Below are 55958 nucleotides of genomic sequence, written 5' to 3' on the forward strand. Positions count from 1 at the left end.
TGAGGGGAGACATGATAGCACTCTTCAAATACTTGAAAGGTTGTTACAGAGAGGAGGGCCAGGATCTCTTCTCGATCATCCCAGAGTGCAGGACACGGAATAACGGGCTCAAGTTAAAGGAAGCCAGATTCCAGCTGGACATCAGGAAAAACTTCCTGACTGTTAGAGCAGTACGACAATGGAATCAGTTACCTAGGGAGGTTGTGGGCTCTCCCACACTAGAGGCATTCAAGAGGCAGCTGGACAACCATCTGTCAGGTATGCTTTAGGGTAGATTCCTGCAGTGAGCAGGGGGTTGGACTCAATGGCCTTATAGACCCCTTCCAACTCTACTATTCTATGATTCTAATCCTTCCCCCCCCCCCAGCAATGGCCCTCCCACAGTCAGACAAGCCGAACACGTAGTAGGGCGTCATTGCCTACCATGTTCAATAAATAAATGAATAAAAAATGTTCCTTATGATTGAGTATTTAATAAGTGTTCACCTTTTAAAAAAATCCCCTGGGTGTACACCCTAATGAAATGTGCTGTGCACACCTATGAACCCAGGTCTTTAAAAAGTTGGGGAGACAAGATGAAAAGCCTGGAATGCAGCAATTTGACCGCAATGTCATCTGGACTCTCCATAATAAATGAATAAATGAATGATGCTGGATCTAGAGAAAATGGCTATGTATGGAACAAGAATTGTCATTTGCTATGTGTAATTAGACCTTTTACAGCAGCTGCTGCTGCTTAAGTTAGGCATGCTTTTGTTAAAAGTAATGTTGACAGCACTGTTGTTTTTCTCATGGTGAGGATATATACGATTTTGTGCATATATTTTCTATCCATTTTTAATTGCTCCATTGCTGATAACTGTAGTGAAGGCCTACAGCAGTAGCAAGTAAACTTGAATGAAGCTGCAATCCTATGCCCATCTATCTGGAAATAAACTCCATTGAACTTTTCCCAAGGAAGTATGTATATGATTGCACTGAAAACTGATGTAGTAATATTAGACCCCGACATGAATGATGATTTCAGTCCCCTTATTCGCATGTACATAATTGCTTTTTTTCCACTGGTATAAAAGCTGAGCTCTTGCCAACTCTGATGATGGCTATGTCACTGCATGCGGAAATAAGAGTTTACTAACTTCTAAGCTTAACTTTATCTATTATACTCTTCAACCTTCCTAATAATGTTTATGTAGGGGAAAGAGGCTTGTCCATGCAGACAGTATACAGCATTTATTACAAGGCATTGAAAGGATGGGGGCCACTTTCCTTTCTTTAAAAATCATGGAAGTTCATGCCCATCTGCCAAAGAATGGCACTCAAGGCAGCTAAACAACTCTACATACACCATTTTGTGAACTTCTCCTCGTTCTTCAGTAATCGTGCAAGTGCCTTCTGTGCAACTGCTGCTTTAGAGCACTCAGTCATGCATTTAAAAAAAACCAAGGCTTTGCCTTGGACCAGGCTCAAATCCAAGTTGCCAGATTTAAGTCCAAATGTCTCTGAAACAGGTATATCTGCCTCAGATTCAAGCTTTGCCTAAGGTGGTTGTTTGTACAGCTTTGTACAGCCAACATAATTGCAATTAGCCCATGAATAAATCATTCTGCAATTAGAACTTTCCTGTTTACTGGCAGTACAGAAATGGGCCCTTAACTACTTTTTTCCTGAACTTGTTCCCTCTTCCTTGTTCATCAGTAATTGCACAGTTCCATTCTGTGCAGCTCTGTCTTTGGGGCACTCGATTAAGCAATTTTTTAAAAAAATCTGCAAAAAGCAATTCAACTTCCTACTTCCTCCCGTCACTGCAATATCATTTGGCCAGCTGAAGGCTACAATCCTATACATACTTATCTGGAAGTAAATATCACTGAACTCTTCAGAGAAAACATACATAGGATTTCTCTGCTAGTTGTTTTGTGTGTGTGTGTGCCTGTTTTTATGAAATGCTGTAGAGTGCTTATGTGTTCCACCACCACTACCCCACCACCTGTTCAAACCTGGAATACACATGGGTGAGGTTTGATGTTGGGCGACGAGGGGAGGGGAGGAGAAGCTGGGAACACGGAACAGCAGCAGAGTTAGCTAATCCCTCTATATTGACCCTATTCAGATGACACGCTAAGACACAGTGGTCAAGCATTTTGAGCTAAACATTATGGCTTAGTGTATCATGTAAACCATAACCTAGGCCTAATCTACACCAAGCATGATATTGCATTATGGAAATGGTATATAAAAGGCAGGAGCCACACTACTGGTTTATAGCAGTATTGCACTGACAACTGTTGGGGCCCATTGACACATACTACATACCGCTTTCACACAGCTTTCATAGTGCTATATCCTGCTTGGTGTGGCTCCTGCCTTTTGTATACCACTTTCATAGTGCAATATCCTGCTTGGTGTAGATTAGGTCTTTGTGTGCTGTGTGAACCATTTCTAAACATGGTGGCCACATAACCACAGTTTAAACACACTCACTAACCATTGACTGCAAAAAAAAAAGTTAGTGGCCTAACCATGGCTTAGTGTGTTATCTGAACAAGCCATTTGCGTAATGTCTATACTATATCATTGTCACTGTAATGCAGGGGTGAGCAATTTTGTGGCCCTCCAGATGTTTTGGACTACAACTCCCATTTTCCTCACCATTAGCTGTACTGACTAGGGCTGATTGGAGTTGTGGGCCAAAACATCTAGAGAGCCTCTGCTGTTACCCGAGATCACCCATGAAGGATAAAATACCACTGAGGCACATATGCAGAAAGCAACTGCAACGGTCAGCTCTGCTTCCTCTCTGCAGCTGCCTGTTAGGGCACAATTATGGCTATGGAGAAGGGAGTTTTGTTATCAAACATACAGAGCTTTAATAGACCCCTGAGCACCAATGCTTTAATACACTGTAATTGCCGGATCCTCCCTTTTTTCCATTATGGTCGGGTCAAAGCCAATCACATTACTAGAGTAAACCTAAACAAGCAGGCAGAGGGCAATCAGGTACGGTGTTTTTATAAGTTACTACAGCAACAGCTTGGCTTTGGGGACAACTGAACAGCTGTTTCCATCCCCCAAGGGAGAAGCTCTTTCAGCAGGGAGCCTCCAGATTGCTTTCATGATTCATCCTGACATTGCGAATTCAGGCTGAGAAGGTGATTTGTCGCCATAGAGAACCAGCGCTGGGATCTTTTGCCGGATGGTGTTGAATTTCCTGGGTGGGAGGGGAGAAGGAGGATTCCAGCTCAGGGAGTTCTGCCTAAAATCCATGCTACTTGGTTTCCCCCCCCCCCCGTCTTTCTCTCTCCCTCCCCCTCTCTCTTCCTCACACACATTCTCAGCACCACTCCATAAACCATGCATTCTGAGGAGAGGTAAGGATTTGCTTTGTTTGGTATATAAAACTGAAAGTTTGCTTTGTGAATACTAAAAGAGTTGGGGAGGGAGGTGGAGGAGGGACTTCAGCCTGTGCTTCCTTCAAGCCAGATCTTGCCTTCTCTCCCAGCCTCTCGCATATTTCCACTGCTCAGTTAAGCATTAGCAGCTGCCTGCTGCACATTGTTTAGTACAACCCTCCAGAGGAACATCCAAGCTCTAAAGTTAGGAAATAACCAGCGAACCGAATAGCCACCAAGCCAACCCGGCTCAATGCAGCACAATGTCTTAAAAACCAGATTTGCTGGGCATTTATTTATACCCAGAGTATCTGAAGCCATGGGGCACATTTTTGTTTATGGTAAGAAGGGAGTTTATATGCTGGTAAAAGAAGTAAAGGCACGGGGGCAGGTGTGGGGGGAGATACACTCCGGTTATAAAGGAGGTGGCCAAAATAAAATAAACAGTGATGTTGGCTTTGCTGCTTATGCAGTTTGAAACTGCAGGGTGATGACTTCCTTGCCAAATTCTGGCTCTAGGGGAAGTTCATTTTTTTCTCTAAGTTTGGCTCAGAAAAACAGCAGGGCCTGGATGGCTCTGTTATATGCTCCTCTTCAGAGGCACTGGTGCTTCCTAATGTTTGCAGATGAGCAGAGGTAGAGCAGCTGCCTGTCAATGGAGGGTTGTTTATAAGGCCGTTATCTGTTACGATGACTGAGAGTGATAAGGAATAAGTACCAGAGATGTTTTACAGTGGGAGTGCCTCATGGTTTGGGGAAGGGTTTTCTGGCCCTTTATGTTAAGAGCTACATGAACAGGAATTTCCCAAGTGATTGGCTCAGATGTAGTGGTGGTCAGTAGTTTGGATGGCTTGCAATAGAAGCCACAGAACTATATCCAGAACTGTTGTCTCTCATTTGCTTGACTTCGTAACTATTTGCTCTCCACCTGTGAAACTGGATGGCCTGCCCAAGGGATCCTGAAGCAGTAGGCCAGGTCATGTGTCTCTGGGTGTGGAATTCAGAGAGCCGCACTGTCCCCTCCCCAGTGGTGTAGTGGTAAATTTTGAAGTGCAGTTGCTCATCATAGCAGTCCCCCTGTAGCCACACACCCCAAGCAGAGTCCGAAAATGCAGGCAGCTCCATTGATCCGTGTGTGTGTACATGAATTACACAGGTCTTTTGTGGGTCCTTTGTAAAGCCAGTAGGTCTTAATTACACACTCAAGACCACCCCAGCCTAAAAGTCTTTGCATTGCAATAAGGATAGCTCACAACATTATATCATTGATAGGAAAATCCATTTCACACCCTCGCCCCCAGCTACTGTGTGCAGGATTACAGCTAAATTCAGGGAGAACTGAGAAACTGGGGAGGAGGATGGTGACGCCATCATTGTCCCTGCTAATCAAAAGGTCCACTCTTTCCCTCACTTTGCAATTCACCTTGCTTGTTATAATGGCAAACATTTTGCTACTTAAAATTAATTTAACGGGCACATTGGGTAAAGACACAGACTAAGTGCAAAAGTGTGCAAATAAAAGTTTGCACAATATTCAGAATAAATATTGTATAGAGATAAAGGAGATGCTACTGAGTTGGTTCCAGTCGCTCCCTACCCCTGATGGGCACGGACTGCCCCTGCTCAGCTCCATACCCATTTTAAGAGCCCCATTACTCGTGAGGAGGAAGGGATGACCCAAGAACAGTGGCCACACAGCCCACACTCCTCAGGGTGGTCCCAGGACCGTGGAAAAATCGGGTAATCCGCTGTTCCCATTATCCCAGGAAAAGTCCCGGGTTGCCCCAGGTTCCCCCCAGGATCCATTTGGATGCACAGGGATGATCAAGGGATGACCCCAGGATATAGGCATGGTGTAGACATGCCCCTGGGGCCCATGACACATTCCATATACTGTTTTCAAACCACTTTCATAGTGTTATATCCTGCTTGGTGTAGATCTGGACAAGATCATTTTTGCACTTTTACTTGATGATGATTTTTAAGTGCCATGCATTGTACTGCAGTAACAGTCCAAAGTTAGTGTTGAGACTGTATGACATATAATAAATACCTAATAAAGATGACCACTACTGTGAAGGCATAACAGTCAACACAAGCAAACAGATGGGGAAAAGCTTATATGATTTGATACCCAGCAGTTCAGATGCTAGAACTGTGATGTTCAAGCCTTTCTGGTTTGTTCTAGGAACTTCTTTTTTGCTGTCACTAAATGTTGTTTGCACACTTTGCACCATTTCATTTGTGACTCCAAACCTGAATGGTGCTTTAATTAGAATAATGTGGCTGAGCGTCCAGCTTTTCCGCAATGTACCCCAAAATATTATCACTCGGTTGCCTCTTTTGATCACTGTTTGCTCATACTGGAGCCTCAAACAAAGGCACGCAAAGTAGAGAATGAATATTTAACTACTTGGAGTATCCTGCTTAGCTATGGTATATTTGTGCTACTGCAGGCAGAACTTCGGAGTCCTGTTACAATCACACAAGACACACCTAGTAACACTCTGTTGCTCAACACAACTGACTGTTGTGAATAAGCACGGGGTTCAGATAGATCAGAACAGCCGTTCTACACTGAAAACATGGTATGTATCATTTTACAAACATCCCCCCCTAAAAAAAAACCCAAGTCTGCTATCCTATAAATATTAACCTGGAAGTAAGTGTCATTGAGCATAGTGGAAATTTCCTCTGGGTAAATATGTATAGAATTGCATTTTATGGCTGCAATCCAATACACACTTACAGGGAACAAAGTTCCATTGAACTCAGGGGAACTTGTTTCTGAGTAGACATGCATAGGATTGTGCTGTAAGTGACTTTGTTGTAACAGTGGTAATAAAATATTTAAAAGCATATATATATATATATATATATATATATAGCACAATATCAGATGTACATTTTTAACTGTACATGTTCTAATTTGTAAAGCCACCTTGAGTCCCAGTAATGGGAAAGTGCAGGAAAGAAGAAGAAGAAGAAGAAGAAGAAGAAGAAGAAGAAGAAGAAGAAGAAGATTTATTTTAAATTATCTTAGATGTTATGGATCTTTTTCCTATAACACCATATCAAACATTATTGAGCAGTAACACAAGTTTCATGAAACTATAGCTAAAGGGTTTTTATTCAGGTATTGTAGCATCTAGCTATATCCCTGGCTAATTATATCTGTGAAACAACAAACTGACTTTCTGAAATGACACTATAATATAGTAAAGTAATGAAAACGTCTCCATTTTTATTACACAACGTTGAGTGGAGAAAACACAACATTTGGAACTAATGCTGAAATCAAGGAGCCTTTATTGCATTCTTCGTACCCTAAAAATGTTACAAGTGTTAAATTGTGTTTCTCCCACATATTAACATAACACTGGCTATGTTCACACATTAAACATAAGCCAGGATTTCTTGCTTTCTGTGAAAGAGCAGAATGCTAATACATGCAGCTTATTTGCTCCCCACTTCACATGAGTGAATAAAACTAACCAGAAAGCAATACATTCTCATCGCATCGAAACCTGACATCCTTGTTTGTTGTTCCCAAAAGAGCCAGGGTTCATAAACCAACAATCACCATGTAGAATTTAACAGATTTGTCACCTCCTGATTTCCTTTGGGGGTGTTTTTTTAAAACAACAACAACAACAACGTTCTCTTCCAAGTATTCTTGGCACATTTCTCAGTCTTGATGTATATCTATGCCTAAATGGTCAATATAGCTGTGTTTCCGTGTGGCTAATATTTTCAAAATCAAGCCTGTAAATATATATGTAGCGGATTTATTTCTCTATACGAATGAATTTATTTTTCAGTGCTAAGAGCTCAGAGGCTGTCATGCTTTCCATCTGTCGGTAGGAATATACACATACAACACAAATAATTATATATATATATATATATATATATATATATGTGTGTGTGTGTGTGTGTGTGTGTGTGTGAGAGAGAGAGAGAGAGAGAGAGAGAGAGAGAGAGAGAGAGAGAGAGAGAGAGATTGAGATTTGTATATAACTTTGTGAATAGTACAAGCCTGTTTGTTTTTATGTGGTAGCTGGAAACATCCATCTGTACTATTAATACAGATTTTGAGACTAATGTTAAATCTGGATAGTCAACAAGTCAATCCTTTTAGCTATAAAAGTAGTCATTTCCATTTGTTTACATATTTAATCTTTCTATTCAGTTTGTTCCTTGAATTTTTAGTAGGGTTTTGAATCAGTGTTTGTTTAACTATCCGATAAACTGACATAAAAATAGTAATGTACTCAAGGATTGATATTGTAATGGAAAAACTATCAAAAGGAAAACAATTTTGCAGAATGCAGTGTAAACAATTTGCAGTGGAGGCTGATGGCTCCAGTATCAGTGAGGCAGTGAATCCACTCCAGGTTTCAGTCAGAACCAATCAGAACTCTAAACAAGCTATCCACACCTTGGATAGCTCCTCTAGGATTTTGACTGGTTCTGACTGAAACCCAGAATGGATTTACAGCCCCACTGAAATCAGAACCACCAATCTCCACTAATACAGCTAAACCTTCAAATAAGCAAATGCACTGTTGGAGGTATTCAGTTGTACAGCAAGGCCTTGGAGCCAAAACTCAAGGCCCTACAAACCAGGGCAGGGGTGGAGAATGACCACCCACAGTGTGACAGGTGACCAGAGAAGCAAAAGCAAACTATATTTTATTCCTGAAGTCATGACGGTACTATGATTTAAGTGAGTTCAAAATGCAAAACTGCACATGATCAGGGATGTTGTTGTTTTTAAAATCAGTGTTGGCAAATGTTGTTGTTCTACATAACAGGAATTTAGAACCAGTTGTGAAGCATGGAATGGTGGCTGGAGGGGGGGGGAGAAATGTGAGTTGGGTGCTTCACAACTGAAGCAAAACACATGGCCATCTAGGGACCCACCATAAGGCCATCAAGTTGAATGTCTAAAATTACTTAGCTGCACTATTGCAGGCGTTCAGCTACTGTATCACTTTCTTTCAGCTCTGATCCCTCTGTCCCCATTTTTGTTTATTAGCCATTCGTTTCTAATATCTACTACCCATTACCACAACCTGCATCCCGACATTGCTGGACAGGTCTACCAGGGTCCACATTTCCCGTGAACTTCCAAAGCAGTGGCAATCAGTTTGGCAACATGCTAGCCAGTCCTGGTGTGATTCCAGCCTTCAAATTCCAACCGCGGCGAGATACCATCGACTGGAGACGGTTCAGTGCCATCGACGTGGAGCGGGTGGCACGCGAGCTGGATCTCGCTACTCTCCAGGAAAGTATCAATGGTGTCACCTTTTGCAACCTGGATGCAGAGAAGTGCCCCTACTGTCAGCAGCCGGTGGACCCTGTTCTCTTAAAGGTCCTTAAGATGGCCCAGCTGATCATCGAATACCTGCTGCACTCCCAGGAGTGCTTGAGCATGAGCCTGGCGCTGCAGGAGGAGCAGCACCAAGGGGCCTTAGAAGACCTCAAGCAGCTCAAGCGTGACTTGGATAAGCAAGCGGAAGAGTTGAAGTGTGTTAAGGAAGAGTGCCGGAGGCGGAAAAAGATGATTGCCAGCCAGCAGTTGCTCTTGCAAGCTGGGGCCAATAACTACCACAAGGTGAGCAATGTGTCCAGGCTGTTGAACCTCTTTCAGCCTGAGGCTTGAATTCCACTTTGGAGAAACTCTTGGTGGATGGTGGCTGAAGGTAAAAGGGTTGGACCCAAATATCCCAAATCCCGCCCTATTTTAATTTAAAGCTCTTATTGTCATTCACTGAGCCTTAGAAGAGGCATTTCACCTTTTAGAATGTGGTGGTGGGGACTGCAAAATGGTTAGAGGTTGGGGGATAGAGGTGGGGTCACACATCAACATTTCCTGTTTACATAGGCAGTTATTAGCATGGAAATGGAGCTGGAGCACTCTTGTTTGTGCCTATACAAACTAAGACATTTTTAAAGGCATCTTCAAAATTGGGACAATGAGAAAACAAGGACTATACTTGACATAAATGGGGATGGTTAGAGCACATGCAGTTCACAGGAAATGGTGAATAATCTTTGCTTTTCTTCAGTCTCATCTATGTAGCAGAAGCAAAGATGAAACAAAGGCTACCACTGTAGGTTCAGGCGTTCCCAAGCAGCCTAGGATGCATGGTTATTATAACCATGTGGGCGGGGTGGGATGATTCTGTATTAGGACTGGCATTGGACTAGGTAGCCATTTTGATCCCCACCTATCCTATGATTTCATGAAAGATGGATGGGCTTGGGTGAGAAGCTATGACAGTGGAGGATGGGGTTCTCCCATCCTTGGTTACCAGGCTTTACCTTTCAGAGTGTGACTCTTCATCCTTCAATCTGCCTTTTTTCCTAGTGCCAGCTCTGTGACAAGACCTTCATGAACTACTCCTTCCTTCAAGCCCACATGCAGCGAAGACACCCTGAGGCCACTGCAGCTGGTGAGCACCAGGAGTTGTCTAATAGAAAGGGGTTCCAGGGTGAGGGGATCTGGAAAGGATCACCCATTAAGCCTTTAATTCCCAGGACACCTCAAACAGGGGTAGACAACATGGTGCCCTGCAGATATTTAGGAATGCAACTCCCATCACCCCAGCCAACAATGGTGATGTATTATGAGAATTATAGCTCAAAACATCTGGGCGGCACCAGATTGACTGCTTCTGAATTAGAGGTTTGTTTTCTCGTAAAACTGGAAAAAAGAGATGACACACATTGCATTGAGACAAACTGGTGGCCCAATTTTATTTGAACTTCAGCATAACAAAGGATCTGCAGCAAATTCTAAAACTGCAAGAAACTGACTTAATTCAGGTGATGCCATGCAATCTGCCTTAAATTAAAATGAGCTTGACCTGACCCTGAGTTGAGGCACTCATCTACCTCTTCCCCATCCATCCACATCTCTTCAGGTGTAGAGGGAGAACTTCCTGAGTCACTACCCCCTGAGCCCCAGAACTCTAGGTGTATGAGCCAGCACAGGTTAGCTGCAAAGGTGTTCCTGTTCCTGCCTCCTAGATCTTTCAGCCCTTACAAGTCTTTGTAAGCCTCCATCACCCTCATAGTGCCCCAGAGTGTTGTGACTGATTAACTCCCCATTTATATTGCTACCAAGCACTAAATCCATTTCTCCCCGTCCCTCCTCTACAAGAAGTGTAGAGTAGGTGGAAAAACCCAACCCTCTTGACCAATCTGATGGAAAGGCAAAACGTTCCTACTTGGTCCATTCATGATCACTTAATCCCACACGGTGACACAAAGGAGAGTGGGTAGGTGCTGACATCACTGTAAAGAGGGCCAGCCAGGGAAGGCATGGGCTTAAGTACCCACAGATAGCTTTGCCTTCCTCAGAGCATAGTGCGCATCCCACCCTCATCCAGGACTAAATGCAGAGTCATTCCCACCTGAACCTAGTCTGTATATGTGCAGGAAGAAAATTTTGGGTAGGAAGATTAACAGAGGCCTCTTAATATTGGAAACTGTGGCCTTAGCTAGACCTGCCGTTTAATCCAGGATGGAGGAGGGAAGATCTCGTGTTGTGTTTAACGTGACATCCCTCCTCCATTTACACGTGAGGCACGACGACCTCAAGAAAAGAGGTGCCTTGCATACCTTTTTTATTTTTAAAGAGGACGGAGCACACGAACGCTCATGCACCGAAGGTAAGGTTTTTTTGTTTGTTTGTTTTTTTAAAGTACTTTTCCGACTCCCCCCACCTCAAACCCAATGGGTGCAGCTCCCGGCTCCGCGCGAGCAATCACTCGGAGCCAGGTCAAACCGCAGCAACGGGCCACATGTTCCACGGTCTCGGGCTCAGCCCAGGACTATGGAAAAAGTGGGCCCAAAAGGGAGGGCTTTATCCCGGGGCAAGGGAGGGATCATTCCTCCCTGATCCCAGGATCCCCTGTGCTCATGTGGACACACAGGGACAATCCCGGGGTTCGCTCCGTGATAAATCCCGGTCTAGCTAAGGCCTGTATCTTATTCTTCAGTGTTTCTTTGCACCTAGGTCCACATTACTCTTGCAGACATTTTCTGACCCTTAATTCAAGGCTGGAGCATTCCATTTTTATAAGGAAATATCATTTAAATGAAATAAAAACATTTTGTTTGACCATTTTCTACAAATAAAGGGACTAGTATCAATAATTTTGATCTATATCAGTTTTCTGCATTTGCTCACGTTCAAATTGATTCCGAGGCATAATAAACATCTAATGCTCTTGCTGACTACATCAGAAATTTTGTAGAAGCAGCATCTGAGACACCTAGGCCACACACGCAATTTCACAAACGTGAATTATTCAATTGCTTAACAGAAAGTGCCCCAATTTCAGAAGGGTATTCCTAGGGAGCAATCCTATGGTCACTGGAAAAGTATCCCAGGGACCGTAGGATATTTTGAAGTTTCCTCTCTGAACTGGTAGACCTCGTATGACCTTGGAAGAGAAAATCCAAATGGAGATCTCCCCACTCATTGCAGCTGTCACAGAAAGCACCATGGAAGCTTCCTCACCTGAGGCCAGACCTCCAACTTCAGTGGAGGATGCAAATGAGGGGGAAGGGGGTGGGGCAGGCACTGAGGATCTGCAACACCCTGAAGCCTCCCAGGTCCCGTCCTCACTGCCACCCTGTGAGTCTATTAGATGTGGACAAAAGTAAATCCAGTGAGAAAAGTAACAGAAAGTAGGACCGAGAGGTGAAGGTCATCTCCATAGCTCCTTTTGCTCTGCCGGGCTTCCACCAGCACAGCACTGGATATAAGGAGTGCTCTGACATCAGGATGCTCCTTTGGTAAGCATAGGATTTCACTGCCCAGTCTTCAAATTAAGACGTTTTAAAATTCAAAAAGAAAAGTTTGGATTGTTTATGCTTGTCTCCATTTTCCTCTTCTTCTACTATGACAAAATTTAGATTGCACGCTCTTGTACCCATCCTCTTGTACTTGACCCATCCTCTTGCACTTTGTAAAGTGCCATGCAGATTGATGGCATAATCATCATCATTATCATCAACATAATCACATGCAATAACACAGCATAATTACATTGTTTTTCCAACCGTTTAATTTTAGAATTGAAGCTGTGGATAATTTTTTTGTTTGGGAAGAAAAGCCGAAGCTGTTTGAAAAATAACATTTCTGTTGGCACATTACTGTGTCGACTTCTTCACGCAGTTTAAATGTTTGCAGCGGGGGCCGTAACGCCTCTTTCTGAATCAACTTTGTAGAGAAGGAGAAGAAGAAACAGGTGGAGCAAATGGAAAGTGAGATTGAAGAACTGAAGGTCAAGCTGAAGGAGACCCATGCACAACTGGAGAACGACAGTCAGTACAGGGTTCAGGTATGGACTCAGAAGAACATAGAATCATAGAACAGTTGAGCTGGAAGGGGCCTATAAGGCCAAGGCCAACCCCCTACTCAATGCATGAATCCATCTTAAAACATCCCTGACAGATGGTTGTCCAGCTGCCTCTTGAATGCCTCTAATGTGGAAGAGCCCACGGCCTCCCTAGGTAATTGGTTCCATTGATGTACTGCTGTAACAGTTAGGAGAAACTCAAATGTCCAAACACTTCTAGCCTTGATGAATTTTAATGATCCATATGTAACCAAAGTGGTAACAACTCATGCATTATGCAAAAAAGTTAAAAATGGAACAGGGGCTTTTGCATCTCAGCATCTAGAGGACATCTGGTTGCCCACCTCTGCTATACATACTATCCTGGGATTAAGTGCCTTTCAACCCAACAGAACTTGTGTCTGAATAGACATCCATAGGATGGTGCTGCAAATATCTTTGCTAGGGCAAGCCGTCTTTGCAGATGGTTGCCACTCAGTTCTTCCCTTGCCTCAATCCATGGTTTGATGCCATGCTGAACCAACTAGACAAACTCCGTGCCAGAGTCTTCATCCCCGCTTTCCCTCCAAATATCTCCAGTTCAGCTGCAATGACTGTTGAGCTGAAAGTTCTAAAAACAGCTCCAAATTATCCTGGATAAATCACTGCTTTGGGGTCATGGTGGGGTATTTCTAACCCGTTTACATCATGCTTGGAATTGTTATTTTCCTGACAGGAAGCAAAGAATATTCGCCAAAGAGATGAGGAGGAAAGGAAAACATTTGAGAGATGGAAGGAAGAGGAGAGGACAAAGTTTCAAAAGGAAATGGAAGACCTCAGGCACCTGTTTCTCACTGAATTAAAGGATATTTCAAGCAAGAATTCTGTATTGGAAGGGGTAAAGGAAATGCATGGCTTATTCTTTTTCTGATCATTCAATGCGTTTTCTACCTTCAGTAAATTGGTATGCTACTTTTAATGTGTCGGATTACTATAAAAGCATAGATGTAAGCAACAGGCATTTTCCTTTAAGGAGTAATTAATTCCCTTATGGCAAAGAAGGATAACCTGAGTGAAAGTTGTTGAGATCTAAAAGTGATGGGGTGGAGAATTTATAAAACAAGGGCCTGCTTCCCATGAAGGTCTGTGCATTCTTGGTCATAAATGATTGCAAGGGTTTGTACAGACAGTAGCTGCCCACACTCTGCAGTTTCCATGATCATAGGCGCTATTGGTGTTTTCAGTTTAAACAACACAATCTGTGCACAAGAGGGAGGTATGAGCAGGCTGGGGCAGTGGGGGTCCAAAGGTTTGCAGAAGTCAGAAAAATCTTTAGGAGAAAAAAAAGCTTGCAAATCCCCCCCCCCCCGAAGGGCTAAACATGCTCAGTGGACACAGAATGCTGACTGACTGATGGAAGAAGTGAAAAATGGGTGGGTGGGGGTTGGAATGGAGTATCTGGAAAGAGAGCTGGCTGGTTGAAAACCTGAATTTCAAAAGTGGAAGTACAAAGTAATGTGCAATTTGGCACAAAGCTTATTCCCTAAAATTAGTCATTTGGACTGTGCCATGCTTGTTGACTCTGCTAATCTGAGAGCCAGTGTGGTGTACTGGACAGAGTGCTTGACTAGGGCTTGGGAAATCTGGGTTCAAAATCCCTGCTCAACCCATGAAGCTTATTAGGTTTACTTGGGCCAGGTGTGGCATCTTAGCCAAACCTATCTCACAGGTAATACAATTTATCCAAAATGTGCACTGCACTGAGCTCCTTGGAGGAAGAACAGGATAAAAATATACTAAATAAAAATATTGTAGTTGATCAAGAGGGCAGGGCTCCTGCAGCTTTAACTGCTGTGATGAAGAGGGGATTTCACCAGGTGCTGCATGCATACAAAGGATACCTACTGAAATTCCCTTTTCTCTACAACTGTTAAAGATACAGGAGCCCTGTCCTCCTTTCCATATAGTCACCCTAAGAGGACACCTGGCTTGCATGTAATAGTCATGCAAACCTAAAGTACCTTAGTGGTGCCTTCTTTTTTTCTGACTGCTGCAGAATGCTCTTTGACTGTGACACTTTTACATGAATGTCTTACTCTTTCTCCAGAAACTTCAGGAACTACAAGTCAAGAATGTTGTGGTCTCCAATCTGGGGACATTGCAGGATGATGATTCAGTCAACAAGCGGCAATGGAATAAGGCTCAGAGAGAGCTACAGGGGATGAAGGCAAAAATTGAACAACAGGTGGGATAGCCTAGATGGAATAGTATAAGCACTGTAAGCACTCTGAGTTCTGTAGAGTATCTTCTCTTCCTAGATAGAATGATAGGTAGGAAGAAAAAAACTTAACATTAGTATTATTTTTGTGGTCTATTATACTCTGTAGTCCACTGGCACCAAACCATGAAAACTAAGCTGTATAATTATTATGGGATATAGCAAAACTGTTAGCTGAACCAATGTCAAGTCCCTTTGGCTAATGTCCCCTGTCTTGGGGCAGTAATAGTTTCTGATCAACAAGTGATTAAGGGCTCAATCCATACCTATTTATCCAGGATTAAACCCCATTGATCTCAAGGAGACTTACTTCTGAGTACATATATATTGCAATGTAAAGATGCTTCTATTGGTGCTTCTGTTGACTAGCCCAGCAGAACTTCGCATTTGTATAATTTGTCAGCTAAGCAGCAGCTTTGTTCATTACCCTTCTGGAAGAGGGTATTCTGCACTAAGTGGGCTGCCAGCATTCCTCACTGGGTTCTCAGGAGATCAATGGCACAGAAAGGCATGCTAGCTTGAATGATATCCTTTGTTCTTCTTTTAAGATAGCTCAGCACATTAAATCGGGTTTAGCAGAGAATGTGAAGATAGGAAAAATACACAACTGGGGCAGAATCTAATGGTAGTCCTACTCGGACTAGGCCCGTTCACTTCAATGGATCTACTCTGTGTAGGAGTACCATTGGATACTGCCCCTAGAGTTCCGAGTAACTACTGAATACATTTATAGAACTAAAAAGTGCTGTTATTGACATTTAAAGCCCTAAACGGTTTAGGGCCAGGTTATTTGAAGGAACACCTCCTCCTATATGTACCTGCCTGGACCTTAAGATCATCTACAGGGGCCCTTCTCCGTGAGCCCCTGCCAAAGGAAGTGAGGCAGGTGGCTACTAGAAGGAGGGCTTTCTCCGCTGTGGCACCCCGGTGGAATGAGCTCCCCAGAGAGGTCCGCCTGGCGCCTACACTGTACTGTTTTCGTCGCCAACTGAAGACATTTTTATTCTCTCAGTATTTTAACACTTAATTTTAACTTAAATTTAAATTTTACTGTTCTAACTCTGTATTTTAATCTTATATCAATTTTGCTGTGTGGTTTTATCCTGGTTGTGCTTTTTATACTGTATTTTGTATTTGTGCTTTTAACCTGTTGGTTGTTTTATTATGGTTTTAATTTTTGTGAACCTCCCAGAGAGCTTTGGCTATTGGGCAGTATAAAAATTTAATAAATAAATAAATAAAAATAAATAATGCTAAAGACTGCCAAAGTAAGTGTGAATAAGGCAAAGGGTTGTTTTTTTTTATTTGGCAGAAAACAGAGTGGAAGTGGAAACTGAGTGAACTTCAGAAAGAGTACCAGATGGAGAAGGAAGGGGTACGTAAACTGAAGAATATTTTTTCACAGCTTTCTATCCCATTAGGATTACAAACTTGACAATGGTGTAGAGCTAATGGAAATACTGGAGGATGAGGACTGTGACTGCAGGCTTCACCCTCCCTCTACCTGTGTCGAGCATTATGTAGGAACAGATCCTTTGTGCTCTATATGCACAGGCTCTGTGTATACATTCATGCTGATTGCTCATCAGGGAGGTCCCCCACACACACACACGTATTGACCTTACATCAGTGGAGTGTGTATGCAGTCACATTGGTATATTACTAAGGGCTTTGCTAGACCTACCAGGTGTTCCGTGGTTGAGGAGCGATGAAACCTGATTTTCCCGTTCAGGTGTGACGCCTGATGGACCACTCATTCTGTGGATTATCACGGTATTGGAGAGGGCTGGTTGAGGGAGTTTGCTCCAGTTGTGCTGCTGGCGCCTCGAGCACGGGTTGCGCAGCCACACCGGCTGATTTCTGTGGGGGGGGGTTTCGCCCGCTGCATGATTTGCGCAAGTGCGAAAGACCGCAATCGGCGTAGATCGCCAGCGCAGCTGCCAGCACTGCTGGCAGCAGCGGCTAAAGTGGTGCTGCTGCTGCTGCATGCCACCCCCCTCAGGCTGGGCACAGGGGAGCCAGTTGGCATTGGAGAATGGCCCACAGGGGGCGCGGCCAGCGAGTGGCGTTGTTGAATGGCAACATTGATGCTGTCACTTCCTGATGGGGGTCATGGCAGGTGTACTGTGACCCATGGGATGCTGTGCTTCTGCCCCCACCTCCTGCCAGCAAGCCTGTGGGGTGCCTCTGCACTCCCATTGCCATAGTTGGTTGGGACGTGTAGGGGTGGGGTGGGGGAGGCAGACAAGCACACTCACCAGCTGATGTGTCTTCTTCCACATCCCTGGTGAGCGAGCTGGTTTCGTTTGCGTCCTCAAACATGTCCTGGGAGCCCACAGGAAGAGAGGGTGGTGGCTGAGTGGCTTGGGGAGTTACGTGTTTGGACTGTGTCCGAGTAATTGTCAGACTGCCTGCTACGCGTTTGGGGTGCACCGAGGTATCCCCACGGAGAATGGCACGTAATTTATCGTAGTAGGGGCACGTGGTGGCATTGCTGCCTGACCTCTCATTATGGTTCCTCACACACCGGTAGTCTGTCCGCATGCCCTTGGATTTAGTGCGACACTCTTTTGCGGTTCGGTCATGGCCTCTCTTGGCCATCTCCCGTGCCACTTCTTGGAAGACAAAGTTGCGGTGGCTAGCCCTCAGCTGCTCTTGAATCCTCTGTTCTCCCCAAATGTCCAGCAGATCTAGAATCTCCTGGTGCCGCCAAGTCGTTCTCCTCCCTTTCGGCCCCATGCCTGATACCTATACAGGGGCCAAGCAGAGAGAAGGGGGCTCGTCAGTTTCCGCACCACCGGAGGTGCGAAACCGGCGTCAGCAGCCTGCCCCCGTCACTCCCCCCCCCCAGCAAATGCAGTCGGAAGGACAGGGGAGTGTATTGAGGCAGTTTAAAGGGCCTCCAGGGCAGATGCCCCCCCTGGGCTGATGCTTCCTTGACCTGCCACCGCGTGGCCGCTGGAAGATAGCCGCCCACCCTTGCTTGTTGCCCGCTTCCAGCCAGCTGCCGCGTACCCACACCAATAGGCACACAGCCCTTCATGGCTCTACCATCCCCCTCAGTGCCCGCTGGCCTTTACATCTTCCGCGCAGCGTAAAGCACCGGCATTAGACGGTCCCTGTGGCTGCCCACCGTGAGGAGTCACCAACTTCCCATTACTGTTGGATGCCCACCTTCCCGAAAAGTGACCCACACAGAGGTACCGAGCTGCAAACACCCCCCCCCATCCCCCAGACCCCCCCAGCAGCTCACCAGCCACTTTTCCAGTCCTCCGTTCGTGCGCAAACCGTAACTGTTGGAATTAAAAAAAAGCTGCCGCGCTACACTGCTGCCACAGCTGCGGACTGGGCGCAAATGGCGGAGGCGGCTTGGCTGAAGGCACTGACCACTCCCCTTAGCACACCTTTTCCTGACCAGTGCTGACCATGCCGGAAAGCGTACTGACCTCACGTCCTCCCACACCTCCGCCTCCCGAATCCAAATTAGCGCACGCCGGCAAGAAAAGGCGCACTTAAACTCACTTTAAAAAACACAGGAAAACAAAGGCTTCACCACAGGATGACCACGGATCCTGGTGAACGTCATCTGGATCTGTCGACACGACTATGGTATGTACAGCCCCGTCTAGCAACGCCCTAAGTGGCTATATGCAGAACAAACACAACCAGTTTGTGCAGCCCATGTTCAAAGACAGAGAAAAGAAAAGAAAGACAATTCTGTCCACAGCAATCTACAAAACACAAGGATGCAATGCATTCCTATAATCCTCTGCTAGTGGTTTAGTTAGAATCCTAAAAGAGAAACAGATCAAGAAAAACTTATAACTATGTTATGTGTACATTTGAAATGGCAAGATCTCACTGCAGAATCAAACTCCGATATAGTCCCATTTAACTGGAGACTGATGTGGCTGCATTCGGAGCACTCTGCTCTACTAAGACATAGAGATGTGTGGATTTTGTGAAATCCGTCTCACGTGTGTTTCATGAATTGTGCAGTGTCGTTTGTTCTGGCATCAGTTCACAGACGGATTAAAAAAAAATTCATTTATGTGGAAAAATATGCAAAAAATTGTCTAAGAAAGTTTGCGACAATTGACATAATTTGTAGTATGTAATATTTAGTGTATTGTCTAACATTCCTTTCAACTTTTCCCTGTGTATATTTTCCAGAATGACATATGTCTCAGCAGAAACTTGCATATTTTCTTGTGAATTAATTTTCATAAATTTTTGGAAAGTTAAAAAATCAATCCAGAAATCCACCGATTCTGTATGTCCTGGGAAGGCTGGTCCGCAGCAGATTCTGCAAGTTGGATTCTTAGAAATTCAAACTCATTTTAGTCTGAAGAGAGCTTTGGCTATTGGGCGGTATAAAAATATAATGAATAAATAAAATAAATAAATAAATAAATAAATAAAAAGTCCACCTCAAATTTCTCCAGCATCCCTGCCAAGAAAGACAGTCTTCTTCTATTCAGACAGAATGTTCATCGTGGCCAAATCTCTCAATAATGTGCTATCCTTCTCCTAGCTGAAGGGTGAGAATGAGAGGCTAAGGGCCTCCTTGTCTTCTGACCAGTGGAAAATGGCTGAGCACAGCAAACAGCAAATGGCGTCGCTGACTGCACAACTCAGAGAACAAGCCAAGATCATCCAATCTCAGGAGAAAACAGTAAGTTGAATATGCTTATTCCCTGGCTACTGTCCCGTGGAAGCTCTCTATTTCCCTCTTGTGGCTCAAATTTAGTGGGAATTTGGGAGGCTGATTCTGCTCTAAGAAGCAAACAGTGCAATAAGCTGAATCAACATGCTGTAGCTCTTGCTGCACTCTAACCATTTGAGAATATACATGGCAAACTGCATGTTTGAATGTTCCCCTGATATAAAATATCCATGTTGAAAACTGTGATTCTGGTAATCAAGTTGCTTTGATGGAGAGAACATTTCACACTGCCATAGGATTTAGTCCAGCAAGGTACCACTTCCCAGCATAAAGTATGCAACGTGTTTGGAACCTTTTTGGAGCTACTCCTTTAGTTGTTTCACATTATTCCTGATTATGTGGTCACTCATAGAAAGTAAGCAGCTACTAGGCCTTGTAAGTCAGAGGTGCAGAACCTCAGGCTAAGGGGCCAAATCCAGCCCCCTAGGTTCCCCTGGCCCCAGCCCCTTTCCCCTGCCCACCAAACTTTGGGTGATTTCCTGGCTTTGTTGCAGTTCTTTGCCCATTCTAAAAGGCTGAAATGCCGCTCTTAAGGCTGAATGACTGGCAGTAAGAGTTTTAAGCTAAAATATGCTGGTATTTTGGTCCCACCCCCTTTTACCTTCAGCCCCACCCTCCACTGGAACGCAGCCCCTGAGAGCTTCTCCAGAATGGAATGGGGCCCTCAAGTTGAAAGAGGTTCAACATCCCTGATGTGAATAAGAACTGTTCTTCTAAAAACTTATTTTGCCTTGCAGATTAAGCTCCTGTCTTCCAGCAAAGCCAGAGGTAATGGCCAATACCGAAGACGAATGCATTTCTAAAGTTAACACTAGACTCTTTTTTCTCTCTTTTGACAAACTGTATAATACAGAGGCAACTTTAGGCAGGCGACAAAGGAAATCCTGTAATAGCCCTATCTGGTGATTCAAAAGCACACAGTGGAGTTAATTATCAAGCCCTTGTTTTAAGGTCATTTTGAACATTTCACCCCTGATCTCAGCATCCATGGAATTTAAATTGAAACTGAGACCTGGAAGCAAGCGAAGCCCCAATTGACCCCCATAGTTATTTGCTGTTATAGATAGTGACAACTACAGATTGCTTTCTGGAGACTAAGGTTTCATGCAGCCCTCATACAAACTATGTGTGAAGGATTAATGATTAATAGCAGCTCTAAAGTTGCAGGCTTCCGGATGATTTAAAAGGAGAAATTTCCTTAGATCATATCTGTAAGGGTGAGTTTCTACAGTCAATCTTTTTATTATGCTGCTAAGAGGACAGAAATCTTTAATTGTCTCTAGGGATTTAGTAGACAATACATTTTATTATTTTTATTTCTAGAAAAAGAGCAACTTCTTCCTTCTTCTCTGTTATTGGCAGAGTCCAATACACTGTCATTGACTAGCACAATGTGCAGTCAAATTAATCCTTGAATTGTAATAGAGTTGTTACTGATGTTACATATGCCACTTTTGAGCACAAAGTGGTTTTGAGCCCCCTTCCCAAGGTTGGGGTGCTTGTCTAAGAACCAGCAGCAGTGCAGTTATAATCATTAGGGGCATGCTTCAGATTGGGCTGAATCTTGAACTGAATCAGGCTGATTTGGAAATATTTGTGAGAAGTCTGAATCAAAGCATGACTCCTCCAAAGCAGACCAAATCTTAAATAGAAATCCTCCAAAGCTTTGTGAGCTGGTCGGATTCAGAAGGATACAGAGACCCAGACTAGGGATGCTGGAGAAATTTACTGCCGTGTCCAGTAAAATCAGAAAAACATACCCACGTGTTCTCCAGATTTCATGCAGGGCAGTCTTCCAGCTTTAAGAAAGGCAAGATACGCTAATGGCGTATCTATTATGAAAAAATTATGGGCATAATTTGTGTATTTAAAGGCATTTGTGGCCTTAAAGTACTTAGTTCTATGTAAATTGTAGCTGTAAAGTGCTTTACAGCCACAATTTATGTAGAAGTAAGCACTTTACAGCTGCAAATTACATAGAAGTAGGAACTTTACAGCCTGCAATGTCGAAACATACACAAATAAGACGCCCCACAAAATCTAGCAGATGCACCAGGGCTCTAGGGAAATCCAGTACATTCCGCAGTGCCTGCCCCAAAGTGGACATCAGGGGATTTGCCCATCCCTAGACTTACTTCTGCAAAAATTGATACATTTCTTCCCAAGCTCTCCATATAAGGAAAATACCAGGATGGGAGAGGCGGTGTAGTTTGGTGGCTTGACAGCTCTAGCTTCTAATCACAGTGGCTGGTTTTACCAGGGCTGTCCCATCCCACTGCTTTGGGGCAGAGACATTGATATACAGTTGTGTGAAAAAGAAAGTACACCCTCTTGGAATTGTATGATTTTACATATCAGGACATAATAACAATCATCTGTTCCTTAGCAGGTCTAAAAATTAGGTACATACAACCTCAGATGAACAACAACACATGACATATTACACCGTGTCATGATTTATTTAACAGAAATAAAGCCAAAGTGGAGAAGCCATATGTGAAAAAGTAAGTACACCTTATGATTCAATAGCTTGTAGAACCACCTTTAGCAGCAATAACTTGAAGAAGTAATCATTTTCTGTATGACTTTATCAGTCTCTCACATCGTTGTGGAGGAATTTTGGCCCATTCTTCTTTACAACGTTGCTTCAGTTCATTGAGGTTTGAGGGTATTTGTTTATGCACAGCTCTCTTGAGGTCCCGCCACAGCATTTCAATCGGGTTGAAGTCTGGACTTTGACTGGGCCATTGCAACACCTTGATTCTTTTCTTTTTCAGCCATTCTGTTGTAAATTTACTGGTGTGCTTGGGATCATTGCCCTGTTGCATGACCCAATTTCGGCCAAGCTTTAGCTGTCGGACAGACAGCCTCACATTTGACTCTAGAATACTTTGGTATACAGAGGTCGACTCAATGACTGCAAGGTTCCCAGATCCTGTGGCTGCAAAACAAACCCAAACCATCATCCCTCCACCACCATGCTTAACAGTTGGTATGGGGTGTTTGTGCTGATGTGCTGTGTTTGGTTTTCACCAAATGTGGCGTTGTGCATTATGGCCATACTTCTCCACTTTGGTCTCGTCTGTCCAAAGGACATTGTTCCAGAAGTCTTGTGGTTTGTTCAGATGCAACTTTGCAAACCTAAGCTATTCTGCCACGTTCTTTTTAGAGAGTAGAGGCTTTCTCCTGGCAACCCTTCCAAACAAACCATACTTGTTCAGTCTTTTTCTAATTGTACTGTCATGAACTTTAACATTTAACATGCTCACTGAGGCCTGTAGAGTCTGAGATGTAACTCTTGGGAGTTTTGCAATTTCTCTGAGCATTGCACGGTCTGACCTTGGGGTGATTTTGCTGGGACGTCCTCTCCTGGGAAGATTGGCAACTGTCTTGAATGTTTTCCACTTTTGAATCATCTTTCTCACTGTAGAATGATGGACTTTAAATTGTTTGGAAATGGCCTTATAACCCTTCCCAGATTGATGGGCAGCAGCAATTGCTTCTCTAAGATCATTGCTGATGTCTTTCCTCCTTGGCATTGTGTTAACACACACCTGAATGCTCCAGACCAGCAAACTGAAAAAACTTTGGCTTTTATAGAGGTGGTCATACTTGCTGATGATCAATTAATCACGGGCATTTGATTAGCAGCACTTGTCTGCTACTTAGCATCTTAATTCCTATAGAAGCAGTAAGGGTGTACTTACTTTTTCACACATGGCTTCTCCATTTTGGCTTTATTTCTGTTAAATAAATCATGACATGGTGTAATATGTCATGTGTTGTTCTACATCTGAGGTTGTATTTACCTAATTTTTAGACCTGCGAAGGAACAGATGGTTGTTATTATGTCCTGATATGTAAAATCATACAATTCCAAGAGGGTGTACTTTCTTTTTTCACATGACTGTAATATATTGCTGAACTGTTTCAGTGTCCACTGATCTTTGCTTGTTTCCAGGAACAGGAACATTAAAAGAGCCTTGGTGGAGTCTGTCTCCACTTCCAACATCCACCCCTGTGCTCTATTGTACTTTTTGTGGTGTTGGTGTTAATTGAACAGCAAACAAACAAGAAAGAAAGAAAGAAAGAAAGAAAGAAAGAAAGAAAGAAAGAAAGAAAGAAGCTTAAGATTGTTTTTCATTCATCAGAACTCCCTAACTTCTGTATCTGTTGTTCTGAAAATAAGAACTCCATAGCCCCTGCACTTATCCTTTCATCTTTCCTACCTAGGGACACCTCTTTGAGTATGCCATTTTCATGAACCACTTCTCACCCCAAAACTTTGAAGACTCTCTTTCCACAAAAAAAAGTTGCACTTGCCCTTCCAAAATGTTGTAGGTTTCTTAGCTAGGACCAATTCTATGGAGTATGGCATTTTCATAGCAATTGCCCACAAAGGAGATGGGAGATAAACATGTCCTTTGGGGGCAAGGTGTGGGGGACAGAAACTGTAAAGGCTGCTCTTGCACAACCCCTTCCACACATATTCATCTGAAATATGGCAGGTTTGATCCCCTCAGGAGGGGCAACTAGGCTTACAACGGTCATTTCATTCTGCCATGAAATGAAAAAGATATTGTGGCACTTTACTTTTTAAAATAATAATAATTAAATGTACCTAGCAAACATACATACACATGCTGCATCTATTTGTCTGGAATGTGGTTGTTTTTGTCCCCTCAGAATGAGCTACCATTCCTGCAAATTTCATCCGATTCTATCAAACAGCAAAAAGCTTAAAAGTCTTTTGTTGATTTCCAATGGTAGTCAATGGCAGGCACAAAGTTTCAGATTTCCAAATTCAGCTTTGGATTTGATCATGAGTTTGGCAAATTTTTAACTTGAAATAAATCTGGTCGTCAGTACACACATTTACTGTCATCATCTATTATTATTATTATTATTATTATTATTATTATTATTATTATTATTATACCACTTTTATGGAGTACAAGTGGGCACAAGTGGTGGGTGGGCACAAGTGGTGGGTGAGCTCGGGGAGTGCTCACCCCATGAGTGCTTGCCCTGCCGCCACTGCAGCCCACCCCCCTGAACCAGCCCCTGCCAAGCGCTCGCAACACCCACAAGCACTCAGCAGCTGCCCACCCTGGCTTCAGCCCTTTAGCCAGCTGTGTTAATGGTGGCTGCCATTAATGCAGCAGGGGAAATACACACTTTCCAGAGGCCATTAACAGAGGGGGGAAATGTGCAATTTCCCCAGCCTTGGGGAAATCACACATTTCTAACCCTAACCCTAACCCCACCCCACCCACCACACACCCACCAATGGGATCCTTAAAGGCTTGCATTTAACACTTGCATTACTGGGGCTTTTAAACCCCCACTGGAGCAGGGGGATGTGCAATTTCCCCAGGGCTGGGGATATTTCCCCCAGCTGCATTAATGGTGGCTGCCAGTAATGTAGTGGGAGAAAAGGATGCGAACCCACAAGCCAGGGAGGACCCACACCTGAGTGTGGGTCTGTCCTTGCACCAGGTGTGTCCACTTGGATTCATGAGGGCCAGGCGAGGGGCATCCATTGCCCTTGTAGACCCAAGCAAACACTTGCACCATTCCTAGCAGACACCTATCTGATCTAATGAGCTGCCAATGTAAAATTTTATAGGGGAAATAAAAGAGGAAGAGGAAAGAAGTGAAGGCAGAAATAAATGGAGAAAGAACAAATAATTGTTTCAGTTGCAGTTGCATGGTTATAGGCCTAAGTGCCATAGGGCATGGGGACACTTTTAAATACACTTTTACCAGGTTTAAAAATGAATGGAAAGCCATGCAGAAAGGAGGATTTAGAGACACATGGCATTGATTCCATGACACTGCGTAAAACTTGTGAGTTCCACCAACTGGAATATGACTATGGTGTGTGTTTTTGCTTTTAATTTCCAGAAATCCAGGAAGTCCCTAAGGCAGAAAGTCCAGAAGAGTCCACTGAAGAAGGTATCCTTCACCAAGTTCAGCTACTCTTGTTGTTTTGGATTTATTTTAGATCTGTTGTTGCCCAGACAAAGTTCCAGCCTGACTGAGAAACTTTTAGAGGTCTTCCAGGCCTTCCATTTTAACAGGATCTATTTACTCTGGAGCCTGGGAACATCTCATCCTCCAGGAAATATAGGAACACCAGGAACTGCTTTCTACTTCCATTGGTCCATCCAGCCCCGTATTGTCAACATTCACTGGCAGTAGCTCTCCAGGGGATCAGGCAGGATTTCTTCCAGCCCTACCTAGATATGCTGGGGATCGAACTAGGGGCCTTCTATGCAATGCATGTACTCTGCTACTGAGCTACGGCCCCTCCCAAACACTCTGTCCTGTAGCCCCAGGGGCTAATTACACTGGACAGCAGTGCAGAAATTGATGGCTACTTGGTTCTAGCCTTGGCAATACCTGTTCAGGACTATGTTAATGATTATAACTATTAGGGATGTGCTCCGCTTCTAATCGGACCGTAGAAGCAGGAGCGGAGCGGGGGGCTTCGCCTGCCCTTAAGGCGGAGGCGAAGAGGATTGGGGGGCCGGCGGAGCGTGGCAAAGAGGATCGAGTTGAAGGCGGATCCTTCGCCTCGATCCGGAGCTACGCTGGAAAGGTAAGTGGGGTTTACCGGGCCCTGCTGCTGTCCCCCCGCGCTCCTCTCCCTTACCTGCCTCCGTCCGCGGTCCGTCAGCGTCTTCAATTGAGCCCGTGGTTCCAGCAGGAAGTCTGGGCCGCTTGCGGCCCAGACTTCCTGGTGGAACCGCGGGCTCAATTGAAGACGGCGATGGACCGCAGACGGAGGCAGTTAAGGTCCCCCTCCCCCTTGGTCCCTTACCGGGCTCTGCCGCCGTCGCCGCATGGGCGGCGATGGCAGCAGGGACCGGTAACCCCCCCTATGGGGGGGGGAACAGAGCTCCGATCCGGATCCGGAGCTCCGAGCGGAGCGGAGTGGGCACAGGCGGAGTGGGGGCGGGGCGGAGCGGCCCGATCCGAAAATGGCAGATCTGAAAGTGAAGCAGAGTGGGGGGTCCGTGCACACCCCTAATAACTATCAATTATATTGGATTCTCTCCAACAACCCTGGCATGCAGGCAGGCATTAGGCCAACTTTTTTCTTAGCTTATTTTTTTGAAATAAAGAAGAACAGCAAAGTCATTTATGATCTTATTTATGATGGCACATGAAGTAAAATATGATTTTATAGGCAGTTTTGTGAAGAGTCCCTCTGGTTTTGATGGTGTTGGCACTGCTAAGAAAATATTTCACATTCCTGGTTGTTCGGTTGTCTGAAGTCAAGGTGGATCTATGACCCAAAAGTGTTTCCTAGCCCTGCCAAGATTCTTTTCCTATTCTGGCCATTATGTTTCTCTGTAGAATTGGATGATACTCTGGACAGGAAGAAGAGGATTCTAGAAGCCCTGAGGCGGGATCCACACTTGCTTAGGCAGTTCCGGCCAATTCTGGAAGAGACCCTCGAAGAGAAACTTGAGAAAATGGGAGTGAAGCGGGTAAGTTCCATGAAAAGAAAACAAGGAGAGAGAGAGAGAATATTCTTCCCTTTTTTCCATTTAAAGAACATTGAATTCCTATTACATATGTAGCTGAGGATTGCAATGCCTATTAATGGGCCTGGCAATAAAGACTGAAGTCTCGTTATACGGTAAATCTCTCCAACACATCCTCAGCATGTGTGGTCATTCCCCCCTGCCTAGGCAGAGAAACAGGGATTGTGCTGCCACCTTTCCCCCCTCTTCTTTAACACCAGAAATCTTCATCGGCGGGAAATGGCTTGTGAATGGCACTACATTCCTCCCTCTGCCCCACAGAGAAATCTAGGGTAGTTCATATGCCTTTTCACAAAGGAAATCTGTAAAATTCCTTCTTTGGCTCAAGAAATGCTTTCCCTCTGCATGCTTTCAGTGATTTTAATCCAAACAACACACATTTGCCTGTCACTGAATCTGGATTAAGAGACAGGAGAGGGAATGAAGAAGCATAAGAGAAATACATTGTTTTGTAGGTAACCCTGTGCAATGTAGCTTCCCATGAATTGCCTGGAGCTCATCCCTGTAGAGGACTGAGGGGTAGTTGGTCTGAGAAGACTGAGAGACTTCTGAGGAGAGTTGAAGATTGGAGAGAGGACAGAGAGGCCTGGTTCACACATAACAAGAAACTGCCATGGGTGAATTTCCCCACAGGACTTCTTGTCGTGCTGGTCTTTTTGAATTTTGAGGGCAAGTCACAGCTTCTCGTTATATGCAAAACTGGAAAGAATAGGTTGCTCCCACAACCCTAAAACAGCCCATGGGTTTTGGATGGCTTGTCAACTATCCCCACAACCCACTCTCTCTGGGTTCACACTTATTGAGAAGCTGCTCAGGGTGGGGTGCTTGAATTGTCAAACTGGCGCCCATTGGTGCCACAACCCACCATGACTAATAAGCCATGCAATCCAGGTCAGAGACTGAGACTTCAGAGAGGGAGGGAGAAAAAACTAAACCATCCAGAAAAGAAAGTGAAGGAGAGAGTAACCATGACCCTCCCAACAGGCAAATGCCACCCAACAGGCAAAGGTCTTTTGGCAATTTACAAAGATTTGAACCCTAAAAATACATAAAATAAAACCAACAGGAAATTTTGAACCATCAATGGTAAATCCTAGGACCCATTAAAAACCTTATCTTGTGCTGTAAAATGTATGGGAGAAGAAAAAGTCATAATCACATGCTAAAAAGTTGACAATGTTGAGTTTGATTGTGTTTTTTGTCATCATGCATTGAAAGTATTTTTTATGTAACATTTTCACAGGCTGATACTTAATGTTAAATGCAGCATTTTTGCACAGAAACTGAGGCCTTAGCTAGACCTAAGGTTTATCCCGGGGTTGTCCCAGGGTCGTCCATGCCTGCTCCCGGGATCTCCTGTGTGTCATTTACATAAACAGGGATGACCCCGGGACGATCCCGGGATAAATCTTAGGTCTAGCTAAGGCCTATGTCACTGAATTGAGACAGTTAAATCTAATGAGTCAGAGGAATAGGAAAGGGGGAGAGAACAAACCTGTTTAGGGATATTAGGTACTATCCATGCAGCTCATAATCCTTGAATTAAATGAAGCATTGGAAAGGAAGGGCAGCATACAGACCGCCTAAAAGGCTGTCTAGAAAGGTCCTAATTCAATCCATGACTGTACATAATCCCTCAAATTAAAGAACAAAGACCTCAAATAGTGTTTCTTAATGGATGAAACTGATCATTCCAGAATCCTCTTCTAATGTCTGAGGAAGAACAACTGGCAATAGGAGGGAAGGTGTAGCAAAGGAATGGGTGAATGAGTGATGTTCAAAATTACCAGGATTCTCCGAACATCGTCTTGCCCCTCATCTTCTGCCCAATTCCCAATTGCTGCTCACTCTGCATGAACAGAGAACTTGCACAAATTATTATTATTATTTATTTATATAGCACCATCAATATACATGATGTACATTGTACAAATCAACTTACAATCACACACAGGAGATTTGCACAGCTTTCCTCAAATTTGCACAATTTCCTAACTCACACAACTCTCCCGCAACAACTTTCCTTTTATGCTAAAGTGGGCTGATTCAGTCTACTGAGAAAATTTGCACCATTTAGGAAATTTGTGCAACTCAAATGCAGAACTGGGAAAGAGATGAACATGAGCACATGCTCAATAATTCACTAAAAATTTTGGCGAATATGTGCTCATGTTTGAATTTGGAGCTTTGAACAGGGCATGCTTGCATGTTTTGCAAATAAAAATAAAATTCTCATACATCTCCCTAGTGTTGCTTATGCACTGGCTAATATCAAATGGAAATGAAACTGATGGAAAGATCTGCTGTTGGTTTCCGTGAAAAATTATTGGTATCTCCCCATACCACAAGATAATCAAAGACAATGGAAAGAACCCATCTGGTCTTTCTCCATTACAGAGAATGGGAGTTCAGAAAGAGTAATCAGAAGACCTCTGAGCTGTGTCCCATGACCTGAGCCCTCTTCTGCACATAATGAATACGCATGAGCAGAAGGAGAGGTGACAGTGACAACAGGATCTGCCTCTCACTTTTACACCTGCCTTTCATTGTCTGAAGAAAATGTGCATTGGTCAGAGGCAGAATCTTCCACCATGATGCTTCTACCAACCCTCCATCTGCACACAGTTATTCTGGATGTGGATTATGAAAAAGGCTTTGATCTACCACCTGAAGAAGAAGCACAGTCAGATCTATGCAACAGTGTGGTTTACATTTTTCATAATGTGTGTGTACGTGTGTTTTTCCCCTGATAGGGTACAAAAGGTATCCCAGTTCAAACCTATAAAAAATTGAGAGATGGGATCAAAATGCAACAACAGCAGAAGGCCAACACATTTCCACATTTCCTTGCCTTGAGAGACAAACTTGAGCAAGAAGTGAAAAAGAGAGTCAGTTGGGGTCAGAAAAATGAAAGGGACGAGTCCCTGCAATTCTCTGTCATCTCAGGTAAGAGGTTTTCTGATAGATATTTTCTTTAGAACACAGATTCCCAACACATTACTTTTATTTTCATTTTTGGTATTTATTTATTTTGGGGGCTATGTATTTATTTACATCGTCCCCTTTCTTAGAGTTTTCAAGAATGGCTTATAAAATTTGTAAAGAAATAATTGGGGTGGGTAATTGGTTAACAGGCCCATATATGTGTAAATCCCTATGAGTAGGGCTTGCTTACAAGAACCACCCACCCCTTCATTTGAGCAGATGGACTGTGTGTGATCTAACCCACATTATTCCATTTATAGGCTGTCAGGGTGGCTTTAATGTTCCTTTCATGAGGAACTCCTCAAGGATCTCTGCCAACTTAAGAGTCCCAACTTCCTTCTTTTGCTTTCCTCTTCCCAGTAACATTGGGTTTAAACTGTAGACATGGGATTAGTGACACTCCAGGCACTTGTGGCTTAACACAACAGTTTACCAGTATTTAAAAACAACCAAATTACAATAAACATATTTAGTCAATAAAGCTGAGTGATACAAAGGCATTAAAAGAAAGTAAAAGTTGCAAAAATGCAAATTCTTTTACCCTGGTTGCATTAGACTTTTCCAGCTATTTCTTCCTCATGCTCTTGTCTTTTCCTGCCCTGCCTCTCTGACTAGCTCTCTTACTTTATCCCCTCTTCCCTCCAAAACCGAAGGTACCATTTCAAACCTGAGGAAGTGAAACATAACTCAGGAATTGTAACTTAACTGGGAAATTGAAACTTAACTGGGAAATGAAACTAAGCCTCTCAGGGATTCCCCTCCCAACAGAAAACTCCAGACCTCTAAGGCCTAACCTTTTTACTTTGCCTCTGCAGGCCTCAAACCTTCACACAGGCCTATTCACACTCAAGGTATATGTACAGTGGGAAGGGATGTGGCACAGTGATAGAACATGTTTTGAATGCAAAAGGTCTTGAATTCAATTGTGGCATCTCCAGGTAGGGCTCAGAAAGACCCTGACCTGAAATCCTGGAGAGCTGCTGCCAGTCAGTGTAGACAATGCTGAGCTAGATGAACCAATGGTATTATCTGATATAATCAGCTTCCTGTGTTCATTCCTACATGAACCCAAAGCTCACATGTGCAGTCTTCATACTAACTGAAGCTGTGTATGTTCTGGCCCTTTGACCCCAGGAGCCAGATATTCATTATCTTGTTTATTTTAAAGTGCTTAATTCTGCCTCCTTCTTTGGCTGGAGGCTGCATTCACAATCATAAAAGGATTGCATAAAACAAATAAGGCATTAGTTAATTTCTGCAGTGTAACAGAGTTTTGGATATTCACCAGAGATTTTAGAAATTGTATTTATACATTTTATGTTTGTGTACTTAACATAAAATGTATAAATACAATTTCTAAAATCTCTGGTGAATATCCAAAACTCTGTCACTGCAGAAATTAACTAATGCCTTATTTGTATCAGATGTAGGCTTCAGGTAAGGACCTGACCTACCTAAGTTCTCCGTGTGTTTAGCTTTCTTGTGTTTAGCATTAGCATGTCAATGATCCATGGAGTCAAGCAGGTATGCCACTGGTGAACTTACACATGGTAAATGAATTTAAATGTGTCTGGGTGTCAGGATCAGGCCCGTTCTCCCTAATGTGGGGGACTGGGTTCTGGAAGGAGAAGTACACCAGCCAAGACAGGAAGCAGGGGAGGAAATTCTCCAAGTCTCTCAAGGAGTCAAAGAGGAATCTTCCCAGGAGCTTATCAGACAAGCATCCAGGCTCAGAGATCATCCTCCCTGCTCCTGGGAACTCCATCTTTGTGAAAAGGGGAGAAAATATTGGAGGGGAGGGTCAAGCAGGCAAAGTTGAGAGGAGGTGGTAGGTGGTCTGCTAGCTCCAGCTATTGGGCGGTATAGAAATGCAATAAATAAATAAATAAATAAATAAATTAGCCACTAGCCAGAGATTTGAACTTGAAGACCCTCCCTGAAGGAGGGATTCAGTAAAAGCCTTTTGGGCACTGCGGGAAACTGTCCATTTTGTTGACAGGCATCTGCCTTGCTTAGGCTAATTAAGCTTAGAAGATAGCTCCTAGCATTCACACTCCCTTCAGATGTGAAGAGATGTCTATTTACTGAATAAAACTTTGTGGATTGCACTGCAGACCTCTTTATTATCTCACATCTCGGAGGGAGGGCTTTGAATCATGACACTGGGCATGCATGGAACACTTTCATAGGTGCTTTACCAGCTGTAAGCCTATGTGGCAGGGTCTTGCTATTTACTGTTTTACTCTGTACAGCACCATGTACATTGATGGTGCTATATAAATAATAATAATAATAATAATAATAATAATAATAATAATCCTAGATTGGGGCGAACAATACTGGCTAGGTCAGATGGGAATTGTAGGTTAAACCATCTAGAGGACCATATGTGTCCTATCCCAATCCTATATAAAATGGGACTAGGAAAGGTACAGTTTACAACTCTTTGCAAAGGTCAGAAGCATTCAAACTCATCTCATCCAGGAACGTGTTGTACAACCTCTTGATGTTTGTGTCTCACCCACCAAGCTTCTTCACTGGTCAGGGAGGCACTGATGGGGAGAAGTGGCCTCTGAGGCGGAATGGAGTCAAGTTGGGTGGACATTTTTTCTGTGTTCCTTTACCCTTGATCCACAGCGAATCTGTGGTTATAGAACTGAGATTCTTAGCTGTGCCACAGAATCCTTCTGCATTATATTTACGTACAGATCATTTGCTCCACGCAGTGTTTGAGGTAGTTGTGTAATTCAGGCCACTTCCCTTTGGGCATTTTCACCCTACTGCAACTTAGGGTGCCCCCATGAAGCCTGAGGTAGACCTTGTTTCAATTGGTCAGGCAAATATCAAACCTTGTAGTGGCCAGAATGATCATTCATGTTAGAAATGCTTGTCCTGCACTGTCTTCTGTACTAATAAAAAATGGTGGTTGTTCACATAGCACACAATAGGAACAACATTAATGAAAGCCTCATGTAATAAAATTCTCTTAGCTGCTCAGCACTTTAGTTATCATTGATTTAATGTGGAAACTAGCCCTCTTACTAGGGTTCTCTGTAGGTTCACATTTACATATATATATATTTTAAAAATGTGTCATTATACATGGTACCATTCTGTTTTAACATTCTACTTTGAAGTGAGGATATCTCTCCCCAGAACGAAGACTGATCTTCAGGTGCTTTATAGAACAGGGCACATACTGGCCAACCTGTTTTCCTCCATATGTTTCCAATCTTCCCTTTCAGGTAATAACCAAATGAGCCCACCCTCTCCAATCCAGGTTGCATCTTCTAAGCATGGGAAGCAACAAGTGGAATTACAGCCATACGCCTCAGAGGGGCCCAAACCAGCTCCTCGGAGCAAAGTTAGCTCCATGGCTACTTCGATGGAGACTCCCAGGTTACCTTCTCCAAAGCAAGCCAGGCGGAGCCCAACTTCCCCTCAACACTCTGCTGTCCATCATCCCAGGTGAGTTCTGGATTAAAAGTTATGAATTAAAGATCTGCCTATCTGTTTTCATGTTGAATTATCTTATCCTGCTCTTGGATTTATTGTATGAATGTTTTCATAAGGTGTAACTCTAACACGATGATAATCATAAGGACATAGTAAGAGCCATGCTGGATCAGACCAAGGGTCCATCTAGTCCAGCACTTTGTTCACAGTGATCAGCCAGCTCTTGACCAGAAACCCACAAGCAGGACATGGGTGCAACAGCACCCTCCCACCCATTTCCCCCAGCAACTGGTGCACACACGTTTACTGCCTCTGATACTGGAGGTTGCACTTAGCCATCAGGACTAGTAGCCATCGATAGCCTTCTCCTCCAGGAATTTATCCAAACTCCTTTGATTTTCATCCCTGCTCTAAAGACAGCTATTTCCCCCTCAACCTGACTAGCTGGGCAAGTTTTGCAAAGCTCTTGGCATTCTGGAAATGCCTCAAAATCGCCTCAATGGTGTGTGAATCCAAATGCCTGTATATCATCGTAGTCGAGAATATTTATTTCCCAGCATTTCCCTCTGTTGTGTTTCCGTTCCTCAGCACTTCACCTTTCAGCTCTGAAGAAGAAGAGTCTGAGAAAGAATCAAGCTTTACATCTCCAAAGCTCACGCCCCTCAAGAGAAAGCCAGAATCTCCCAGAGTAGCACAGATTGAAGTGAGTGAGTGGGATTCGTCTGACATAGATTCTCCCGAGGAGAAAGGCAGCTCAGGAATGGTTCTTTCAACTGCAGCAACAACTCGTTCAGGTGAATAATCATAGTTGTTTATAGGTCAAGCAACTAAAGGCAACTCTCAAAGGATGCTTCAACAAGTTCAGAAAATGATGTTCTGTTTGCGTGTCACCACTGCTGGGTGAAGACTCTTATTTCTTCTTGAATGAGAGCATGGTCAGGCTTTGGTATATTCTGGGTTCTGAAATAGCAGCATAGGTAATTTGAGTGGATGGCATACAGTAACAAGGACAACAGATTTCACTGGTTCAGCTCTGGAGGGTTTTGTTCCATCCCCCCACCCACCCCCGGCATTGACTTAATCTTTACCAAGTTGATATAATATGTTGATTTTTGATTTTTTAAAACTTGCAGCAGCAATTTACACAAATTATTGGGATCATGAGGGGAGGACTTTAAAGTTGCAGATATTGGATAGTTTTTGGATGGTGGTCTTTAAATTTGCCCAAATGGGCTTTTATTTGTTGTTGTTGTTGTTGTTATTTATTGGTGGTGGTGGTCTTTTGGAAGTCCACCTATCCACTATGTATTCCCCTTGTAAAAATCCACTCATATTCTTTGCTTGTCAAAGAACTTGTCAACTTCATCGTCCACTTCGGGACTTGCCTTGCTATGAAAACCTTTTTGTTTAAAGGAAAGGTGCTTGATGTTACAAGCACCCCCACACCCCAAAACACCATCTTAGGGATCACAAAGCATACACAAATATCATGGCAAAGCAGTAATGGGAATTGCGCAAACTGGGGGTGGGGGGAATTGTGCTAATTTCAAGCAGAACAGTAACATGGAGGCAAAAAGGGGGTCCCAATATCTCTCCCCCCAGTAATGTTATCCTCTGGCTATTCAGCCTTGAACTGACACTTCACAATTTCCTCCTGCCTTTCAATGCTTCCCCATGGTAGACTCTCAAAAGAACACATTATTATTATTATTATTATTATTATTATTATTATTATTATTAAAAATATCACCCATTTGCACAAATGTAAAGACTAGGGGGAAAGAACCTGATCCTATTTGCACAAATTTTAAACCCCGCAAAATGCACACACAAAATTAGACATTTCTGGTATCGGGGGAGAAATCCACTATAGTCCGCCTCCACTTATTGGAATGGAAAGACTGCGAAACCCAGTTGGCCTTACATTGAACAGAATTCCCGGCATCATACATCCCTAGAAATAACAATGTGAAAATTGGTTGCCTTCTTAGGATGTGTGCTTGGTCAACAGGTTCCAGCATGCATGAGATGCTGAGAGTCTACTGCTTCCCATGTCTAGGGGCTCATCTAGACCAAGCAGGATATTCCACTATGGAAGTGGCATGAAAGCAGTATATAAAAGGTAGGAGCCACACTACTGCTTATAGCGGTACTGAAGTGCACTGACAACTGTTCGGGCCCATTGGCACATACCATATACCACTTTCATACTACTTTCATAGTATACCCTGCTTGGATTATATCTCATTATATCCTGCTTGGTGTAGATGTGTCATGGGCCCCAACAGTTGTCAGTGCACTTCAGTACCACTATAAAGCAGTAGTGTGGCTCCTGCCTTTTATATACCGCTTTCATATTACTTTCATAGTGGAATATCCTGCTTGGTGTAGATGAGCCCTAGGACAAGAGCAGATATTTAGGCTATGAGCCGGACATCTCCCATTAATCCAGGACAAGCATGGATGTCTGCTATGTGGACTGTAGCCCTGTAGAAGGGATCTATTTCCTTTTCTCCCAGGGTAGCCTTCCCTAACCTGGTGCCTTCCAGATCTTTGGGACCACAACTTCCAGAATCCTGACCATTAGCCATACTGACTGCTTCTGAGGAGAGTTGGTCCAAAACATCTGTAGAGTGCCAGTCTGGGGAAGGCTCTCCTAAACCCATCAGCCTGCTAGTGCTCCAAGCTGCACAACTGTTATTTGATTCACCCTAAGTAAATCCTCACTTATCTTGACCAAACCTCAATCACTCTTCCCTTCCCCCTCCCTTATTCAAGACCTTTTTAACCCCATCCAATTTACCCTCTCATATCTGCTGCTTCTGTTGCAACAGCTGATGGTGATCTCTTTACTGACTGCCACCAGCAATGCAAAAGGCCTTGCCTAAAATTACAAAATGGGCAAATTTGGCTACTTCTGAGATGTGCTGGGTTTTGTTCATAATTCCATTCCATTCAGTTTCTGCACTGATCTGCAATTATTATTATTATTATTTTTAAAAAAGACATTTCAAAATGTGTATTTTAATATATATTAAAATTGATATTTTAATACACACTGTTTCTGTATTGGTTTGAGAAGTGCCAGTTGGGACAATTTTACAGGAATTTGGAAAGAGGAATTTCTTCATGCGTCTCTAGGCAGGGTTGCCTGGAAAGCACTTACCTGTGTATTTCTCCCACGTGGCAACCATTGCACTGAAGAGGGGTTTACCATGTGCTCCAGCCCATTTGAGGCAGTTTTAGTATGCCAACATTCTGGGTCCTATAAGAATTATGTATCACTGTTGAGCTAACACTGCACATGAAAGCTCTTGCCACACAGTGGGGAGGATGAATATGTTAGATGCTTACTTACTGCCATTCATTGTGCTAGTTCTCTGGTCAAATGCCAACAGCCTGTTTCTTAGTTTTGCCATTCTGACAACATTCATTAGCACTTTAAGTTTTTTAAATCCGACATGTCCCTTTAAGAAGTCGCTTACTATAATGAAAAAGTTTGCTGTTGACTGTGCTGTCTAGATTCTGATCACAACTGATTCACAACTGTTTCATGTAGAAACACTGGTGCAGTCAATGGCTAAAAATCTGGAGAGGACACTGAGTGCTCCTAGAAGAAAGCCTCCTGGTGGAGTGAAGCTCTTTTCCACCCAAACTGAAAAAGTTCCTACACTCAGCCACTCAACTAAAAAACTTCAGGTACTCTGTGCAACATGCATTGGGACAGAAAACCAGAGAGTGGATAGCATCTTTTTCTTCTTCTTAATGCTAAACCCTAGAACACTCAAATGCAGTTTCTGTTTATGTACTGATTACTAAGAGCACGACCCTATACATGTTTAATCAGAAGTAAATCCCATGGTGTTCTATGATGATAACCACTAGTAAATGCGTTTCAGCTTGTAGATTTAATATACAACTTTTGGCAAAGAGCATATCTTCATTATAGCCAGTATTTCAAAAGCAACAATAGGCTGCAGGCAACTTAAAAGAAAAGCTTAACATTTTGCAGGAACCCATTTTAACCTTCTGTGTATTTGCTATTTTTTTATTTATCAAATGCCATTATACTATGCATAGTCCATTGGCCAAGATCTGCCAATGGTCAGGTATTAAACCCATAGAGTACAATCCATCAGGAAGTTCTCCTGCACAAGTCCCATAGAAGTGAATATATGATCATATGAACAGCTGTACTGGATCAGACTGAAGGCCTGTCTAGTCCAGCATTATGTTCCCACACTGGCCAACTAGATGCCCCTGGGAAGCCCACAAGCTGGACATAAGCACAAGAGCACCCTCTGGCTCCCCTGGCTCCCCTGCAATGGGTATTCTGAGGCAAAGTGCCTCTAATACTGAAGTTAATATATAGTTGCCATTGCTAGCCTTACCCACCATGAATTTGTTTAATCCCCTTGGTTGGACCAACCATCCAAGTTGGTGACTATAATAACTACAACTCTTGATAGCGAATTCCATAGTTTAACTATGTGCTATGTGAAGAAGTAGACTAGTGCTCTTAAGTAGCTCCTCTTCATTTCATTTCTGCACAGCATTCAGTCTTTTGAATATAAAATAATATTATTTCTGACATAAGAAGAGCCATGCTGGATCAGACCAAGGGTCCGGTAGCCAACCAGTGGTTGACCAGGGACCCACCAGCAGGATATGGTGCAACAGCACTCTCCCACCCATATTCCTCAGCAACTGGTGTACATAGGTGTACTGCCTCTGATATGGGAGGTAGCACATAGCCATCAGGACTAGTAGCCATTAGGGACTGGAGAACTCATGGGGTGCTCACCCCGCCAGTTCAACAGGCTCTGCTCTTCCAGCTCTGTTCTGGGGAACTGGCCCGGGCAAGCACTCAGCAAAGCGCACTTTCCACAACTTCTGAAAAGTGTGCAATCCCCCTCAGTACGCCATTAGCATGACTCGGGAAATTGCACAATTTCTGGAGGCCCCCAGAAAGCATGCTTTGCCTTCCCTCCATCAGCCCCCATCAGTGTGTGGGGTGGGGGAGAGAAATGCAATTTCTGCAAGGCTGGTGCCTTTAATGCAGCAGGGGAAAAGGGCAAAGGGTGCAGGTCAGGGTACCCCTTCTAAGTGCTGGGGCAAAAATTCACCAGGCACGTCTGCCTGGGTCCATGAGGGCTGGACGCAAAGGCATCTGCTGCCCATGCAGGCCTAGGGTGATTTTCACCCCAATGCTAGAAGCCATTGATAGCTTTCTCCTCCAGGAATTGATCCAACACCCTTTTAAAGCCATCCAAATTAGTGGCTATCACTACATCTTGTGGTAGTAAACTCTATATCCTAGTTCCATGGTGATCAATGGGTATAGGTGGCATTACTAGCAATTCTGGTATTGAGCATAGAACAGGAAACTTTAATTCACTACTCAGCACCAGGACATCCCTGAGAAATGTCATTCACCTCTTGCAGAACTTAGATAGTTTAGCTAAAGAAGGATGGATCCAGCTATTTCCAGTTTATGTCACTTTCATATGTGTTCAGTCATAAGTCCATTCTATCCCCTTTCCACATCAATGTGTATTTAAAAAAGAAAAGGAAGTATCAGCATGAAAAATTGTATTTAAATGAATATTTTGAATGCATTGTCCTAGAAAATGTCCATTTCTAAAAGTATTTTATTGGAATGTATGCATTTCTAGGCATATTTGATTGTAAAAAAATGCATTTCTTTTGGTACTCTATTTCTGAGTTGAGAACAGCATCACAGAATTAGGAGAAATGCATAACCAGAATCATAGAATCATAGAATCATAGAATAGCAGAGTTGGAAGGGGCCTACAAGGCCATCGAGTCCAACCCCCTGCTCAATGCAGGAATCCACCCTAAAGCATCCCTGACAGATGGAAGTTTAATTACATTCTGATTTGCACATTTGTCTGGGAAATCTGGGTTAGGTTAGTTTGCCTTGGAATTCACCATGATTGAATGCCTCAAGCACCCCGACGTTTAGTCTACATTCACATGCCTTCTGCAACTTTTTCTCTTCTCTTCTCTCTTCCCCTCTGCCATAGTTTGTTGAACAAGAGGACAGTGACTTGGAGATTTCTTCCTTAGAGGAAGTCTCCCGGCATCTTGACACCGAATCCAAGCTGAAGAAGCAGCAAGATGCAAGGAGCAGCAGGGACCTGCCTGGGGCTCAGGGGACTGGCATCTGGAGCTTCAGCAGCCCAAGGGGTGGCGCCTGGTGATTCTTGGATTTAGCAGAGCTGTGTCACACCACAGAATCCAGTTGAGATGGAACAGCACCCCATGGCAAGCCCGCAAACAGAAACCTGAAGCTCACAAAGAAAAGGAAGGGAATCAAAACATTCAGAGAGATACTGAGAACAGGTTCTATGCAGATATTTCTTCCCAAGGGTTGAATTGTTTGCCAGAACATGTTCCTCACTCATATAGTGAGCCCATATGAGTCCCTCTTCTGAAAATGGTCTCTACAGGGTCCAATTTTTCTTCCTCAGATGAGGTTCCCTCAGGGTCATGGTCAGGCTGCATGCTAGTAGTTTGACCTACAGTTGTAATATATTTGAGCAGTTCTAGAAAACATATTTAAATTAAAAGTTGCTGAATCAATTTGGCCACTTGATGGCACCACAACTCAAGAAACATGCACATATATTTTCTTGAGATGCTGCAAATGGCACTTGTTATTAGAGAAAGGTTTTCAAATAGGAGTAAAGAGCTCCATCACACCTACTTTCCTCCCACCCTGCTTTGAGTCCCCCTCCATGTCCTTAGCAAGTGTAGTGTGGGCACTTTCACATCTGTGCGTTGTTTTGCTATTTCAGTTCATGTATCTTTTCACCTGTATCGCTTCTGTGTCAGCGAAGTCTCCCTCCCTGCCCTCTATAGTCTCCTTCCCCCTGCAGTTAATTTTTTATATCTTTTTTTAAAAAAATAATAATTTCTGTGCAGATGCATTAGTACGGCAGCCTGAAAGTGTGCAATTATGGTAAAACAACAACACACTATGCTTTCCCCTAAGATCATATTAAACAATATGAGTGAAGAGAAAGTATTACAATTAGTTTTTGGAGAAGTTTGTGGTCAGGGTTGGCATGGCAAGGGGGAGCCGACATTGTTCTGGTCAGGAAACGTAGACATGCCTACTCAGGAGTAAGAACCATAGCGATGAATGTGACTTGAGTTTTGGGCATGGCGTCACGCGCCTTCTCCGCAGGGTGTTCGGGTGCCCTCTCTCCCTCCCCCTCCATGGTTGAGGGGAGAACCACCCTGCATCTCCTCTTTTGAAAGCAAGACCACCCTTCAACACACACGCCCCCAACAAAAAACAGGATGGCCTGATATAGCACAAGGGCAGCTATGGAGAAGCAACGTTATTGCACACAGAAGAGGGGAAAGCTGGACTTTCCACTCTCCATAATAAGATGGAAAAGGGAGGGGAAGAGGTGAGATAAGCACAGGACAGGGACGACATGATGGGAGTACCGTGCTGCAAAAACACATACTGTGCATAGCAAGAGTGCAATAAATCACTGGTGTGATGAAGTTCAAAGGTGGACTGAATGATCCACGTTAACCATCTGTCTAAAATGAAATGTACAATAACAAAAACCTGGGTTGATCATGAATCCCCACACACACACAACCAATTCCTAAAACTCACTTTAAGACAATTATTTTTCTTATTCAGGACAGTGTTACAGAAATTCCCAGAATGTGCCATATGTGCTGTCTTTGCAAATTATAAGCAGTTCTGGACTTCTGAGACACTGCCGAATTGTGGGGCAGTGGGGTGGAGACCAGTTCCTCATCCAGATTTTTTTATCCTGCCCTTTGGATAAAATTTGCAGCAATGGAAATGAGTGGAAGATGTTTTGTATTTATTTTTCTCTAAAAATTGTACTTTTTTTAAAAAAAAAATCTCTCCTAATTTAAGCCAAGAAGATGAATTTTAAAATAGTATACATTATTACAATTTATCCTCTATTCCTCCAAATGAAAAATTGGGGTTAGATTCCACTCTAGAAGGATGCAGAATTTTTTTAGCCATGGCGCATTCACTCTGTACATAAGTTAATGTTTATAATTTATTCAGATCACAAAGCATCAACCGTCATTGGTAGGATTTTTTGATTGTAGAAAAAAGGTGGGTAATCACCCGTTTATCTGAAGTAAAAATTGATTGTGAGAGTGGGTGTATTTAATATTTGATTTTAAAATCATTTTTGGTGGATGGCAGTGGCAAGATTAAAAAACAACAACATAGACATATACAACAATACATTCCTATTTCGAACACATCACAAAATGGTTTCAGTAGTTTTCACGGTGAAATAGTGTTTGGATAAAGGTCCTTTTTGCTGTAGTTGTTAATACAGAATGTGTGTACAATTCTGCATAAAACTATTCTAATTTACCTTTGTAAAATCCATGCAGCAGCTGTGAAGAATATATATTTGTATGAAGGATCAAAACGACATTTATAGTAAACTGTTTTCATTAATATAATATTTGTCATGCCATAAATAAAATGTGGGATGAGACCGGGGTGGGCAACATATGTTTGGTTCCTTGGGTATTTGGGGTGGGGGCTGGCTCCCCATCATTGAAATTGCTGCTACAACAGCAGCAAAACCCTCTACAATTTTGCTTGAAAAAAGGCAGCACAGGGAGTTTGTGCCTTGTTTATAAGTAGAGTTGCACTCCCTGGTGTCTGGAACACTACGACCTACAAGCAAATCCCCTCTTCCTTAAATGAGTATGGATGAACAGGAGGAATGAATATATAGATACACCTTTTCATTTTGGAATGAATGGATATTGGATTGAATAGGGCCACATTTAGTTACATTTCTCAGTTGTTCCAAAATGAATGTTCACCCCCTCCCCCACTTTGAAAAGTTTGCCAGCTTATTAAACAAAGAACTGGATTTTCACCAGCTCAGGAAATATACAGAACTGAATTAAAAGAATATGCCATTATAGATCACCTATGTCTAATGGAGCTACCTCTATGATTGCATACTACTTTTGAAACTTCGATTACTGCATAAAAGTATGCATTGTTTACTATAATGCCATAATGTAGCAGCTAGGTCTTTGGGCAGGGTGGAGCATGCACATAAATGGTGAATTTCTTTATGAACTGGTCTGCACACAGAAATGTCAGAGGAGCAGAAAGACTGCTGTGCTAAATACACAGTTAATTATGGGAGAACATGGCATGGAGAATAGTAAGATGAATTAAATGTGAATCTGATCAAGACCAAGGTCATGTTTAATTACCATTCTATATAGAATCATATTAGAATATGGAGCACTATTGCAAATAGTGTGTTAATTAATATTATCTTCAAAAAATGCAACTATGTCTTGAGCTGCTATCACTGAAGGAAAATCATATTTGGCCAGAGCACAATCCTAGAGTGCTAGACTTTCAGAATTGTAGCTGCTACCTTCTTACCCTGTATACAACTGTTGTGGTTTTAACCAATAAATATGTCTCAAAAGCTTAGGAAGGGCAGTACTGCATGCCTAGGTTCCTGTGAAGCTTGAAGGTCTATGCACACCAAAAAAACTGGGAGCATATTGAAACAGAGGTTTTGTTCTTTAGGGGCCTTTTTTGCACTACACCAATTGCTTGCTCACTTAACAGTGTTTTAATACCTTGGAGCGGCCTAAGTGGCAACAATGTGTGACTGTATACAAAGTTCAAGCTGTAAGTGTAACAAGATATAAACATATATGGAGATCTGCCACCACTACCCAGAATGAAAACCCAAGACACAATGAATGGGTTGACTTACACTTCTGAAATGTTTTAAACTGACCTTCACTAACTCAGAGTAGGCATATACTTGCTATGACATTGAGGACTAGCTGCTTGTGTTAGGGGGTTGAGGGCTAGGAGACTGTGGCCCAATCTACACTAAGCAGGATATTGCATTATGAAAGCGGTATCTAAGGCAGGAGCCACACCAAGTAGGATATAGCACTATGAAAGTGGTATATGGTATGTGTCAACGGGACCCAACAGTTGTCAGTGCACTTCAATACCGCTATAAAGCAGTAGTGTGGCTCCTGCCTTTTATATACTGCTTTCATGGTGCAATATCCTGCTTGATGTAGATTAGGCCTAAGAGCATGTCTACACCATGCCTATATCCGGGGTTTGCCCCTTGATCATCACTGTGCATCCAAATGACACACAGAGGATCCTGGAAGCAACCTAGGATGACCAGGGACTTACCCTGGGATATCAGGACCCACAGAAAACCCAATTTTCCATGGTCCCGGGACCATCCCGAGGAGCATGGACCACGTGACTGCTGCTCCCAGCTCATCCCTTCCTCTCCGCGAGTAGCGGGGCTCTTAAAATGGGCACAGAGCTGCACGAGGGAAGTCTGTGCCCATCGGCACAGTGAGCTCCTATTATGCTTTTTTAAAAAATAAAACAACACTTTTTTGGTGAAGTGCAATTGCACTCCTTCTCCCTTGTTTACAAAAAGAAAAAAATTGTGTCTGCAACATCTCTCCTTAATTCCGGGACATCGCATGGCCGTCAAGATGATGGGGGAGGATTGTGGAAGCAGGTAAATCCACAATCCTCCCCACTTACTCCCTCTACACCCTATCGTGTAGACATGCCCTGTGAGTGACCTCACCCTACTCCAAGTATTGACCAGTGGCATAAGAGTAACTCTTTGCTCTTCTTTGCCCATCCACCTTAAAGATGTGCCAAAGAGATCCTGCCAGCATTATCAGCTGTACTCTTGTTGGCCCCAAAGCTGGTGGGCCAATAAGGGGCTCCGTAACTCAGGACCCCCCAAGCCTGTACATTTTGAGAGGGTGGTTTGGGCAACAACCCTTCACCACTAGAATGCTCAGAAATGTCCGCTGTATCATTCTTTCCCTCTTGCCCACGGTGAACTCGCCAATTATGTCCTATCTAAACTAATTATTGAACCCATACTATATCACTGCAGGGAGTAAGAGAGAGAGAGAGAGAGGGGGTCAAAAATCATACATTTATAGCCTCAGATAAAGATTCTTAAGTTCAAAAATTGAGATAAAGCTTTATATGAACTTTCATCATATTAAAACTTCTCCATATACAGAAAGTTACGACAATTTTATAACACCCATTTCTAAAATAACATGTTATAAATGTACTTTTTTTAAAAAAAAAAATCAGTGCTAAGGAATGTACATACAAACAGATGTTTTGTCGTTTTGCTTACTCCCTAGAGTGATACAGTATGAGTTCCATAACCGAATTCATTGCCATATCATACTATGGATTTTCAAGGCACCTTCATGAGGATTTAAAGCAAGCTCCTTCTGAACTTAGCCACATGGTGGTGCTTTTAACCTATTTTGATGTACAATAGAAACATTAATATAGGATACCCATGTGGTTGTATAGTTTCTATATAAGGAAAAGAACCATAACAGGAATTTGGCCATCTCCAATATCATTCTAACACTTAGGATATCTGTGAGCCTATAGCTAGTGCAGCAATCAGAAATACTAGTAATGAACCATAGTTAATATGGGGAGATGTATCATCAATGGTATGCAATGGAGATAGAAATGGAGCAAACGAGGAGGGGCTGCACAGTAAGTAATAGAAAATTGTTAATTGATAATAATAAACTAACGTTTGATAATGCTGCTTATCCCTTCTCTATTGAACACTTTCCACCAGGAGGACAGAGCTCCTTCAGTTCCTAGGGATTCTATCCCACATTATGTAAGTGGATGTTTGGTCACATGAAAGGATTTCCCCTTTTTTTTCCCCTCCCCCCTTCAACCCTTATGCCACACCCCATATCTGCTCCGAAGAGGTCTGCAACCCTCCAGAGCAGACTTTAGGGGTGCAAGAGGAGACAGCAGAGGAAGGGGGAATCTGTTCCACCAATGTTGTCCCTTCTGTTGGCAGATAGATACAGGGCCTTGCTAGACCTACCTGTTAATCCGGAGAGGAGAAGGAGCGAGGCCGCGCTGCAGCTAGCGCAAGCCATCGCACTTTTCTACACGTAAGAAGCGACGGGGTAAGGGAAAGCCCCGTCGTGTCCTCCATTTTTAAAAAAACTTAAAGGGGCCATGTGCGCAGAAGGGCACCAACGATAAGGTAAGTCTTTAAAAAAAAGAGTTCCCCGCTCCCCCTGCCCCCAATTCCCCCCATAATGTATGATGCCCCCCACTCGCCCATCTGTCTGCTCGCCCCCCCACTTGCTCACCCCCTCGCTTGCCCATCCATCCGCTCGCACCTCCACTCACCCCCTCGCTCGCTCGCACCCTCACTCGCCCGTCCATCCGCTCACCCCCCCACTCACCCCCTCACTCGCTCCCCCTCTCGCTCCCCTCACTCGCCCGTCCATCCGCTCGCCCCCCCTCGCCCCCTCGCTCGCCCGCTCGCTCGCCCGTCCACCCCCCACTCACCTGTCCACCCCCTGCTCGCTCGCCCATTCGCCATGTCCGATGCCCCCTCCGCCCCCCCGTCCGTGATCTCCCCTCCCAGCCCAATGGGCACAGCTTCTTCCAGCTACTCACGAGTAAGCGAGCAGCCGGGAAAAGCCACGGAACTAACTAGACCTTCCGCAGCCCCGGGCTCAGCCCGGGGCTGTGGAAAAGCCGGGCCACAAGTGAATCCAGTTATCCTGGGTCAAGAGAGGGTTTAGCCCGGCCTGACCCCAGGATCCCCTGTGCGTCGTCTGCATGCACAGCAGGGAGCCTGGGCCTCGCGCTGGGCTGAACCCTTGTCTAGGAAGGCCCACAGTTGGATTTCACGCTGGGCTTTATGTGTTGACAAAAACCAAAAACAAAAAAACTTCTGGTTCTGAGTACATGGGATGTTCTTAAACATTCCATAGCAGCTCTGAAGCTTAGCCAATGGCTACGGAAACTTCATTTTAGTCATTTGTACTATATTTCTTACAGCCAAGCCAATTGCTAAGTTGCAAGACAGACAGCATCCTGCCTTCACTTCAGGGTGCTTCTTTTGTTGGCTGGATTTGATTTTGAGTATGAAGTGGCAAAATCTTGATTTTTCTGCATATTATACCTTCTGTGCTTTGATATCATATATCATTGATCTCTCTAGTACCTCACAAGATTATATAGGAAGCTGGCACTGACTTCAGAAATAGCTATATAGATGATAATAATTTTTTTAAAAAAATAAGTATAGTATGCCCATCTGCCAGAGCATGAATGGAAGAATCAGACACAAATATCATTAATCTTCCCAAAGTTGATGATGCTGGCTTAACATCTACAACCCACTCTTTCATATATAGATTTCCCAGGGAATGTAGTACTGCATTAATTAAGCGTCACTAAGGGTTGCAATATCCATCCCTTCAGATCAAAACAAATAAGCGTGACACCTCTGAACACTAATTTCCAAGCTAGGAAACAATACATAACAGATGTTAAAGAGATCGTGCTACACTATAGTTGATTAGAGCAAAAAGCCAGTTATTATCATTGGCTATCTCTGCTGCCAGCTGATGAACAAGATATGTTTTGACTAAGAATGCAACTCAATAAGCATCACCCTTTCTGAGTTTCATAGTTAGTTACAATACAGGAATGAATACAAAATCCCTGATACATATACTGAAGCTGAACAACAAACTAGATTTTGCATATTGTGTCAGGTTTCGAAGGGGGAAAATCGTGTTTCCTTACCGTTGCTTCTCTGCCTGTGTGTTTGTTCCTCAAAAGAGGAAGTGAACAACATGCATGTGGTCCATTGCATGGGCCGTTTCGATCACGCTGCTTCTCCTGCACACAGCAGGAGATAGCAGCAAGTTCCATCTCCAAAATAATTTTGATTTACTGGGGTGTGTATTTTGTTGCCCGAAAAAGGCTAAAAGGGGTGAGAGGTGCACAGGACACAGACATTGTTGTGAACAGGACCTGCAAAAATCTGTGAGTGGCCAATAATGAGTATGCAATAAAACGCTTGTCTGATGATGCCTTTAAGGTCTGATCCCAAATATTGTGCTGCCTGAACCAGCACTACCACCCCAGTTTAAATCAAGGTGTAGTTAACCCAAGGCCAGCCATGCTATTTTGGCGCCTGAGTCAGAAAACCCCACAAGCCCCTCACCCCTTCCCTGGTGGTGAAAATGCAATAATAAATAAATAAACTGCTGCCTTTTCGTGATCTGCTGCCTGAAGTGGCTGCCTCACTCTGCCTTGTCGTAGGGCTGGCCCTGGCCATTGTATAGCTTTGTTCACTTTTCAAGCTCCAATATCTTCTATTCTTTACCTTATCAGAGGGGTGGGTAAGTTGTGGCCCTCCAGATGTTATTGGACTGGAACTCTGATCATCTCCAGCCAGCATAGGCCAAAGTTGAGGGTTCTAGGAGTTGCAGTCTATCAACTTCTGAAAGCCCACAAGTTGCAGATCCCTGCCTTAATGCATTAGTAGTTAATTGGCAGCCCATGGGTCAGTGATGTGGCCCGCCCATTATCACATGTAGTGTGCCCTTCTGGTATCATTCTAAATGGATATTGTTATCCCCAGGCAAGTTTTCGAAGCAGGCTTCAAGAGTAAGGGGAAACTGCCAGGAATTAGGAAGGCTTTTCGCAGCTCACATAGTTCCTGCTTGCTGCTTCCCTTTCCACAAAAGGCAGCTAGATCCAGTCAGGGATTTTCAGTCTCTGCATGCTTCAGTACAGTATATGCTGTGGGCAGAGGCAAGTAAATGCATGTGATGGCAGTGAAGCAATTGAAACACTCGCCTTTGTGCTGTTCTCTAAATTAGCCTGCAAGTCAATCTGGTTGCTGACATTGTACAGCTCTAACCCTAACCAGCATTTTCCCTTTAACACAGCTTGCCTTAGTGAGGGTCCCCAAAGAGCAGACATTTACTTGGAGTGCTGTTCAGCTCCTGATGTGTTAAGTCACCTTATCTATTTCTGAAGAGCACTGAGGGCCAGCAAAGCCATCTGAAATCTCTTCACTGCATGCTCATCTGCAACATGAGAGTCCACTCAACCCTCATGTTGATATATGTAGACAGTGGTGCATTGTTTCTCATTCCCCACCTCCGGAGTGGTAGGAGGTTCCAGGTGAAGCTGCTATACAACATCAGTTTCTTTGTGAAGAGAGAGTGTTGAAGATGCATGGTTCTTTTTGTAGCACACTCTTTATTTGAAAATGTACAAGTGGAATAGGTGGAAGCAGGCAGGCTTGCAGGCAGGCAGTATAAACAGTATCACACACACCCCACACCCCAAAACAACAACTCACCCTTGCAACTTCGTAAGGTTGCTTCTCACCAGCTTCGTAAGGTTGCTTCTCACCAGCTGCTTCCCAAACTCATTATCTCTCCTGCCCTCACAGTTTCTCTCAACCCTCTTTTAGGGCTGCTTGAGGAATTTGATCTGTCTGGATTCCTGTATGAAATGGTTTCTTGGACAAATGTGCAGATTGGAAATTTGCTATCCACCATCTTTCGTTCTTCTCTGAATGTTGTAACAAACTTCTCAGCCATTTAAATATATGATAGTATTCATTTGTTTGTGCATGTTGAGGGAAAAATTGAATTTAAATTCACGTTAGGAGAAAATTCACATAGAAATGCATCTTTAAATATGTATTTTGAGAGAGATGTGCTTTTTTAACAGATTAATGGGGGAATGGAACAGAATTATGGCTAAAAACATGTTAAAATGACACAGACCAGAAATAGATTCATCCATCCCTATCTTCTTTGCCATGCTAGGTTTAGATCCTACCCTGTCAGGAAGGTCCAACCTGTGTAATTGTATCAATGGGACATCAGTTCCTAGTAAGCAGTCCTGGAGAGATGGGTGTCTCTTCCCTTTATACAATAGAACAGTGTGGCCTTAATAAGATTGCCAGGGCTCACACTGAAGATCTATGCAGCCAGTCGAATTTTAAGATATTTGACTGTTCTTTTAATATTGTATATTAAAAGGTCTACCAGTCTCCTTTTGCAAAGATGGGATGCCTTACCTGCGCTGGTTAACAATCCCCAAATACAGGAGAGCATTCTCACTAGCCAGACTTAACGGCCTTCCCTCTAAACTTTTAGATGGCCGATACAACAAAATCCCTCTGCTCAACAGATGCTGTCCCTGTAACAATACTGAGGTGGAAACCATATCACACGTGTTACTGTTCTGTAGATTTTACCAAGGGGCTAGGAATGATCTTCTGAACCTCATTTTACAATCTTTTCCTGGTCACCCAACTGAATTCTTAATGTCCCTTTTACTTCGGAACTCAGACAAATCAATCACTGAGCAAGTGGCCAAGTTTTTGAACCTGGCCATTTCTATTAGATCCTCTATGATTACTTGTCTTTTTAATAGCTAATTGTATGCTCAGTCCTTTAGTACGTAATTTTGTTGGAATGGTCTATTGACTGCAATAAACTGTTGTTGTTGTTGTTGTTGTTGAGTATATGTTTTATATGTTTTAATCAGTTTTATGTATTTTATGGTATTTGTATCTAATGTTGTTCCCTGCGTTGATCCAGGGGGAGAGGTGGGTAAGAAATAAATGATTTATTTTTTTATCATATTTATATACCCCACTCCTCAGCCAAAAAAAAGGCTGAGCGGCTTACACTTGGTTAGCAAAAAAGACAGCCCTTGCGCTCTGGCTTCCAGTCTAATAAAGACACGACACACAAGGAAAAGGAGTCCAGGAGGGAAGAGGGAAAGAGAGGGGGGAATTAAGTGGATCAGGAACAGGGCTGATGGGATTGTCCTGCTCTTGAAGGAGGGGAGTCCAACTGGAGCAGGCCCTGATGTTTCCTCTGCCTGCTCCTGCCCCCTTGCTCTTTCTTCTTCTTCCCCAATGATGATGATGATGTCCCTTTAAATGGTATAGTGGTGCCCAAAGCAGCTGTGCCTTCCCCCACTTGTCCTTTCCTTTGTCTTGTTGCCTGACTCTTCCCCTACCTATTGTGTGGCATACCTGGATTCTGGCTCTTTACAGCAGGTGAGGGAGGGAGAGAGACAGGGAAAGGAAACGACAACAGGAATTGGGAATTGGGAAATCTCCCTGATTTCCCACTGATTTGGGGGTTCTAGAGATACAGCACGGACCTCTAGCTTGCCACCTGATGATCCTAGACTATAACAGGATTGTTCTTGGTACTATACACCTTCTGGTATCAGAATCTTGGTTTCCTTGTGAATTGCATATCCTTATTAACTATTTAAGTGAGAAATAGTTAATGAATTCTGACTATGATCCAGAACTCAATAGTGCTTGTTTAAAAGCTTAGAGTCAATATACCGCACATTACAATTATGTCATGTTCTTGGTGTAGTCTGCATTTATAACACATCAGAGAAATGGAAAGGAAGCAAAGGGATTACAGAATTCAAGAGAATAACTGAAAAGAACGAAAAATGTGTAAATCCATAGGAGACAATGTCAAAAAAAAAGTGCACATTGATGGGAGGGAACTTACTTTTAATCAAGTTTAAATAGAGAAACAGGTGCCCTGATAATTCCTTTACACAAAGATTTGTTTGTAATGGCATTAGAAAACAAATTTAGCTGTCCCACAAGAGAAATAGAAAGGAACAAAAGCTTAATCCAAAATGAATTTCCCTCTTTCTGCAAAGATGAGATTCCAAAACAACCATGAGACAATGAAATCCTATTACCAGCACATGCCACTGGGATTGGGGGTAGGCTAGCTCTCAATGTGAAAATGCATTTTATGCAAATTGAGAACGTTAATATGTGGTGTGACTTGTAGCATATTCTCCAGTCAACAATGCACCAAAACACAAAATGCAGAAAACTGCCCTTTGAAATCTTTCGGGTCTGACCCTCAGCTGGTGTAAGCTGGCAGAACCCCCAATATTCATGAATGATGAAAGTCAAAAGCACATTGCCACCTGAGTACTTTTCCTGACCAGAAGGCAGGCGAAGAGGAGGTGCTAAAAGAGATGGAAAACTGAGAGCAGATGAGGAAATGTTTCTCCAAGCAACAGACAATTAAACACTGACACAAAAATGGAGGACAAGACAGAACCACACTACATGTTCAGGAAAAGCCTGTGTTAATGCAAGGATACATTCAGTCATATGATTCGCCCATGAGTTCGGAGGTCTATCGAACCCCCTGATTTTTGGTGCAGAGCGCACACCCCTAATGTGTAGGGTTAGGCTGAATATTCTCCTGTTTCATATCCAGTAAAAACAATAGTAATATCAGTGATATAGAAATGTTTCCTGAAAAAACACTAAAAATATTCATCATTTAAAAATCTGATCCTTTAGTTCTATTTTTCTTCTCAATACCCCTTCTTCTTGCATAAGTCATATGGTTGGTCTTAGGTAATCAGGGTGTAGCGGGAGGGAGGGGGACGATTGTAGACTTACCTGCTTCCATGATCCAGCCCCAGCATCTAGATGGCAGCGTGACATCCAGGAAAGAAAGAGGGATGTCGCAGCTGCCATTTTTCTTTTTTACAGAAAAGGAGCCACACGTGGCCCAAATCCACAAAGAAAAGCTTAAAAAACAAACGAGCCCAACCCCCCGCCATCTTGGGGATGGCGAAATTGCTGCCCCACCCCCATGGGCAGGGAGCCACACCATGTGGCTCCATACCCATTTTAGGCCCCAGGAGCACACGGCACACCAGCCATGGTCCTCGGGATGGTCCCGGGACCACAGCAAAAATTGGGGTAACTGCGCAACAAGTTATCCCAGGAAAATGCAGGGTTCATCCCTGCCTCCCCCCGGGATCCCCTGTGTATCATTTGGATGCACAGGGATGATGCAGGGAAGGCCTCAGGAAAAAGGTGTGGTGTAGCCATACCCAGGGATAATGTAGTGAAAGGGATCACATGAGAACAAAATTTAGTCAGTTGTGTTGGCTATGGGATGCTCGTGGAGGCAAACAAAATCAAATGAGAATCAGGGCAATACTTCCTGGATTAGTCAAACAGAGGGTATAAGCTAATCAGGGAGCATGCAGTGAGTGGGCTGATGTCACTATACTAGATAGCCAATTAGATTTGACTATGTGATGATGTCACAGTGGGCAAGTGGAAACTATTGAGAAAGCAAGTGAGGGCAATAGAAAGGATACAAAACTTTGCAAATGTTATCAAAACAGTATTGAAAGTGGGGGACATTTTTGAAACTGCCAAAAAAGTTCTTGCAAGACACCAGATACTTTCAGCTTCACCCTAGATATTTATTTGCCATAATACTGATACCGACTGATAATGGAAGGGGAAGAGACGATGGTGGCATTCAGGAAGAACAGCAAAACCTAAGTGTTTTTAACAATTTGGATGAAGATGTGTCCTTTAAGTGCAGAATATCAAACCAGTGAAAAGAGCTTTCATTGTTCGTTCTGCTAGCTTCACCACTTTTTGCATCCTTTCCTAGATGGTTATTAGAGAGCGACAAAGGTGTCACTAAAACAAATCTTCACTGTCCTACCATCCCTTGCAGCTCATATATCCAAACCTCCTTGAAGTCCTGATGGATTTGATAAGGCTCATTGTTTAAATTTCAGCACCTAAGCTCATGACACCTAGGATGCAATGGCATTGCTCTTATGCTCCTGTTGCACCGCCCATAAGTGATTATTTGACTTACATAGAAGGTCATGGGCCAACCACATTCTCCATTTCTCTGCTCATGGTAGTGTTTCTTTCCTAGTCCCATCAGCCTATGTTTCATTCCATGTGAACTATCTGTACACAGGAGGTTTCGGGAAAGGAACACAGCAGCAGTGCAAAGGTGTTCCATGATGGTTGCTCAATGATCAGAAGTCCCCAAACTCAGAAGCTTCTGATCATCCAATACAGGGTGGAAGGAGTGGCAGAGTCCAAGTTCTCCTCCCCGTCCTCCCACCCTGCATTTCTCTCTAGATGGGTGCTTCAGAAGGGGAGGGGAGGAGGCTGGAGAGGCCTCAGAATAGCTTGTCTCCTGGCCTCTCTGGTCTCCTCCTGTACTTGCCCAGCAAAATGCCCCCCTTTCCCCTCCCTGAGGTTGCTTTTCTGATCTTGGAGGCCAGCTGGCACAGTTCCTTTTGACTGGCAGAAATCCAACTCCCCCGACCTTGCTCCCCAAGGTCGGAGCACTTCTGGGGGAGGATCGCCAGTATCCTGTGTCCTTTCAGACAATGCCCAGGGGCTATAGGGTTGCTCCCTTAGAAGCCATTGAACTGGGTATGCCTGCCTTTCCCACCAGCATAGCTTGATATGCCATATGCTTAGCCTGGAGAAGAGAAGATTGAGGGGAGACATGATAGCACTCTTCAAATACTTGAAAGGTTGTCACACAGAGGAGGGCCAGGATTTCTTCTCAATCATCCTGGAGTGCAGGACACGGAATAATGGGATCACGTTACAGATTCCTTCCTCTGCCTTGCCAGAAAGAACATTTTATTTTTTATTTATTTTTATTTATTACATTTTTATACCGCCCAATAGCCGAAGCTCTCTGGGCGGTTCACAAAAATTAAAACCATCATAAAACAACCAACAAGTTAAAAACACAAATACAAAATACAATATAAAAAGCACAACCAGGATAAAACCATGCAGCAAAATTGATATAAGGTTAAAATACAGAGTTAAAACAGTATAATTTAAATTTAAGTTAAAATTAAGTGTTAAAATACTGAGTGAATAAAAAGGTCTTCAGCTGGCGACGAAAGGAGTACAGTGTAGGCGCCAGGCGGACCTCTCTGGATTCCTGCTCCAACTGATAGTTGTCCTGCTGGGACTGCAGAAGTCAGGGGAAAGAATGAACTGGGTGAAAGATGTCAGAGGTATCTGTCTGGGGTTGGGGGTGAAGTTCGCCAAGCTTTCATCAGCCCAACTCCCCATGACTTTGGCTCATTTACCTGAGAACTGGCCCGACTCAATGCAAATTGAATCAGGCCAGCTTGTGGATCTGGGGGTTGGGTTGTTGTTTTTTCTTAAATTGATATTTGAATCATTTGCAGCCATAATTTGCTTAAATTGCATACATTGTGGCTGTAATTTGCTTGACTTGTGTTAACTGCACCCATAATTTACACAAATTATGAATTATTCATGCAAATCCATTTAAGGGGGGGAAAAACCTTTAAAAACATCCCAGATTCTTGGGAAAGCCTGCAGCTTGGCTTGCAGTGGGAATCTGTCAGGCTCCAAAAGTACAGGTTTTGGAATCAACAGAGATCCCTCCTCTGGATCCTTTCCCTGGGAAAAGAGCTACCGATTGCTATTTAAGCCAGAACACTAGCCAGGGAAAATCAGCCTGGCCCAAAGTGCATTTAAACTACTACTTAAAGCTCACCACCTTGTTCTGGACTTGAAAAACCCATCTCCCTCCCCTTCCTTTTCCTTCCACTCCCCTTCTCCCCTTTTGTCATGTTACTTTGTAAACCTGATGGTAGGGACTGCCCCTCTTTTTCTCTCTCCTTTTTAAAAAATTGATGTGTGTCACTTTGGAAGACAATATTTGTCTGCAAAGTGGGATAAAAATGCAATGAAGGACAAATGGAGAGCCTTGCTGGATCAGATCAAAGGCTTATCTAGTTCCCCACAGTGGCCAGACATATACCTATAGGAAGTCCACAAGCAGTGGTGAAGTACCATCAGACAGTGCAATGAATTCATCTTACATAATGTTCATACATTTTTGTACTGTCTTCCTTCATCCCGGAAATATAAGAAACCTCCATCTCAGTTCTGCACACAGGTAAACAGCTCATCTCCTCAGATGTGATTTGCTAAGGGTGGAAGATATCCAGGCAGAGGAGGCCGGTGGGTCCCATGGCAGTGGGGCAGTGAATCCACTCCAGAATTCAGTCAGAACCTCACACCTTGGATAGCCCCTTCAGATGTCTGACTGGTTCTGACTGCCCCACCAATATCGAAGCCACTAGCCCCCACTGCTTCCATGACCAGTTCACCATGAAACAAAATGAAGCAATTGCTCTGAGAAGAAGATTCTGGAAGGGGTGTCATCATTCTGCCTGTCTCCAGCTTCTATCGCTCTGTGCTGTGAAGAAGAATAAGCTGCAGGGTTGGCGTCCTCATTTGACTTTTCATTTCAGGATTAAAAAAAATGCTAAGGCTATAAGAAGGCTATGAAAGCGATCTTCTAATCTGAGCTCTCCAAACAAGGGTGAGGTAAATGTAGATATTCACTCTCTGCTGCAATAAATGTCAGCAGGCCATGAATGTT

At 43.5% G+C, this 55958-nt stretch overlaps 1 protein-coding gene across 1 annotated transcript; it reads left to right on the forward strand.

Moving 5' to 3' along the window:
• Positions 1 to 8101: 8101 nt before the first annotated feature.
• DZIP1L (DAZ interacting zinc finger protein 1 like) lies at positions 8102 to 40122 on the forward strand. Its single transcript, XM_063133232.1, has 16 exons — positions 8102 to 8107; positions 8434 to 9012; positions 9769 to 9853; positions 12642 to 12754; positions 13488 to 13649; positions 14859 to 14996; positions 16342 to 16404; positions 19564 to 19704; positions 20493 to 20523; positions 25663 to 25713; positions 27121 to 27254; positions 30065 to 30257; positions 33542 to 33764; positions 34341 to 34546; positions 37312 to 37451; positions 39800 to 40122. The coding sequence occupies exons 1-16, from the start codon at positions 8102 to 8104 to the stop codon at positions 39974 to 39976; spliced, it is 2442 nt and encodes an 813-aa protein (XP_062989302.1). The 3' UTR covers positions 39977 to 40122.
• Positions 40123 to 55958: the final 15836 nt, after the last annotated feature.

Source organism: Elgaria multicarinata, chromosome 8, assembly GCF_023053635.1.
Source record: "Elgaria multicarinata webbii isolate HBS135686 ecotype San Diego chromosome 8, rElgMul1.1.pri, whole genome shotgun sequence".
In the NCBI taxonomy this organism is placed as follows: domain Eukaryota; kingdom Metazoa; phylum Chordata; class Lepidosauria; order Squamata; family Anguidae; genus Elgaria; species Elgaria multicarinata.

Excerpts from the sequence above, each read along its gene's own strand:
- DZIP1L (XM_063133232.1), top strand. Across the intron at positions 25,714-27,120 it reads AGAAGAGTCCACTGAAGAAG|AATTGGATGATACTCTGGAC; the intron begins GTATCCTTCACC and ends GTTTCTCTGTAG. Across the intron at positions 37,452-39,799 it reads ACTCAACTAAAAAACTTCAG|TTTGTTGAACAAGAGGACAG; the intron begins GTACTCTGTGCA and ends CCTCTGCCATAG.